The 66,548-nt window shown below is 50.9% G+C and overlaps 2 protein-coding genes across 2 annotated transcripts in view; both read right to left on the bottom strand.

Moving 5' to 3' along the window:
* Positions 1-916, bottom strand: part of MYORG (myogenesis regulating glycosidase (putative)) — a 2,037-nt gene extending 1,121 nt beyond the window's left edge. Inside the window, exon 1 of the mRNA XM_065407065.1 lies at positions 1-916. This exon is cut by the window's left edge and continues 1,121 nt beyond it. Coding sequence (XP_065263137.1) covers positions 1-916 — 916 coding nt within the window.
* A 41,345-nt stretch (positions 917-42,261) lies between these two features.
* SPMIP6 (sperm microtubule inner protein 6) lies at positions 42,262-66,272 on the bottom strand. Its single transcript, XM_065406606.1, has 8 exons — positions 66,138-66,272; positions 54,024-54,171; positions 53,095-53,097; positions 50,588-50,700; positions 49,311-49,386; positions 47,996-48,209; positions 45,694-45,783; positions 42,262-42,367 (listed from the first exon to the last, which is right to left on the bottom strand). The coding sequence occupies exons 1-8, from the start codon at positions 66,270-66,272 to the stop codon at positions 42,262-42,264; spliced, it is 885 nt and encodes a 294-aa protein (XP_065262678.1).
* Between the last annotated feature and the right edge of the window lie 276 nt (positions 66,273-66,548).

The raw sequence follows: 66,548 nt of genomic DNA, 5'->3' as shown, positions 1-66,548 counted from the left end.
ACTTTTTAATCTTTTCTGCAAAACGCAACAGCTTGTCCTGGTCAATATCATTTTTGTACAGAGCCCATGTAGACCAGATGGGGTACCGGAAGGCGTTTTCTGATGGGATCTTAGAAGGCTTGTTAAAGTACCTGCGCACCATGTATTTGTGAATGGAGGTCACATCCGAGCCAACGCAGACACGGTAGCTCAGCTCCGGGAAAGGCTGCTGCCCAAGGGGAGGTTTGTAGGGAGAATCCTTATACCTGGCTTGAAAGAAGAGCGACCGTTCACTGGCGTTAAACCCCAGGTGGAAGGGCACCGAGTCGTTGATCTTTATAGCCGCCGCTTTCGAGGACAGCCAGTACCTTTCCAAGATGCCTCCAAAGCTGCCCCGGAAGGAATACACGTCGCTCGTCACAAAGGGCATGGGCTCCTGGTACCCTGGGAGTCTGATTGGCCAGTGCTGGACGCTCATTTCACAGCCCCCGTACCAGTGAGCGTCCTCCCAAAACATGGTGTGCTCGACCACCGTGTCCACCACAAACTCCTCCCAGCGGACACGGTAGCACATCACCGTGTCCTTGGGCTTGACCGTCTGAATGAAGAAATTCAGCTTCCCTCTGTCCGACCTGGTGCAGGTTAAAATTTCCCCTTCTTTCGAGCAGGACTCCAGGTCGAGGGTGCCCGACTGGAAGGCCAGTCTGAAGACCACCTCCCCGTTGTGGTTTTTGATGATGAACCCATCCTTCCTCAGGTCCATTAATTCCGTCTTTAGCCGCTCCGCCTTCCTGAGAGACGCCGTGTAGTAGCACCAAGCCACCACTGCCGAAATGAACAAGATGAGCCCGACAAGTACTGCACCGATCATTGGCTTCAGCTCCTTGGACGGCTTCGGCTTCACTGGGTTGAAGCTTTCAGGCAGGAATGTGTACATGATGCTATTCTTTCTGAAGCACTCACTCCTAAACAACAACAAGACGGCTGATTTTACACAAAGCCAAAAACGGTTAGTTACTTTTGGTAGAGTTCTTGTCAGGCTCTCAAATAAAGGAAAGGAACAGTGGTGTATGCAGCTGTCATTTCTTCTCCAGATCCCTTCAACTCCTGAACAGTGGTGTCTGAAACAGAATGGGGAAAAATACGTGTAAGCATCCTCTAAGTCAAATATATTACAGTAGAACATAGAGACCAAGCAATAATGGGGCCCGTTTACGCCAGGCGCTGTACAAATGGAGTAGCAGGCAGCCCCTGTCTGTTTAGATTGTTAGCTCTTCAGGACAAGGGAGACAGGGTGGCGAAGGAGTAGAACCATCCAGGCAGAGTGAACAACGTGATGGAAGCAAATGGCATGTTAGTGCCACAGAGAGAGAGAGAGAGAGAGAGTGTGCGAGTGTGTGTATGTGTTTAGTTAGGAGGGGGATCAGCTAAGTGGAAAGCAAAGGGCATGGAGAGGGGACACTGAAGGGAAAGGGGGACAGGGCTGGGGAGAAGAGGGTAAGAGGGTAGATGTGGAGTGAAGTAGAGGTGAAAAGACTCTGTGAGAGGCAGAAAGGATGAGCAAACAGCCAATCAGCACAGGGCAGAGGAAGTCCCGTCAAAACTTTAGAAAATGTGCTGAATGTCCCAAGGTCCCTGCGTTGGCTGCTTCTGCTCCTACTGGCTACAGCAATGGTCCCCAAACTGTGGGGGTGCGGAGGAATGTTTGGGTATGGGGGGGTCATGGCGGGGTCTGGGCCAGCCCCCACGGGGGGCAGGGAGGGAGCGCCCCCAGCCCGGCTCTGCCCCCAGCTCTGCTCTTGGCCCTGCCCCCAGCCCTGTCCCCTGGCCCAGCCCCGGCTGCCGGCCCAGCTGCGGCTCTGCAACTCGCTGCGGCCCTGGCTACCGGCTTGGCCTCAGCTTCCTTCCAGCTGCGGCCCCAGCTCCACTCCTGCTCCCAGCCCCGCCCCCAGCTGCGGCCGGCCTAGGTCTCAACCTCAGGTTCCCGGCTTGGCTGCGACTCCAGCCCCAGTCTTGGCCCCCGGCCCTGACCCTGCTCCCAGTTGTGGCCCCAGCCCCAATCGTGGCCACACTTCCCAGCCCTGGGGGGACATGAGGTAAAACATTTGGGGACACTGCCAAAGGCAGATGCAGTTTTCATGTCAAACTGACTCAAAAAGAAGCATTTTCATTCTGTTTAACAGTCCAAAACAATCTTTCAATTCGGGACTGTCAAAACATTTACCAAAAACATTACCGACAATTTTTGTACCAAAAATTGTCAAAACATTACCAAAGATTTTTGATTCATAACTTTTCATTGAAATATCAATTTTTTTTCATTCAATGATTCCATCCAGTTTGGGATTAAATGTTGAAATGCCAGAATTTCCTGTGAAACAGAAATTCCGATTTTCATTTAGCGGTAGCCAGACTGCATGTGTGTTGAAGGGAAGATGGTATTCAGAGAAACATGGCACTAGGCCTTTCTAGTTTTAAAAGTCTGGATTAAGGCATTAGCTTGCCTAAGACTAGAGGCTAAACTGAAAAGCTTTACACACCTTTATTGGGGAGTGCTAATTAATAGCCACAGAAGAGTAACCAGGTGATGATCTCCAAGCAACCAAACTTAATTTTATCTATGTCTAAGTCAGAGGTGGGCAAACTACGGCCCGCGGGCCACATCCGGCCCGCGAGACCATCCTGCCTGGCCCCTCCCCTGCTGTCCCGTCCCCCTGCAGCAACGCCGCCGTGCGGGCAGCACAGGTGGCTCCCGCCGGGCGGCGGGGCTGCGAGCTTCTGCCACTCTGAGCGGCATGGTAAGGGGGGGGGTTGGATAAGGGGCAGGGGGTGGCCAGGGGCAGTTAGGGGACAGGGAGCAGGGGGATGGGGCGGAGGTTTGGGGGGGCAGTCAGGGGATGGGGAATGGGGGGGTTGGATAGGTGTGGGAGTCCCGGGGGGCCTGTCAGGGGGCAAGGGTGTGGATAGGGGTTGGGGCAGTCAGGGGACAGGGAGCAGGGAGGGGGCGGTCAGGGGACGAGGAGCAGGGGGGGTTGGATGGGTCGGGGATTCTGAGGGGGGTAGTCAGGGGGCGGGAAGTGGGAGGGGGCGGATAGGGGGCAGGGACCAGGCTGTTTGGGGAGGCACAACCTTCCCTACCCGGCCCTCCATACAGTTTTGCAACCCTGATGTGGCCCTCAGGCCAAAAAAAGTTTGCTCACCCTGGTCTAAGTCTTCGCCACAGAGTTAACTCAAGTTATCTTCACTCAATTAACAACTGTAGAGTTAATCTAGCTCGAGTGAGAACAGCCTCACTGTGAAATACCACTCAAACTGCACAGAGTGGCTGGACTGGCAGCTGACAAATTGTGCTAACTCAAGCGCTGGCCGATTCCCTCTCACCCATCTCTTGCATTCTGTCTAATGCAGCTTAAGTTCTGTGGGGCGTGGACTGCTGCTGTCTGTTACATATCTGTACAATACTTAGCACTCTGGAGTCCTGCTGCTTGATTAAGATTCCTAGGTACTGCCTTAATATGAATGATTTAGAGTAAAGGGTTCGGTTTCCAGACAGGGTGGACCCCTGGCTGGATCTGTTGCTTTTATTTGCAGCTGCTTTGTGAGTAGCATTTTTATGACACCAATTGCACAAGTCTGAGCCTTTATATTAGCTGTTTAGCCACCAGAAGGTTCATTTGAACTGGGACTGTGGTCCTCTAATGTGACAAATCCTACTGACACCTTGTCACTCTAATATCCCATCGCTCACAGCTGCCAGTGTCTCATTAAAGCAAAGAGAGACGTGCCAGGTCTTCTGCAGCAAACACTGCTGCCTACTAGAAAGGTTTGAATGGGCCTTAACTGGAGGATATGGATTTGCTGCTCTCATGTTTGAGGCTGATGGGGTGGTTATGTTGCCGATACACAAAGAGCAAATGCAGATTCTTGGGCTGATTATTTTTTTTTTTTTTAAGAATAAGGGGAAATAATTGCTTTTTCCCTTGTTTCAAAGTGCTTGCTCATGGAAATAATGGGAGCCCCTCTGTTACATGCCTTCAACGCCTACGGAGGGACAGCAATGATTACAAGCCCTAGTGACAATCCTGCAATTGAAAGCAAGAATTCTGCATGCACTACAAGGATACGTATTAAAGCTGTACCAGGAAGCCAGGGAGGATGTGGCAAGATTCTAGGCAGAAGCTCTACACAGTGAAACAGAGGAAGGATAACCTTGTGCTAACACTGTGTCCCGCATTGTGTGCGGTGTCGTAGCCATGTTGGATATTAGAGAGTCCCAGGATATTAGAGAGACAAGGTGGGTGAGGTGATATCTTTTATTGGACCAATTTCTGGAGAGAGACAAGCTGTCGAGTTACACAGAGCTCTTCCTCAGGTCTGGGAAAGGCACTCAGTGTCACAGCCACATACAAGGTCGAACAGGTAGTTTAGCAGATGCACATATTCTAAGGGATCATTCTAGGTGAAGTGGCCAGTTAACACCCCCGTAATCATAGGACAAAAAGGGGCTACCGATTTCACGAGTGAGCACTTTTTGTTGGAGGTTAGCTAATCCCCAACCTCGTAACTGTAACCCTTACGGGTTACAGAAGTTGGTTCAATAAAAGGTATTTCCTCACCCACCTTGTCTCTCCTCTGTGCTCCTTATTCTAACAAAGCTCCTTGTTCAGAGATAGAAGAAAGCAACGCTTTGTGTGATTCCTCTGCATTATAGCTAAGGCTACGATTTAGTCATGGGTATTTTTAGTAGAAGTCACGGACAGGTCACGGTCAATAACCAAAAAGTCACGGCCCGTGACCTATCTGTGACTTTTATTAAAAATACCCCTAACTAAATCTTACCTGCTGATGGGAGTGGGGCGGTGCTCCACCGGCTGCTGCTGCTCCTGGAGGTGGGGGGTGGCCCGGGATCCTGCCGCCGCTGCTCCTGGGGGGAGGGGCAGCCTGTGGCCCCGCCGCCGCCGCTGCTCCTCCGGGCGGGGGTGGCCTGGGGCACCGCTGCTGCTCCCGGACCGCTGCTCCGGGGCAGTGCCCGGGACCAGTTGCTTGGGGCCGCTGGAGCAGCGGCGGATGTGGCTGGCCCCAGGGCCACCCCAGCTGCTCGGGCAGTCCTGGGGTCAGCCGCACCCGCCGCTACAGAAATCACGGAGGTGCTGGAAAGTCACGGAATCCGTGATCTCCGTGAAAGATTCGAAGCCTTAATTATAGCCTGACATACCCCATAAGGGTTACAGTTAAGAGGATGGGGATTAGCCCAGGGAATCAGCTGTAGAATCAACTTCCAGAGGAGATCAGGTGAATTCAGGGTCTGACCATCTCTAGGAAACTCTGCAAAATCTTCCTCTTGGAAACAGTTTTTCCACCACTGAATGAAACGGCAACACTGACCCCTACCCCTTCTATTCAATAAACCCTATTCAACAACAAAAACACCCTGAAACAAATCAACCTACAACAACAAACAAAACCATTACCCTAAAAGGGGAAGACGTGCCAGAAACTCCATGAAATCCACTGCTGTGAAGTCTGCACTATTATCAGTTTTGATATCACACCAAATGATGCTAGCATTTTATACTACTGTGCATAGATTAAAGCATGGGAGGAAGCAATACTTTGGGAAGGAGATGGGGGGGAGAGGTACCAGGTGGTGACCAAGCCACTACTGATTGTTACAATCAGTTTAATAGATCAGGTTTTGACTTTTTCAGGAAAAATCAGAACTCCCCCCAAATTTTCTGGTATCAACGGAAAACCAGAAACCCAAACACTTTTTGTTAACCCCCCCCCCCCCCGAAGCAACATAATTTTTAACCAACAAACAAGTGTTTAGTTTCCATTTTTATATCAAAATACAGAATTTCAGTTTTGCTTAAACAAATAAAACAACCAATTCTATTGGTTAATAAAGACTCATGTCTCACTTTCCATGCCGCTACCTAGGCATTGAGTTCCCTCATCAATCAAAATACCAGAAATCTTTGCTTTTGTTCAAGGCCTTGCTAAAAATCTGCTCCCTCTTTTCAACTATCATTCCCTTGCTAATCACCTCAGCTTCTGCTCACAACACCCAAGCCTTTGCTAGAACACTTGTTGGAAAACCAAAGTTTTCTGTCTTAAAACTAGAACCAACAGGACTTGTGGTGAAACGTGAATATCTAACTCCATGATCTGACTTTGCAAGCATGTTTTTAACTCTCTAGCATTGACTTCATAGGACTACCCATGTGTGCAACTTTCTGCCTGCCTGCAGGATTAGGGCCTAGGACAATATTCTCTTCCGGACAGAATTCTTATCATCGCATAGAAAAAAAGTACTCCTGTAAAGCACCCTGCATGCCCTTGAGCTTACATGAACAACAGCACACACGCAGCTAACTTCTGATGCTAAAAGCCACTCTGTAATCCTTGGCACCAACACTCCAGCAGGAAGAAATAGCAAGTTTACTCCCGGGGGAATTCTATGCCCCCAAAATTATTATTTTTTGCGCAGAATATTTTAAAATTCTGCTGCGCAACTGGGGCTTGGGCTGTCAGCCCCGTGCACGGTGGGGCTCCCACTGTCAGCCCCCGGGCTCAGGCTGCCATGTGTGGGGCTGACAGCCCAAGCCCCGCCTTGAATGGGACTAACAGTGGGAGATCACAAATTCTGAAGGGGAAAAAATAAAATTCTGCGGGGAACATAAATTCTGCACTGCAATGTTTGCTGCTTCAGAGGGAACAGAGAAATCCCTAGGTTACTCTCCTAAGGCCCCAGCCTACAATGACCAGGACCCACTAGGAGTGGGGTCCTAATCAGGTGTGCAATGCTGTAGCGAACAGCATCCCATCCTGACTACCTGCAGAATAAGCAATTCAGGGGTTAAACTGCAGAGACTGAAGTGCAACCACCTGAAGATGCAAAGCCGCTTTCCACTTACCATCATCCTCGAGCCCTGGAATGAGGGAACCCAGGGCTCTGTGGAATTTGGCTGCTGTACAGCTCACTTAATTAAACCTATCGCTCACATGGGCTAATCACCCCTTAATTCCACAACAATCCCATTATTTAAAGCAACTAAAAGGCTAGAAAGCTAAAGGCCTCTGACTGAGGGGTGAAGAGATTTGTCCAGTCCAGACTTCACAGGTGTTTTTCCCTTCATTCTGTCTCCGAATAGCAGTCATATCCCTTCACTTTCTCTCAAACCTCAGGTTCCCTCCAGTTCCTGAATCGTTCAGTTTCCCTCTTGCTGCTTCTCAGCTCTCAGTCGCTGCTGACTCACAGCATCTCTGTGCAGTAGTGTTCTTATTGTTTTCCATGAGCTGGCAGTGCCTACGTGACTGCATTGCTAATGTTACAGGGAGATGGGATCACAGCCCATAAGCAGGGGGAAATGGGACATACACAGAATGTATGGAGGATTCTCTGCGACTTGAAGTCTTTAAATCATGATTTGGGGACTTCAACAGCTGAGTCAAGGGAGAGAATTATTCCAGGAGTGGGTGGGTCAGCTTTTGTGGCCTGCATCATGCGGGAGGTCAGACTAGATGATCATAATGGTCCCTTCTGACCTTAAAGTCTATGAGTCTATGAAAGGGCCGCATGGGAGGGAGGATAGCATAGTGGACAGAACCAGGCTAGGCGGGTTGAACTGGCTACCTGGGTGACCTTGGACAAGTCATTTAAGCTCCCCTGGGCCTCAGTTTCCCTTCTGAAAACAGAGTTAAAATTTTCCTACCTCACATAATCCATTAATAATTATGAGGGGCTTAGATAACTGCAGGGAGGCGTGCCATGGAAAGAGATAAAAATCTACTGTGACACTGTCTCCTGCAGCCTTTGCGGTTTTAAAATCTTTTGAGCATCTCCGAAATCTATAAACACAAATTCAGCCTCAGACAGGCCACTACCTGGCCTCTGGTGCCCAAGGGTTTAACTTGAGCTCAGTGCAGGATAGGCTATAAACTCTCTGCTTGGGAGGGCTGGGATCCGCCCAGGAGGATAGAACTAGTTAGAACTCCAGGCTCAGTAGTTCTTTATTCACTCTTTCATTTCTTGTTGGAAATAATATTTCCTGAAGGGCTGTCCTTGCAAACTGCAGCTGTGTTCTGTTTTCTCAGTTAAGTCGTCTGACCATTTTGCAGTCTCTACCTCCCTTGAAGATGGATACGTTTGTGTTCATCCCATTTTAGAGATGGGGAAACTGAGGCACGGGAAGGGGAAATGACTTGTCCAAAGTCACACAGCAGGTCAGTGGCAGAGTGGGAAATAAAACTCGGGGTCTGGGCTCATAGGCACTTCCTCTAGCCATTAGGCAACACTTCTCCCCTCAAACACATGAGGACCAAATTGATGAAGTGCAATTTTCTTCAGGCTGGCTGTGAAGGAGTTAATAATGAAAGCCAGAACTGATGATGATGATGATGACGACTGAAGGAATTCCTCATTGCCTATCTATATGGGACGCCCACAGACGAGAGCACGGTGAGCTGTGAAAATCCACGTAGATGCACTCAATCCAAGTTATCGCAAGCACGACATTACTGGGATGAAATTTTGTCCCTACTGAAGTTAAGGGCAAAGCTCCTGCTGATTTTAATGGGGCCAGGATTTTATCCCTGGAACTTGGGGCCTACTTGTTCAACTGAGCTGGGGCTCACCTTGGAAGCAAAACCATAGGGTCAGGCTGGAACCTCTTGACTCAGAATAGGAGAGCTCTGAGCATCTATGTTGGAGGCAGAACTCCCTGTAGGCGCTGGAGCTAAGGAAAAGCAGGTGGGATGCTATGCAATAGACTCACAAGGGCAAAACCCTGCTGAATTTCAAAAGCCTGCTGTAAACATCAAAGATGTTAGAGCTGTTGTATTCATTTAGATAGAATAAGTGGTAACATAACCCAGTCACTGTGTAACATTAGACAGTGTCAAACAAGGTTTGGTACACAGAGATCTCTGCCTGCTTAGCACCATGGCAAACACACCAGGAAACATCCTTTTAACCTTGTATTAAAAATAAAGAAAAGAAGGACAAACAATGAAAGCCTTTGAAATGTAAGGCATTAAATGAGGCTTTCATTTTAACAACTTCTCTTCCCTTTAGTTGGGGGGAGTTTTTTAGAAGGGAGCAAAAAAAACCAAAAAAACACCACCTTGTTTGACAGATTCTCAGATGTATCAGAGATTGCCATAACTTGTCCTTGTTGGGGAAAAATAAGTTAGTTGAGATGGGCTGGTGTTGCTGTTACAGTTTGATCCCATTTCAGCCCAGGTGGTGTTTAGGATTCAGATGAAGCCAGTAGAGGTGGCGATGATGTCTGGGTCCCTCTCTCTGGCTCGGTCTGGTCAGGGAATCTCTCAGGATTAGGACAAAGAAGGTCCGGGGAGATGGTGGGGGTGGCAGCCACGATGCTGAAACTTGCTAATTTTTCTCCTCTAAAGTCTCTTTCTTTAAAGGACCCACAAAAAGAGTGATGGGTGGAATAGCCCATCCCCTCATGATTTTGTCCGCCTGTTAGGCCTAGTTTCCAACACACCAATTTTGGTTACGTTCTGGTTCCACTTTTCTTGTTTACCAGGCATGATATTAACACAGTCCTTGAGGTATCAGGAGGCCTTTTGGTTTGGACTCAGTCTGTCTCCTGTTTGCACCTTTTCCCTTCGCCCCGCCCCTTCTCTGCCCCCTCCTCTGAGGCTCCCCGCCCGCTGCTCGCTCCTCTCCACTTCCTTCCTGGAACGGGGGGGCTGCCATGATGGGGGAGGTGGGGGAGGCAGAGAGGAGCGAGTGGCGGGGCCTTGGGGGGGGGGAAGGCTGAGCAGGGGTGGGGCAGGGCAGAGGGCAGGTGGGCGGGGGAGGCCTCAGGGGAAGAGGCGGAGTGGGGCCGGGAAGAGGTGGAGCGACGCTGGGGCCTCAGGGAAAGGGGCGGAGCAAAGTGCGGGCAACGCCATGGTCTGGGCATTGGTGGCCCCCCGCTCCACTTCTATGGAGCTTCACTTCCGGTGCTCCAAAGGCAGCGGTGGGCCGTGATGCCTCTGGAGGGGTGACCGGCGCCGCATCTGCCGCCCTTCCCCCCTGCATGGCCAGCCTTTTTTGGAGAGGCTTAGCCTTCCCTGGCCTCTCAAACACGCCGCCCACGAGGGGCAGGTTAGTAGAGAACCAGGGCATGGGAGAAGTTGTTGAGGGAAACAGTAATAGAAATACAGTTCTGTAGGCTAGCATGCAGCGAGTACTGTCCACTAATTCTTTACCTCTCCAGAAATCATTCCAAACACCATTTATTCAGTAGAGCTGGTGGAGAGGGGAAAGTATATTTCACAAGTAACTTCCAAAAAATAAGTGCGTCTTTTCTGAAGTTTTCAATTGAAAAACGTTATTCCCGGCTCAGGGAAGCAAAGAACATTCTCTGACTTTACATCCCCCCACTCCCGCGGGGGTGAAGTGAGATGGGGAATGTTGGATTTTTCTGACCAAAACTAAACAAACTCACCCCTTTGGATTTTCTTCAAAAAATGTTTTAACAAAAACTGAAATCTTGTGAAAACTTCCAATTTTGTTAATTACAAAACTTAAAAAAAAAAAATTATAATAAAAAAAACAAAAAACAAAAAAAACCCACCCACCCACCCAAACTCCTCTTTGTTGGAAAACATTGTGATTAACTCTAATGGTCACAGAAAGATCTTCTCAGATGAGATTTGCAAAGAGACAGAGGGATACAGAGAGGGAGAGAAATATATAGGCAGATGCTTGACCATTAGGCACGTAAACAGTTGGCTGCTCTGTTTCAATGGGGCCTCTTTTTCCTGGTGCTCTTGTCTCTTGCCATTCTTGTGCTGCCTTCTAAGGTTCTCTTGTCCTCTGTGCTCCCTCTCCTGTTCTTGCTTTGCGCTTTCTAGTCCTACACCTCCTAGCTGAGCCAAGCAAGCTGGCGGCCAAGTGAAAGCCGCTAGGATCTTGGCATATCCATGCCTCAAAATGAGATTATAATAACCCTCACTTGTCTGCTGCTGAATAGAACATAACTGGCTGGAGCAGAGCCATGAGCAGGAGCAGCATAGATGGGCTTTTGCCCATTGGAAAAAGCCTTTGGTAGGGTCACTAGCACTCATCAGCAAAAACAACCATTGTCCCGCCCTGGGCTCTGTGTGTGTGTGTGTGTGTGTGTGTGTCTTTCTTTTTATCCAAATATAATGACTTTAAAGTGTCTCATAAGCCTCCCACAAATTATGACTAAGGCTGCGTGTCTGTCACGGAAGTCACGGATTCCGTGACTTTTGTAGCCCCTGGGCCAGCAGCAGTTTGGGTTTGAAAGGGTGCTCAGGGCTGGGGCAGGGTGTTGGGGTGCAGGAGTGGTGCTTACATCGGTGGGGGGCTCCCACCGGCATGTCCTTGCAGCTCCTAGGCGGAGGGGCCAAGGGGCTTGCCCACGTCTGCAGGCGCCGCCCCCGAAGCTCCTATTGGCTGCGGTTCCCAGCCAATGGGAGCTGCGGAGCTGGTGTTTGTAGCAGGAGCAACGTGCGGAGCCCCCCCAGTCGCCCCTCCCCCTAGGGAGACTTGCCGGTCAGAGCCAAGTAGGGAGCCTGTCAGCCCCCTCTCCCCCCCCAGCACCAGCAGGGGTCCTGAGCCGCGCGCCGCTGTCCGGCCTCCCTCCCCCAGCACCAGCAGGGGCCCTGGGGCTCGTGCCGCTGCCTGCCCCCACCCTGCCCCAGCACCAGCACTGGTCCCAGGCCACGTGGCACCGCTGCCTGGCTCCCCTGGGCCACACCCCCAGCACCCGGGGTGTCCCCGGATTATCCCCCCCAGAGCACCTGCGGCCCCCTGGCCCAAGTTTTAGTTAGGGATATATAGTAAAAGTCATGGATAGGTCATGGGCTGTGAATTTTTGTTTACTGCCCGTCACCTGTCCACAGGAATGAAAGTAATAAATTCTTACCGGTATGGGCACAGGTGCCAACAAAAACTCGCGCCCGCCCAACAACGCCCTGACTCCCCCCCTGCCCCTACTGGATCCCTCCCAAAATCCCCACCCTGGCCCTGCCTCTTCCCCAAGTGTGCTGCGTTCCTCCTCCTCCCCCCTCCCTCCCAGGCTTGCCGCGCAAAACAGCTGTTTCGCGGCGCAAGTGCTGGGAGGGAGAGGGGAGAATCAGGACGCGGCAGCCCGCTCAGGGGAGGAGGTGGAGCGGAGGCAGAGGTGAGCTGGGATGGGGAGCTGCCAGTGGGTGCTCCGCACCCACCAATTTTTCCCCATGGGTGCTCCAGCCCCGGAGCACCCATGGAGTCAGCGCCTATGGGTATGGGGGCCAGCTCTGGCCCCCGGAAAGGGCGGGGCCTGAGATGGAAGGGGCGGGCCCTTGGGCGGAGCTGGGGGGTCAGCCTCCTCCAGCCAACCCATGCGTGCTGCCTGGGGCTCCGGCGGGGATTTAAAAAGGCCTGGGGCTCTGGCCGCTGCTGCGGCAGCACTTTAACGTGGGCGGCATACAGGCCGGTACCGGCTCACTTTCACCCCTGCCTGTCCATGACTTTTATTAAAAATACCCGAGACTAAAATGTAGCCTTAACTATGACCTGTCTTCACTGTAGAGTTAACTCTAGTTCCATCTGTCACAATTCAGGGTAACTGCACCTGTATTCCCCCTTCAGGGTCCAGCCAGGACCCCCCTCCCAGGCTTCTGGCTCCCCAGCTCTCACCTCTCTTACGTGGAGACCTGCATATATCAATCATGGTATTTCTAGGCTGCACAGTTCCTTGTCTGCACTGGGAATTCCCCAGCACAATCAGGTTGCCTAAGCTGGCCTGCTGTACTTTTCTCCTCGTAAGAGAACAGTGTGATTGCCAGAGTTATAAGTTACCACACAGCTCTTTCTAAGCAAGTACATTTATTCTTAAAGTGAAAGCGTTACTGAGAAAACTCATTAAAAATGATAACAGAAGCTTCACGCATTATAATGAGCATACCAAAGATCACTCCAACAAGGCCTGTGGCCGGTGAACTGTTCTTAATACACAGGTTTCCCCTTAAGCCTGGACCAGTCTCCTCAAATGACCTTCATCTTTTTGGCATTCCAGTTGCTTCCAGCATAGGTGGGGGACGAGAAAGGCAAAGACATGCTGCAACTGTTCCTTATTTTATACCCTCAATCCATATTCCTGAGAGACACATGCCCAGACATGTCCCTGTGAACTTTGCTGAGTTACAGTGATCAAGTAAACCCTCGTTGTGTGGACTCGGGCAGCTGTCATTGAATTGTAAATCCCTTGATTATAACCCCCCTGCTGATGAATAGTCATGGAGCACCCTCCTGGGTCGGGTCTTTTGTATGTAACTAGCAAACTTACAGCATATTTCAGGAACAATCATACAGCAAAATCTCAACTTCATACGCACTAATGATATACATATTTGGACAGAACAATGGGTTTCAGCAGATCATGACCTTTCATATGATATCTCACACGACATGCTTTGTATGAAATATCACAATATAGAAATGATGAATGTGGGGGTTACAGGGTGCCATTCTGAGGTACAGAGTGTCACAGTGGGTAATTTGCATTCTCCTTTTCCTAAGTATTTCCTAGGACAGCCACTCAACTGAAAGTTCAGTCTTGTCTGGCTTGTTATTTTAAGAGTCCTTTGAAGCTCATTACACTTCCCAGGGTTTACCTTAGTCCTGTCTTCCCCTTAAATAAATTACATACAATCCCCCGGTAACATATAAACATTTGCATTTTTAAATACAATGAACTCCTAAGATACTTAAACTTAATTCAGTAAGGTTTATCCAGGATATTGCCATATCTGCCACACCATCCACACACACAAACCCTTAACCCAAGTGTGGCACTGCTTTTAACTCCAGTTGGCTGGCCAGTCACTGTGGGAGAAGGTGGTAACAATAAGAAAACTTTACACTCAAGACAGATGCAAGAGGTAATTATCTTTGCAGGCCTTAGGCATGGATTTCATAGATTCCAAAGCCAGAAGGGACCATCGTGATTATCTAATCTGACTTCCTGTATCACACAGGACAGAGAACTGCCCCAAAATAATCCCTAGAGCAGATCTTTTAGAAAAAACATCCAGCGTTGATTTAAAAATGGTCAGTGACAGAGAATCCACCACAACCCTTGGTTGATCCATGTGGGTTCATGCTATTAACCCAGCTCTCATGTTAATAGATCCTTGGGATACTCGCAACAAATGTCGGCAATAGAGCATGGATGTAACTACCAAAGCCCGAGAGCTCATGTGCTTTACACAGTGTGTCTTGTGACCAGGAAGTTTTTTGGGGAAGAGGTGGGATGAGTTTAAACTCAGTCTTGCCTGGTTTTCAAAATAGCACAGGTCTGGGCAACTTACTTTATATTTCAGTTCACTTCTAACCTACTAGAGAGGACAATAGTGGTAGCCGGGGTGAAGACATTTGTCGTAAGCATTTACACAGCATTTTCCAAATTACCTTCACACTACATTTGCTGTCACCAGATGTGGGCACCTGCAAAACAAACTTCAAGCACACATGGAGTAGCACTCCGAAGGGAAAGTGCCTAATGCAATGCAGGGAGATTTGGCCACACAAACCCGACGGCAGCAGTGTTTGTTAGGCCAAAAACGTACACTACCTCTGGAGGAGGAGTTTGAAATCTACATAGATGGCACTATGAAAGTGGCCAAGCATATGGAGCACTGCCTTACCATCAACATCACTGGGAGCAGAGTAAGACCAACGCTGAGGGCTTTTGCGGAGCCCACCCTATACAACAATCATCTGTTTTGGAGAACACGTGTTTTAACATTGCAAGAGTCTCTCTGCATCCTGGCATTTGTAACCTTTTGTCTAGTTCCTTGAACGGAGATGCTCATATCCTGATTTTCTAAGAGTGCCGAGTGCCCAGTAGCTCCCATCCGTTAGGAAGCCTGGAGTTAGCCTCCTATTTTTGAGAATTCTGGCCTTTGCATCCAAGCAGCGGGTGCTTCTAACGTTATTTTGGAATGCCACAAACAGCAACACAACTGCCATTTACCCCCTACCCGTGACCTACTAAAGAGTCTTGAACACTGTGGGGTGCCCTCTCTCTCTGGGAAGATTTAAAAAGAACATAATCTTCCCAGAAGTAGCCTTGTTTCCTTATTCTCGAAAGAGCCATTTAGACCAAGTATAGCATTGCTCTGTGTATGGAAGAAAACAAGAACAGACTTTTGCAAACAAGTCAGATACTGTCTACTGGGACGCAGTTTATGTGCCATCACAGTTTGCTTTGATACTGCCACAGAGTTTAGTTTAGTCTCCAACGATTGCATAACACCCATTTATTTTTGACTGGATCAAAACAAAACAAACACATACGAAAACCTACACAAAGCCTTCCTGACTGATGTATTTCTGTCACAGATCAAATACGTGCTTTATATTTGTCTGATCTTAGCCAACACTTTGTATCTACTGGTCACCCAGGGCTGGCTCCAGGCACCAGCCTTCCAAGCAGGTGCTTGGGGCTGCAATCTGCAAGGGGCAGCAGTCTGTGTGTTTTTGCCACCCCAAGCAGCGCGCCGAATTGCCGCAGTGGACAGCGGGGGCAGTCCGTGTGCCGTTAGGGCGGCACGTGTGTTTCCGCGGCGGCGGCAATTTGGTGGCAGCTTCTATGTTCAGCTGCCCGCGGCGGCAATTCGGCGGCAGCTTCCGGCTGAAGCTGCCGCCGAATTGCTGCCGCCGCCGCGGAAACGCGCGTGCCGCCCTAATGGCACACGGACTGCCCCCGCTATCCGCGGCGGCAATTCGGCGCGCTGCTTGGGGTGGCAAAAACAGTAGAGCCGGCCCTGTGGTCACAGGTAAGACCTGGACTAGATTTCTTCTGCCTGAAGTGGGATCGACCTAGAGCTCGTTGGAAATTTTTAATCAGAATAGTTTTCTTTGGAAAATGCCAACGTATTTTGCAAAATTGTATTTGATAAAATTTAATGTGAAACTTTTTTCAATTTTTTTTTTTTAAAAACGTGTCATCTGATTTTTCCATTTTCAGACAAAGATTTGAGTTTTGTTTCAAATGTACTTATACAATTTTTTAAAGAAGGGTTGAAATCAAAATGAAACATTTTGAATTTATTCAAACAAAAATGTTTTGCTCAAGCTGAAATCAAGTTTTGCTAATTTTGTTTTGTGAAAAGTTTTGGCTTTTCACCCGTACTTGGGACAAAAAAATAATTCAGAAATCTCAAGATTTTTTCACAGGACAGAAAAATTGATACTTCTTTGATTAATAGGAACCAGAATAACCACAGCAGCAGCACTAGCTTCACAGTAGTTTTGTAATTAGGTCATTTTAAAGAGACATTTCAAACATGCAATTTGTCTTTATCAGCAAGGTAGGATAAATCAGGTCTAAACTGCTCAGGAGACAGATCTCTTCTGCATAGAAAGAACTTTTTTTTTTTTTTTTTTTTTTATTAACACAACACACCAGTGAGGCAAGCAAGAATTCCATCCCAGGACTATGTAGCAATAGTTTCACTTAAGCTACACAAAGCTTCAACAACAAGTGAACTCCACAGAGTTTACTGCCAGCTCTCAAAAGTCCAGAAGTTTGAAACAGTAAAAGCTCATGCCAGTTAATTCAGGTTAAATGATCCCAGTGCAGAGGACCAGCCCCGAAAAGTCTGCACCACTTAAGTGCTCCAAACGTAAGCCTTGTGATTTTCACCTTAAGTGATGAGATAATCTGCTGCATAAGAAATGTTGCCTGGGAGCTGAAGCACAGATTTGCAAGAGCCAAAAGGACCCTAAGTCGGTAAGCTATTATTCCGATCTTCTCAATTGCACACGTGCTCACCTCTGCTAGGGTCACGATGTTTAGCAGGGACGACGGGAGGACCTCAGCCTCAAAGCTAAGAGCCACAGCCACCTGAAGTAAAGGAGTAGCTCGTTAACTGTGAATAACTATCAAACTGGGGCCAGGCACTAGAGGGAGACGTAATTGTTTGGACCAAGCCAGTGAATCACACTTGGACCTTTTGATTTCCCACAAGCACCGTCTAGTACAACTTCACAGACTGATCAGCACAGAGCCTCTCCAAGTTACCTGCAACAATCCTGATTATATTCGCACCAGGTTAGGCCCTGGTTTATCAGCTGACCAAGACTCCCTATCCAGCAGGAACGTTGTGGGGGAGAAGGGTCCAGTACCGGAGGTCCAGTACCCTCCAGAATCATAGAATCATAGAATATCAGGGTTGGAAGGGACCTCAGGAGGTCATCTAGTCCCACCCCCTGCTCAAAGCAGGACCAATTCCCAACTAAATCATCCCAGCCAGGGCTTTGTCAAGCCTGATCTTAAAAACCTCTAAGGAAGGAGACTCCACCATCTCCCTCCCAGGGTCTACAGCTGCCAAAGTCACCAAGCCAGACAAATTAGCTCATTGGTGGCTTGGTGCCTCAGAAGAGAGCTTTTCACCTTGCCCAGCTGCTGGAGTAGAGGAAGAAGTCATGGCTCCTTTTGCCAATAGAGCACCTGTTGGCATCTCCCAGGAAGCAGGTGCAGGAGGCAGGCACTCCCTCCCTCCCCTCCCAGCCGCAGGGGAGTCAGCAATTTTCTGGTGAGAGTGGTTCTGATGCTGGTTTCCGGGCGACAGCCAAGTAGCGGCTGCTTCGTGCATTCTACAGAAACGCCTCCTTTCCAGATGGCGCTTCCATGCCAGAGCCCACAGCCCCATACAGATTGCCCCAGCCTTTCTGGCATAGCCTCACCTCGCCTCCTGCATGCATGCTGGACTCCCTCGCACAGCAGTACCAGGATCCAGGCTGCGCTAGCCACCTCCACCTGCTATTTTGGCCACAAGGGTCCTGGCAACATCTCACTCTCCCCATGAAACTGTAGCATGAGCCACGCAGCTTGGTACCCACCCTTTAAAAACCTCCCTGTAAGTTGCTGGGCCTAGTGGTGACCCTGTCTCCACATTTCTATGTCTGCATATTTTAAACCAGTTTAAAAATAAGCCCGGCTAAGATTCCACTTCACTGGGCTGGGCAGCGTCTCATCTTTCTGATCACTGATTAAGCGGGTGTGCTCAACTGCTATGTACTGGCAGAATCCCAGGCAAGACTATAGCGGATACCAGTACCAGCAGAGAACACGTATTGGGAAGAGAGGAGAGACGGGTTCCTTTGCACCGGCCTATTGTGACATTAGCTTATTTTCAGGGTACTGCACCTTTAAGTTTCTTCAGACAGACAGCTTCTTGGAGACAAGCTGCCATTTTGCAAGGCAAAGCTGACACAGCATGTTCCGGAAGGTCACACGGCTCATGCACTCCCATGAAGACTTGATTTATTCTCTTCTCCTTTCCCGTACATAATGAGAATCTAAATGACAGTATGCGTTGCCAGCTCTTGCGGTATTGGGTATTTTGGGTAAAGCCCCAGCTCCCGCAGTCATGTGGTTAAGTGAGAATCTCAGCTTTCATTAAAACAACAACAACAACAACAAACAAATCTAGCTCTCATGGGTTTGAAGAAAAACATGCGGGGGGGGGGGGGAAGCCCCCAAAGGCTCAAAAATCAGAAGGCAACTCAAGAGAAGTGTTTTTAAAATTTTTTACGATTTTGGGACCCGACTCCTGATTTAGTTTGAGCTCTAGAAGTTGGCAATAAGGAGCTTGTGGCAGCTTTGGGTGTATGGGAAATAAGCACTTGCCATGGTGTCGGCCAGTTACTAAACAGGGACAACGTACTCAGTGCTAAATAAAGACACGAAAGCCAGCAGCCATGTCCTGTAGAGGCCCATCCAAACGCCCTGTCCTTCCATGTCTCTGCTGGCACGCTAATAGATCTGCACAGACTACATATTGAAACTCGGCAGAGTTCTCTCCATACAACCACCAAAAAGTCCACCCATATCATAGGAATTAATGTGAACTTTATAGTCTAATCTTGCACCTCTATACAGGCTATTATATGATTTGATCAAGTTTGGAATGTCTTTTTACATTACAGTCATGCCCAGACACTTGATCAGTTATGTAAGGAGTCAACTCTGCAAGGGCAGAACTTGAAGGGAAATTGCCAGCTGTAAATGTATATATAATATATGACTTCCTTATTTGAGTTCCTAACAGCACTCAGAGTTATTAAAACTGAGTTTCAAAGACAGATTATGCTTTTCTCCAATAAATGCCATGGGCAGTGTTGTTGCCAACTCCCAGCATTTTATCAGGAGTCTCATGGTTTTTCTTACGCCCCTACCTCCCGCAGAGATGCTATTTGAGAATTTCAAATTTCACTGACCTAGTTAGTTCAAGCCCTCCTGATTGCGGAGCAAAACTTGAAAACAGGACTCCAAGAGGCTCAAACCAGAAAGAAAAACAGCCCAAATTATGATGACATTTAAGTGTAATAAGATTGAAGCAAATCTCATAATTTTTGAATGCTTGGGGTTGGCAGTACTGCCATTGACCAAGAATGAGCGAAGTACAAAAATTGGGTGTAAATGGTCAGATTTACCTATTTTTAGGCCAGTTGCTAGTGAGTTTCCCTTAGCAGGGAACTGCAGAGAACGCAGGGAAATGTTATTTTCCCTCCTGCCTCCACATATACCCTTTTTTTTTTTTTTTTTTGAGACTCTCAACAGAAGCATTTCTATTGATGATCAGGTTTTATAAGGCCCCGACTGTGTCCCTTTAAGCCAGGGGTTCGGGACCCCTCAGGGGGTCACAAGGTTACTACATGGGGGGGTCGCGAGCTGTCAGCCTCCACCCCAACCCTGCTTTGCCTCCAGCATTTATAATGGTGTTAAATATATAAAAAGTGTTTTTAATTTATAAGGGGGGGTCGTACTCAGAGACTTGCTACGTGAAAGGGGTCACCAGTAAAAAAGTTTGCGAGCCACTGCTTTAAGCCTCTGCCAAAGGGCAAAAAACCATTACCATACGATTGCAATCTCCTCTCATTGCCTCATAATGGCCTCTTTCGTTATTGCCAATTTGCCATCAAATCGGGCACCGCATGTTCTCGAGAACGATCGTCCTAGATAAACCTTTGACGCTGATGCCAGGGTTACACTGGAAGCTTGCCAGCATAGTAATGGCTGATAGAAATGTTGCCAAAAAGTCACACCCCTATTCCAGCAAAAGTCCTAGTGTAGCGGCAGTTATACTGGCCAAAAAGATAGCTTATTTCACTCAGGGAACCAGGATAAACTATACCAGCAAAAGCACATGTTTGCCAGTATAAGCGGTGTCTCCACTGGGAAGGTTTGCTGGTATCAGTATACCGGTCTTCAGATTTTTATTGTTGCCGTGCACTGTTTACCGGTGTAGCTATATTGGCAAGACTTTGCTAGGTGAGACATGGCCTTAGGGGCAAGTTACGGTCAGGCCTGTACTAGGTGGAGCAGGCAGCCCTTCCCTCTCCCCTTCTCCAGGGGCAGCCAACGCTTCTGGAGGGGCAAGGGGCGTGCCTTGCCAGGGATGTACCTACGGCCCCACCACTGCATAACAGTATGGGAACCGTACTGGGCAGGAGCTGGGGAAGCAGGATGAGGGCATGGTTTTTCTGGGGATGAAGCTGCTTCCCAGCACGCTCACTAGTGCCTTCCCTAGGCATAACCCCTCCTGGCATAGCATCTCCTGGCTTGCCCCAGCCCATTTCTGCTTTGGAGACGGCAGAGTTTTGCCCTTCAGCTCTTCCAAACTGGTTCCTCAACTTCCGACGTTCCCAGACCCGCAGGCCTGGTGTTGCTAGTTCTAATAGGAGCCTGGCACAAAGGTGAGGGAAAGACCCTAAACTTCCAGGCCAGCCTTTCTCCAGTAGGCACAGCTGTCGCCCAGGACTAGGGGATGGCCCGTTCTTGCCCTTACAGCTCTGGGCGTTGGTGTAGAAGGAAGCAGCATCACCGGCATTCTAACTGGTCATGGGACCACAGCTAGCTGCAGGCTCGGACACTGAGAACCTGTCTGAGCTGCACTTCAGACGTGCTTGGGCTAAGGAGCTCGGTTACTTACCATGAAACAATGCGGCTAGAGTCCTGTCCAGGAAACGCCAGCGCCTGGTTTTTAGTTCAAACGTCTTCAGCAACAGCCATGTCCGCTTGAGCTGTCAGATGCCACATCACCAGCTAGCCTGGGAGCAAGCCAAGTGAGGGATTGGATGGGACACCACCAAAGCAACACAGAGGCACTGCAAAGAATGGCGCTGGTGACTCAATTGGGAGCATCTTTTCCTCAAGGCAAGTCCTGCCCCCAGTGCTCCAGTCTGGCGTTTGGGGTGCTGTGTTTCAGAGATCCTGACCCCATAGGCTCCTTAAAGATCCCATAACCTTTGCCACAAAGTAAGATGTAATGCCTCTTGAGTGCTGGTCAAATTCCAGCTTGGGTAATGACAGTCTGGCTCCCTAAATCCTCTGCAGTTTTCATTGGCTGTAGGATCATCCTTCACTTTCCTGTTGTCAGCTCCTTTTTTACTGTTGCTGTGCACCATTATGAAGGTGCCACACTTCACCTCAGAGGTGGCTGCATTTTGATGGTAGATGAAGTTAGCCCTGTGTAAAACAGCAGTGACTTAGGGCTAAATGGGGCCCAGGGCCACCAAGACCTTCTCTCCCATCCCACTCTCCAACAGTTTCTTTTCCTCAGCACTCCAGCTGGTCTTTGCTCTTGCCCATCCCCACTGAATTCTTGATCTTCTGAGGGAGGCAACCCTACCTAACCCACCCACCCACAAAGCTGGGCAGTGCTCCCATCTCATCTCCCCAGCCAGCCCACTTCTGACCATGGAGCCGAGATTCCCAAGGGTCTTGCTCCAAGTTCTCTCCCAGTGGTGTCTCATTTGCACTGAAGTGCTTTGCTCTCCATTAGGCGTCACCGCCAGAAGAGATTTCTCAGAAGGTTCTCAGCACCCAGAGCTGGTACCAGAACGTAAGGAGAGCGGAACTCCCATTTCAGCACCTAATAAGTAGCCTGGTTTTCCAGAGAGTTCTGAAACCCAAGCCCCCATGAATATTGCGGGGGGGGGGGGGGGGGGCGAAGGGGGGTGATGCTGCATCTGGTTCAGGGTTCCTAAGCAGAGTCTTCCACGTTTAATTTTACTGTCTTGCTCTCTACAGCTGAGTCTCCAAGAAGTCCAGGAAGGTTCTAGCTTCAAAGAATGATGAATCGCACCCAAAGAGCTTACGGCCCGATGGCCACAGCACCACCGCTTCCAGTCGAGAGGCTGAGGACTCGTTAAAATCCTCACTGGGACACCAGAGAGTTCAGCAGGCAGGTCTGCAACTTGCTCACATAAAGGAGTTGGGATGGATATGAGGAATACCGTCCCCTTATTCCTGCCCATCTAGAGACCTGGGTTGGCATCTACCTGCCTCCTGGGTCGTGAGCCGAGAGGGCACAAAAAGGCAGCCTTAAAACTGAAGAATAAATTGGAAAGGGGAAAAAAAAAAAAAAGATTCTTGTGTCTCATAAAGAGCACCAGCTTCCATGGCTCCAGGGAGCACGTACACCTGCAGACAAGGTGATTAGCTCCAAGCGAGCTACTCTTAGGCCAAACACTCACTGTTGCATAATCACATTGCCAGCGAATGTTGCCATTGCAAAACATGTATATATAGTGCTGCGAGGCCACACTGCTCTGCCTAAACAGACGGGGGCACATTCCCTGACCTCAGGAGTTTATGGTCCAAAGAAGATTAGCTATCAGTCATAGTTGCATGGAAAATTAGCACAGCTCCAGCATTTAACAGCTCGGAAGGATTATACACCAAGGTTGCTATTTCGTACGGGACTTCACAACTATCCAGATATCTTTAATGCTCCCATCTCTATGGTATCCAAGTGCAACTCACGGGCATTAGTATTTTCAATGGTCCATTAAGGGTTCCCTAACATTGCAAAGCTAGTAACAAACAAGATCCCGCTAACTCTCTCAACTCCAGATTAAGTATACTGCAGGGCAGTGAACTGGGTTTCTGCTCTCCTTCCACCCTTCAGCTGAGGTGTGTGTTTTATAGCCACTTATTTGGTAATTATAGTCCTAAAATGACAGCTGGTTAGTAACAAGCGAGGTACAGGGTACATCTGGAAGAGGCAGCTTGGCTTGAGGGATTAGAGGTTTCCCTGTAGCGCATCCATCCCACCCATCAAAAGTTATTACAGTAATTAAACTCTCAAGGCACCGGTCCAGACAAAGAGCCCTGAGCCCAAAAGCCGTTCATTCTAGAGTCCTGTATAAAAGACATATGACATGAGTGCTTTCCCCCTCCCCCATTAATAACGTTACTAAATTAGTTGATGGATCCCATTGTCCCCACATACCAGGATCTTTTAACTCAGCCTGTTAAGTTTGAGCTGTGAACTCCAATCCAGCTCCAGGGTTGACGCTATTTCAGGGCTCAACCCTACTAAGCACCGTTTTCCATATGATTTTTTGGATTCACTAGTTAAAAAACACTATTGTGAAGGAGCCAATCTTCCTTAACTCCCCAGGCACAGAATTCAAAACCCGTCCAGGAAGAAGTAAAGTGCATGACCTATTAACCAGAGAGTCAACAGCTTCTTCTAGTGCATGGGGGTCGAGCCAGGAAACTTAAAGGAGCTGCCTGTCAGCCAGCAGAGTGCTGACAACGCACACGGAGTGTACACCAGAACTCCCCGCCCGAGTCCTACAGAGCAATGGCAGGATTTAGTCGATTTTGCAATGATTTCTGGAGGGGAGGCGGCTGCAGGCAGAGGTCTCCAACGCCACAGACGCACGCAGCAAGACAGGGCGCCTTGATATGAGCAAGCCCCAGAAAAGTGTCCCAAGGCAGGGGGGTGGGGAGTACACCCTAGTCCTACTGGAAATGGAGAGACAGGGGGGCAGATCCTGCCGAGGGGAGATGGCACAGACCCCTGGCTGATGAGTCCTTGATCTCCTGCAGCCTGGCTCTCTGCAGGCGACAGGCGGCTTGTCCCAGCCAGGGATGGGGGCTCGCAGCCTGGCCGGGCAGGTGGCCCCCTCGCCAGCCACACGGAGGGGGGGGAGACGCTTGTTTATGGGGCTGGGGTTTCCCCCTTTCCCCAGCCCCATTTGGCCAAGGGAGGGGACCTAGGAGAGGCGAGCGCCCTGGATCCCACAGCCTCCCCCCCCCGGACCCTCCACGCCCAGAAACTCACCGCGGCGCAGCACTGTCCCCAACGCGCCCCGGTGTCACTGGGGCAGGAAGCGCCGCCTGGCATTTGGGGCTGCGGTGCCTGGTTCCTCATTGGCTCTTCAGGTGTGTGTGCGGGGGGGAGGGGGGAGGAGAGGCACTGTGGGGCCAGCGGGATGCTGGGAGATGTAGTTTGCAGGCCCGGATTGGAGGGGCCGGGCGGGGGGAGCCGGCGGGGGCGCTGCGCTCGGGGCTGGGCACGGTCCCTGCAGCCACGTCCCAGAGCCGGAGAGTCTCAGCCCAGGGCTGCCCAGAGGATTCAGGGGGCCTGGGGCAAAGCAATTTTGGAGGCCCCGTACATAAAAAAAAGTTTATAGATTCATAGATTCATAGATTCTAGGACTGGAAGGGACCTCGAGAGGTCATCGAGTCCAGTCCCCTGCCCGCATGGCAGGACCAAATACTGTCTAGACCATCCCTGATAGACATTTATCTAACCTACTCTTAAATATCTCCAGAGATGGAGATTCCACAACCTCCCTAGGCAATTTATTTCAGTGTTTAACCACCCTGACAGTTAGGAACTTTTTCCTAATGTCCAACCTAGACCTCCCTTGCTGCAGTTTAAGCCCATTGCTTCTTGTTCTATCCTTCGAGGCTAAGGTGAACAAGTTTTCTCCCTTCTCCTTATGACACCCTTTTAGATACCTGAAAACTGCTATCATGTCCCCTCTCAGTCTTCTCTTTTCCAAACTAAACAAGCCCAATTCTTTTCAGCCTTCCTTCATAGGTCATGTTCTTAAGACCTTTAATCATTCTTGTTGCTCTTCTCTGGACCCTTTCCAATTTCTCCACATCTTTCTTGAAATGCGGTGCCCAAAACTGGACACAATACTCCAGCTGAGGCCTAACCAGAGCAGAGTAGAGCGGAAGAATGACTTCTCGTGTCTTGCTCACAACACACCTGTTAATACATCCCAGAATCATGTTTGCTTTTTTTGCAACAGCATCACACTGTTGACTCATATTTAGCTTGTGGTCCACTATAACCCCTAGATCCCTTTCTGCCGTACTCCTTCCTAGACAGTCTCTTCCCATTCTGTATGTGTGAAACTGATTTTTTCTTCCTAAGTGGAGCACTTTGCATTTGTCTTTGTTAAACTTCATCCTGTTTAACTCAGACCATTTCTCCAATTTGTCCAGATCATTTTGAATTATGACCCTGTCCTCCAAAGCAGTTGCAATCCCTCCCAGTTTGGTATCATCCGCAAACTTAATAAGCGTACTTTCTATGCCAATATCTAAGTCGTTAATGAAGATATTGAACAGAGCCGGTCCCAAAACAGACCCCTGCAGAACCCCACTCGTTATGCCTTTCCAGCAGGATTGGGAACCATTAATAACAGCTCTCTGAGTACGGTTATCCAGCCAGTTATGCACCCACCTTATAGTAGCCCCATCTAAATTGTATTTGCCTAGTTTATCGATAAGAATATCATGCGAGACCGTATCAAATGCCTTACTAAAGTCTAGGTATACCACATCCACAGCTTCTCCCTTATCCACAAGACTCGTTATCCTATCGAAGAAAGCTATCAGATTGGTTTGACATGATTTGTTCTTTACAAATCCATGCTGGCTGTTCCCTATCACCTTACCACCTTCCAAGTGTTTGCAGATGATTTCCTTAATTACTTGCTCCATTATCTTCCCTGGCACAGAAGTTAAACTAACTGGTCTGTAGTTTCCTGGGTTGTTTTTATTTCCCTTTTTATAGATGGGCACTATATTTGCCCTTTTCCAGTCTTCTGGAATCTCTCCCGTCTCCCATGATTTTCCAAAGATAATAGCTAGAGGCTCAGATACCTCCTCTATTAGCTCCTTGAGTATTCTAGGATGCATTTCATCAGGCCCTGGTGACTTGCAGGCATCTAACTTTTCTAAGTGATTTTTAACTTGTTCTTTTTTTATTTTATCTGCTAAACCTACCCCCTTCCCATTAGCATTCACTATGTTAGGCATTCCTTCAGACTTCTCGGTGAAGACCGAAACAAAGAAGTCATTAAGCATCTCTGCCATTTCCAAGTTTCCTGTTACTGTTTCTCCCTCTTCACTAAGCAGTGGGCCTACCCTGTCTTTGGTCTTCCTCTTGCTTCTAATGTATTGATAAAAAGTCTTCTTGTTTCCCTTTATTCCCGTAGCTAGTTTGAGCTCATTTTGTGCCTTTGCCTTTCTAATCTTGCCCCTGCATTCCTGTGTTGTTTGCCTATATTCATCCTTTGTAATCTGTCCTAGTTTCCATTTTTTATATGACTCCTTTTTATTTTTTAGATCATGCAAGATCTCGTGGTTAAACCAAGGTGGTCTTTTGCCACATTTTCTATCTTTCCTAACCAGCGGAATAGCTTGCTTTTGGGCCCTTAATAGTGTCCCTTTGAAAAACTGCCAACTCTCCTCAGTTGTTTTTCCCCTCAGTCTTGATTCCCATGGGACCTTACCTATCAGCTCTGAGCTTACCAAAATCCGCCTTCCTGAAATCCATTGTCTCTATTTTGCTGTTCTCCCTTCTACCCTTCCTTAGAATTGCAAACTCTATGATTTCATGATCACTTTCACCCAAGCTGCCTTCTACTTTCAAATTCTCAACGAGTTCCTCCCTATTTGTTAAAATCAAGTCTAGAACAGCTTCCCCCCTAGTAGCTTTTTCAACCTTCTGAAATAAAAAGTTGTCTGCAATGCAGTCCAAGAACTTGTTGGATAGTCTGTGCCCCGCTGTGTTATTTTCCCAACATATATCCGGATAGTTGAAGTCCCCCATCACCACCAAATCTTGGGCTTTGGATGATTTTGTTAGTTGTTTAAAAAAAGCCTCATCCACCTCTTCCACCTGGTTAGGTGGCCTGTAGTAGACTCCTAGCATGACATCACCCTTGTTTTTTACCCCTTTTAGCCTAACCCAGAGACTCTCAACACTTCCGTCTCCTATGTCCATCTCTACCTCAGTCCAAGTGTGTACATTTTTAATATATAAGGCACCTCCTCCCTTTTCCCCCTGTCTATCCTTCCTGAGCAAGCTGTATCCATCCACACCAACATTCCAATCATGTGTATTATCCCACCAAGTTTCAGTGATGCCAACAATGTCATAGTTGTATTTATTTATTAGCACTTCCAGTTCTTCCTGCTTATTACCCATACTTCTCGCATTTGTATATAGGCATCTAAGATACTGGTTTGATCTTTCCTCCCAGTTTTGTCCTGACCCTCCTTTCTCTCTGCCAATATAGCCCACACTCCCTCTCGTTTCCGACCCATCTCCCAGGTCTCCATGTTCCCCACTTACCTGCGGGCTTTGCTCACCTGTCCCCGTCGAACCTAGTTTAAAGCCCTCCTCACTAGGTTAGCCAGTCTGTGTCCAAATAGGATCTTTCCCCTCCTCGAAAGGTGAACGCCATCTCTGCCTAGCAGTCCTTCCTCAAATAGCATCCCGTGGTCTAGGAAGCCAAAGCCCTCCTGGCGACACCATCTTCGCAGCCAGGCATTCACCTCCAGGATGCATCTGTCTCTGCCCGGGCCCCTACCTTTGACAGGAAGAATCGAAGAGAATACCACCTGCGCGCCAAACTCCTTCACCCGTACTCCCAGAGCCCTGTAGTCACTCTTGATCCGCTCAGTGTCACACCGCGCAGTATCATTTGTGCCCACATGGATGAGTAGCATGGGGTAGTAGTCAGAGGGCTGGATAATCCTCGACAATGCCTCCGTAACGTCTCGGATACGGGCTCCCGGCAGGCAGCATACCTCCCGAGATGAAATGTCAGGGCGACAGATGGGCGCCTCCGTCCCCCTCAGCAGAGAGTCTCCGACCACCACTACCCTACGTTTCCTATTCGCAGTGGTGGCAGCAGACCTCCCAGCCTTAGGGGTACGAGGCTTCTCCTCCTTTACTGTAGGGGGTGATGCCTTTTTTCCTGTATCAAGAAGAGCATAACGGTTACCTATTACCACAGCGGGAGGGTTCGGAGCAGGGGTGGAGCACTGCCTGCTGCCAGAAGAAACCAGCTGCCAGTGTCCACCCTGAGCCATCTCCTCCTCCACCAGTGGTGTATCAGCAGTCCTGTGTACTGGGACAGCTACCTCAGCTGTCTCCACATGGACACTGTCCAGGAATTGCTCGTGGATTTGGATGCTTCTCAACCTAGCCACCTCCTCCTGTAGCTCTCCCACCTGCTGCCTGAGAGATTCCACCAGCAGGCACCTTTCACATTGGATGGATATCAGTAAGTGGAAATTGCAAGTTACAGTCTCTGCAAAACCACACCAGGATCTGGGTAGAAGCATCCATGCTCAGGCGCTCTGTCTGGCTACAGGCGCAGGTGGAGGAGACAGAAGCAGTGCTGGCACAGGTGTTGCGGGTCTTCCTAACCATCGTAAGCCTCCCTCTGTCAAACTCCCGTCTGCAGCCCCCTGTCCGCTGAAAGGGTTGTTTAAGCAAGAAGTTTAAAGTTTTAAGGGGAATAAAGGGAACACAGATAGAACCGGCAAGGGACCCTCGCCCCTTCCCAACTCCCTTGCGAAACTCCCTGTTAGCAGCCCCTGGTCGCAAAAGCTCCCTGGTCGCTTGTGCGCTGCTTTATAAAGCCCTGGCCTGTATGAATGCCCCGCCCACTGATTAAGGCTCAGCCAATTACCAGAGGCTTCTAGGTTTCAAACCTTCCTTTGAAGCTCACAGCTTCCAACTGCCAGCCACAGCACACGGTCCTTCAAACAAACAAACAAACAAACAAACAGACCGTGTGCAATACTATAGAATACTATATTCTCGTGGGGGCCCCTGTGGGGCCTGGGGCCTGGGCAAATTGCCCCACTTGCCCCCCCCCCTCTGGGCAGCCCTGTCTCAGCCAGCCCAGCGCCCCCACCCCTGGGGATGGGGCAGGAGCCTTCCCTGCAGGGCAGAGCCCCGCCCACCCCCCGCCTCGTCTCTCCCTTTGGCAGGCTGGCCACAGCCCACTGAGGAGTGAAGCTGCCCCAAGCCCAGGCTTATCAGGCAGCCCGGGGGTCCAAGCCCACTGGCCGCTAGGCAAGTGAAATAATCCGGGGCAAACTGATTATAGCACTGGGGAGTGGGAGGGGGCAGTGGGGTACACTGCCGTTGTGTAGGAGGGCATCAGAGCTTGCTCAGCTGTGTGTCATAAGCCCTCTACTGCTCACGGTGAAGGGAGGTTCTCCTTTAGCTCAAGCAGGAGGCGCTTTGGAAGCAGAAGGCCCATGCCATTGCTGCGGAGGGTGGGGGTGGGGCGCACACGGTCGGCCGTTCTAGTAGCGGCTAAAGGCCTAGGTGGTTGTGAGTCTTTTACGGGGGCAAACGGGGGTCAGGTTGAGGAAGTGGAAGAGCCACAGGATGAGGTCACTGTGGAGGAGAGTGTGGGAAGTGAATTTGCAGGCAGGGCCAGATGACGTCCGTTCTGGGCCCTGGACATTTTATGGCCATGATATGAGGCCCCGCTGCCCAGCCCACTGGAGGGTGGCTTGGAGCCCCCCCCTTTCCTCCCAAAGAGCTGCAGCAGCACCATGGGGTCCCTTTCTCCCCTCCAGAAATGGCAGCAAGAACCCTCCCCGCACTTACTCCAGCAGCCCGGGTGTCTGCTTGACGAGGGAGGGCTGCTGTACTTTTCTCCTCAGAATCGCCTGTTGTGGTGGGGTTGGCAGGGTCTCCAGAGCTGTGGGTGTTGGAGATATCAGCCCATAGAGATGGATGGGGCAATTCACCCCTCTGAGGGTGATGGTGTCTGACTCCCTGTAAACTTCAGCAGCCTTCACTGTGTCTGTTACGCTCCCCCGCCTCAGAGCCATTGTCCCAGGCTCTCTACAGACCCAAGCATCAGTAACAGCCAGGTCACATTTTTGAGTTTTTCCTCCCACTCACTAGGGCTAGAAACTATTCCCCCCCACTCCAGGAAAGCTGAATTTCGGAAGTAATCCTGGGACTCCAGGACCTGGTGCCCTAGGCCTGGGCCTATAGCTCAGTGTTGCCCTGTGTTGAAATTAAGGCACATTTAAGCTTGGACTCCATTGGTTCTATCTTCCAGTGTAGTGTTCTTGTGTGCAGATAGAGGGACACGTAGCTTGGAGGCACCATCCCAACAAAGCATGCTTAGAAGTGGCCCTGGTCAGCACATCTGTAGACAGACACGCAGCCTTCAGCCACTGATGTCTCTGCCAGCCTGTTTCTCAAAGACCAGATCCAATAGGGATGAGGAGTACAGAAAGGAGGGATAAGGGAGCACGTGTCCTTTGCAGGAAGGCAGGGGAGGTTGCTCCCTAGCCTCGGGAAGTGATGAAAAGGTGCAAATAACTCAGAAAGCTTGAGTTAAACATTACCCCGTGTAACCAGTTGGCCTAGATCGAAAGGCAGGGCAGCAACAGGAATGGGAACAGACCCAGTATAAATATGCTGGAGTGACTGAAGACCCAATTTCACTAACAGGGCTGCCTCCTGTTATATAGCTCTGTACATCCCACAAGGCCACTCTGCGGTGGTGTGAGCCGCTGACAAGTGACTAAATGGAGCTCCAGGTGATACAGTAATGCCCTCCTGACTTCCGCTTATGTGCCAGATAATCCCAATGCGACTGCCAGTGCCCAGATCCTGGACAAGCCAAACCAACAGGCTTCCTGCATTGAAAACACGTTTGAAACACTATGGAACTGGTGCCTTTTTCATAGTTAGCTGTGCGGGATGTACCGACAACGCGATTCGTGGGCAGAGCTCTGCACCAATAGCATGGGACATGTAGGTGCCTCACATGTACAACGCAGCAGTCTCCAGTTTTGGCTTAGATAATGTCACCCTGGTATTTGCAGTATTCCCTGCACCAAGGATAGGAAATATGGCAAATCCCAGGAAAACACCTGAGCCACACAGACTGACCCAGTGTGTGGGGGGTGGGGGGTTTCATGGAGGTTCAGGGGTCTGCCCACAGGGACCTTATCAATTGGAAAGCTTTAAGAATGACTGGGCGTGTGTTGTATGATTTCCTCTATTTTATTATTATTGGAGTACCCACAGAGTGCCCGGTGCTGTACACGGATCCAGTCCTGCAAAGACACATGCACAGTCTGACTGATCAATGGAATTAACCGTACAGTGCATAAAGGCAAGCGCGGGCATTGGTCTTCACGGGACTGGGGCCATGATACAGAGATAAAGACAGTCCCTACTCTAAAGAGCTTACAGTCTGCCAGCCAGAAACAGAGGAGGCAGGATGCTGTGGGACCCTGAGGAGGGAATACACGAAAGTGGGATTTGAAGAATGATCGTTATAATGGGTCAGATCTTTAGCCAATCAGTGTCAGAGTCAATGGCGCGAAGTCAGTGGAGCTGGGATGCTTTAGGCTAGCTGAGGATCTGGCCCAGTGACTCCAGTTGAGCTATGCCAATTTATACCAGCTGAAGATCTGGCCCAATGATCTCAAAGCAGCTACACCAATTTAGACCACCTGGCCCATTGACTTCTATGAAACTATGTTGATTTATGTCAGCTGAGGATCTGGCCCAGGGATTGGACTGGTTCATTCCCCGAACATTGCAAAGCAGTGAAGGAGGGACTTTAATGTAGTGAGGGTGGTGGCACAAATGTTTGAACAAATATCTTTTTGATACACTCCTGAAAATACTCTTGTGTCAATTACAGGCTTCATGCTGCCCTCTCCACTGGACCACGCTGCCTCTTATAAAAGGTTCCAGTTCCACAATAGCTAAATCCATTTTCAGTGTGGGCAACACATTGTGTGACCGCTATTAAAAATATTTCTTCCCTACAGGGTTCCTGGACTGCCCATGCGACCCAGTGGAGCAGGGGTTCCTATGTGCGTTCGTAAAGAGAATTTGTAAGAGAACAGCTTGTTGAATACATTAACATGCGCGCATGGAGTTTGCTGTAACATTTTGCAGGCATCAGTCGTTCCCATAAATGGAAATGATTTCCCAACGGGAAGTGGGCAGCTGAGTGTGCAACAAATCTGTGGTGATCTCACAGGACGGGTAATCTGTGGTTAAAGCACTGTATGGGCAAATCCTGGCTCAGCCAGACTCCCTGTATTTGGCCTTGGAGTAGGCAAAGCTGATCAGCGGCAGCTGTGGGTTTTGTAAATGACCGGTAAGTTCAATCAGCAATCAATTGCTACCCAGCTATTCCTGGAGACAGAAGGAAATGCTGAGACCACTGCCTGTTGTGCTGACTCTCTTGTCTCATTCTTTGCTTGTACTCCCCCGTCTGTCTGTCTGGATCCCTCTGTTGTCTCCTGTCTTAAATTGAAAGCTCTTTGGGGCCTGGCACAATGGGGGCCTGGTCCATGCCCGGGTCTCCTAGGTGATACAGTAATAAAAACAAATATCCAGGTCCAGAGCCGGCTCTACCATTTTTGCCACCCCAAGCAAAAAAAAAAAAAAAAAAAACCGCTCAGACTGCCGCCGCCTGAACTGCCGAAGCACAAAAAAAAAAAAAAAACGCCGCCCAGACTCTGCTGCCCCAAGAATGGACTGAATGCCGCCCCTTAGCATGTGCCGCCCCAGGCACGTGCTTGCTCAGCTGGTGCCTGGAGCCAGCCCTGTCTAGGTCACCCCAGGGAGGACTGTTTTCCTGGCTGGTGTCTGCCTAATAAAGTCTGGAACCCGGGCGAGGATTGAGATCTTCGTGGCCAATAGGAAACGTCATTGTACAGGCAATTTTGATAGTTGTGAGTTTATTTAAATTGATGCAAATTATACATATGCAGATTAGGCGCCTGATCTGGAGAGGTGCAGAGCACCTGCAACTCCCATTAAAACGTGTGGGCATTGCTGGCGCTGGGCACCTAGCATGATCAGCCTGTGGGTCACACCCAAGGGAAGTTGTTACTACAGTTCTGACTGTAGTGCTAAAGGTGTGCATGGTAACAAGACCCAGTCTTTCCTCAGAAGATCTTACTGTCTAAGGGCCTGATGCTGCCAGGATCCATCTTGCCTTCAGTGAACGTGAAGGTCTTTCAGCACCTTGCAGGATCAGACCCTTTGTCAAAAGCTGTGATTCTGTTCATGTTGACGTCAGTGGGAGCAGGCCAGAAGGTGCCAATGCTGCCCTCCACACTGCGAGGTGGGTGTGGCTGGGATAGGGCTCCCAGGGTCACTGATACACGCTCACTGTCCCCATTGCTTCACAGCAGAGTTGCATCCCGCCATATGGTCTCCCTGAGCCAGTCCTGGAGGATGGTATCCTGCTCCCCAGGTAAACACGCCATCATACACGCTGCCGGCCAGTGGTCATTAGAACTGTAGCCTGCCGGACATTAACACTTGGATGTTGCCAGGCGTCTGGCCCTGAAAACCCACAATGAATAAACAACTTTATAGGATGTTCTCCAGCTTCCCAGGCAGGGAGCAGAGGCCGCAGCACAGCAGATGGAAATCTGACCTGTAGTCAGGTCTGTGGGCTGCCCCACAGCTCCAAATGTAGAGAAATTGTTTACCACTGAGCAGGGATGCACCTCTGCTATGCTAGGATGTAGAGGCCCTGTGGAAATAGATATAGCTCTGCCCTTCGCCCGGCCCAGGGCAAACTATAAGGCACAAAAGATACGATGCTGCTTTGTTTTTTGCTGTTTATGCAACAAGTCCAGTATGAAGAAACTACACCAACACGGTTGCATTCCAAATAACCGTGTTTACTAAATATACAAAACATCCAAGGCCTGGGAACATACATACGCCGGCTCCTTGGTGGTTTCTGATGGCTTCTAAATCATAGCACATCGTGAACACTACTAGTCTGCTCACCAGCTATTTAAAGGGATACAACTCTATTCCTATAAACTGCACACACACAAATCGCTTTCAACTACACCTCTACCCCGATATAACGCTGTCCTCGGGAGCCAAAAAATCTTATCGCGTTATAGGTGAAACTGCGTTATATCGAACTTGCTTTGATCCACCGGAGTGCACAGCCCCGCCCCCCGGAGCGCTGCTTTACCGTGTTATATCCGAATTTGTGTTATATCGGGTCGCGTTATATCGGGGTAGAGGTGTATGTCAGATTAATACTCTTTATCGCAAGTGAATGTGTCTTTAAATGTGAAAGCGGGAAATCCACCAAAGGTACTGTCAGTGACTGACAGTCTTGGCCTAATGGTTGGAGCAACAGTCAGGCCTACCAGTTGGAGCTGAATCCAGATGGGGTGGTGTCCAGGCTGATTCCCCATTCTGGCACTTCGAGTGCAGAAGGTGGGGGCCCGCAAGGATTCTAAAAATTAATACTGACCACTCCAGGCTTGTATTAAACACCCAGGGTTACAGCTTCTCTCTGACCTTGGATGGGTAGATGCTGCCACCACCCAAGTGCAAAAACCCCCTTTGAAACCAGAAAGGCACACTTGGGAATTCCTTCCTGTGGGGTACCCTCAAGCCCTTTCCCCCCTCCTCCAGGGAAGAGCTGAGAAAGAAAAACAAAGGAAATCAGCTGTTGCCACCAGCTAATTAAACAACATATGCACAAACCCCTTAGGAAACCAAAAATCCAATCCTGTTCTTAAAAAATGGAAAATTTTATTAAAAACTAAAAGAAAGACAATGCATCTGGAACTTAGACTTTTGCTAGATTTAAAAAACCCACTTACAAAAATTAAGCATCAAGATAGCTCTCTTGAGGTTTAGCTTAAAGGTTATAAGCAAAACAAAAACATTTGGGGTTAGCACAGAGGAGTCCACAAGCCAATAAGAAATAAAAGAAATAACCCTAATTGCGTCTTTCTAGACATTCCCTGATTTACTTACATATTTGGGGTTTTAGATAAGTAGGTTTGAGGTATGATTTGATGCTTTTTCATACCTGGTTTTAAAGCTGCTTACACATTGCTGCTCTGTGTCTCTGCTCTCCAGAGAACAACAACAGACACAAAGGGGAAGTTTTTTTCCCATTTTTAAAAGTTTTAGCCTTCCCATTGGCTCTTTTGGTCAGGTGCCCACTCCCTTTCCTTTATCTGGGGACTTTTTTTAACCCTTTACAGGTAAAGCAAGCAGAGAACAGCCACCAAGAGGGACTTTATAGCTAACTGGCTGTCTGTGTGTCCATAAAAGGGAGTTATCCCCCCCCCCCCATTCATCACAGGTGGATTCTTGGAGCAAAGCCGAAGGTCAGAGTCAGGAGTCAGAAGCCGAAGCCAAAGCCTAAGCCGAAGGGAAAGCCGGTGTCATGATCAGGAGATGTAGCTGAGGGTCAGAGCCGGGAGCCAGAAGGCAGGATGGAGCTGGGTGCTGGGGCAGGAACGGGTACAGCTAAGACAGGGACTGGAGCAGGACTAGAGACAGCGGAGACAGGGACAGTACCAAGTGCAGCTGCCGGCAAGGAGCCCATTAAGCAGCCATCGGACTGCTGCCGCTACTGAGTGTAAGTTTCCGCCTGCCAGTCAGGTAGCACAGTCAATCAGACAACTTCCATCAGGGCCAGCTGCGCTCATCAGGTTGCCAGGAGACTGTCTCTGTGGCAGGCTGGCCCCTGGTACAGACAGACGTCTGAACGCCTTCAAAAGCAAACGCCTCGGGAAAATACGAGCTGGCGAGTGGAATGAAGTGAAAACAAATGCCGAGATTCGCCAGCGAGTGCAGCAATCCCTCATCTCTAAAGTTACCCAGAAGAGAACATGGAAGTATCTGGGATGTGGTAAGACTGAAGCTAGAGCGTCTGCCTTGGCAGGGGTTTCATTGGGCCGCTGGAGCAACACACCGACAGGGACGACTGAAAGAATCGCTCCATCACACTGTCCTCAGAGAGGGAAAACGTATGGGAATGGACAACACAGAGGACATGTAACAAGCTACCCAAGATCCCAGGTCGGAGGGGCCTTGTTTGGGTCCTGTGTGATGCTTAACGATGCGGGAAGGATTCAGTCTCATCTTCATGATTCACCGTTCCCCAAATCCTTGAATTGCAGTAAGGACAGCAAGACACGAGACAGAAGCGGAAGGAAGTCAATCGTGGGTCTAAGGGGAGGGATGAATGAGGCAAGTTATTTACAGAATCAAGCTGGAATCAAGAATCTGTTGTCATGAGAGCTTTTAGGACCAAAACCAAAGCCCATTAGACTCTGCCAAAAGACTCCCATAGCCTTCAATGGGCTTCAGTTTAGGCCCTTAATGAAGAGCACGATAGACAGGTGCATTCTGGGAGATGTAGTTCAGCAGGCCCCTCAGATCCACTCCCTCAGAAAAATTTCTGAAGCAGATTTTGCCTTGGGACTGTCACAGCAAAGGCTGCAAAATACTTGCTGCTCTCTACTGCCTCACTATGCACTGCATATGTGTATTGACATGGTCCTATGTGATTTATATTGCCCTCCTGCATGGTGCTCTCTAGTTAAAGGATCGGGGAAGGTTTCCAGGTGCTACTATTTTAGCTGTTTAATAACACCAAAGCATTCCCTGTTGCACCTTGGCCTCCAGAGCTTGGCTTAGAACTAAGGGTTTTTTTCCTTAGTCCATTTCAGTTGTTCAGTTCTTAGAGGCTAACTTGGCAAAAGCGAGTGAGTTATAAACAGCCCAGACTGTAAGTGATGAACGTGTTTATTGTCTGTGGGGCCGGTATCATTATCACGTCTATTTCTGGCTGCGTTAATGTGCTGTGCCCCTGGCGTGTTCTTTTGCAGCCTGCTCCAGAGATCTTTCCTTGCAAAAGGTGCCAGGCTGACAGCCCCGGAATGTGCAGTGGGTTTGCTACAGACTGTAGGGTTACCATATCTATTAAATAAAAAAAGAGGACCCTCCACGGGCCCTGGCCCCGCCCATTTCCCCACCCCAGCCCCGCCCCAGCCCCGCCCCTTCCCCGCCCTAACTCCGCCCCCTCCTCCCTCCCACTCCCAGCCACGGGGAAAGGGCTGCCCGAGCGCTACCGGCTTCACGGTTTGCTGGGCAGCCCCCAGACCCTGCGCCCCCGGCCGGCGCTTGCCCAGCGCAGCTGGAGCCCGGGAGGGGAAGCGCCCAGCTGGGGGCGCAGGGTCTGGAGGCTGCCCGGCAAACCGTGAAGCCGGTAGCGCTTGGGCTTCGGGCAGCCCCCTTGCCTCCGGACCCTGCGCCCCCAGCCGGGCACTTCCCCTCCCGGGCTCCGGCGGCGCAGGGTCCGGAGGCATGGGGGCTGCCCGAAGCCGGTAGCGCTCGGGCAGCCCGGCTCTGTTTAAGAGCCGGGCTGCCCGAGCGCTACCGGCTTCGGGCAGCCCCCATGCCCGGCTCTTAAACAGAGCCGAAGAGTCGGGGAGGAGCAGAGCCGCCGCGGCTGGAGGCTCTGCTCCTCCCCTGACTCTTCGGCTCTGTTTAAGAGCCGAGCTGCCCCAGTGCTACCGGCTTCGGGCAGCCCCCGTGCCTCCGGACCCTGCGCCGCCGGAGCCCGGGAGGGGAAGTGCCCGGCCGGCGGCTGGGGTCCGGAGGCAAGGGGGCTGCCTGAAGCCCGTAGCGCTCGGGCAGCTCGGCTCTTAAACAGAGCCGAAGAGTCAGGGGAGGAGCAGAGCCGCCATTTTCCCGGACATGTTCGGCTTTTTGGCAATTCCCCCCGGACGGGGGTTTGAGTGCCGAAAAGCCGGACATGTCCGGGAAAAAGAGGACGTATGGTAACCCTAGCTACAGAGCAGGTGCAGCCCAGGTCAGCAGCAGCCTACACAAAGGGAGCCAGTGATTCTTTTACTTCAACAGAGAAGAGTCTGCTCGCACTTCCAAGTTTAATTTTTTTTTAAAATTAATGGAGATATCCTATCTCCTAGAACTGGAAGGGACCTTGAAAGGTCATCGAGTCCAGCCCCCTGCCTTCACTAGCAGGACCAAGTACTGATTTTGCCCCAGATCCCTAAGTGGCCCCCTCAAGGATTGAACTCACAACCCTGGGTTTAGCAGGCCAATGCTCAAACCCTGAGCTATCCCTCCCCCCTTTAAGGTATCTCTCCTTACAACACCCCTGTGAGGTACAGGATCCCCATTGATGGGGAACTGAAGCCCAAGAGACTAAGGCCCAGATTTAAAATTTTAGGCGTTGCTCTGCTCAGCATTGCAAGGCCTTTAGGCAGCTAAATCCCATTTCCAAAAGCGACTAAAGCAATCAGGAGCCTTCTGAAAATGGGCCTTAGCTATCTAAGTCACTCAGACCTTGTAATACCGAATGGAGCAATGGCGAAACACCTTTAAAAATCTGGGCGTAAGTGACTTGCCCAACATAATGTGGGCAGTTTGCAACAGAGCAAGGGACTTAATTCAGATCTCCCAAGTCGCAGGCTTTCACTTTAACCACTGGGCAATCTTTCCTCCCTACATGAGCCATCAGGACTGACCCTGGCAGCATGGACAGTGGGATGGGTAGGGGTTCAGGGGTCGGTAACCTTTCAGAAGTGGGGTGCCGAGTCTTCATTTATTCACTCTAATTTAAGGTTTCGCGTGCCAGTCATACATTTTAACATTTTTAGAGGGTCTCTTTCTATAAGTCTATAATATAGAACTGAACTATTGTTGTATGTAAAGTAAATAAGGTTTTTAAAATGTTTAAGAAGCTTCATTTAAAATTAAATTAAAATGCAGAGCCCCCAGACCGGTGGCCAGGACCCGGGCAGTGTGAGTGCCCCTGAAAATCAGCTCGCGTGCCGTCTTCGGCACCCGTGCCATAGGTTGCCTACCCCTGGGTTAGATGCTTGCTCTGAAGTTCCGTGTGCTGAACCTGTTCTGTGGATAAAGACAGCACTTCAGATGCCTGGGCTGGTAAACCCACTGTGGGGAACATACTGGACCATGATCAGGTCAAAATTCATATTCTGCAGGCAATTCACTGTTCCTTCCTTTGTCTGTGAAGTGGTATTTCCATTATCACTGATCATGGCTTCAGAACTTTAGTGTAAGAATGCTCTGATTGTCTTTGTATCAGCTGCTGCTCAGCAACCCCCGCCTGTGCCACCCACGTCTAATTAGCAAACACTGGAGATCTTCAGATCCGCTTTAGTACTTTCCAAACCCCCTAACTGGTGGCTCTGTACCCAGTGCTGGGGCTAGCCCATTGGGGGCCCTAAGCAGGAATATTTTGCCCCCCAACACATAATAAAAAGCGAATGGGGGCCCCCTTTAGCTGCCTGGGGCCCTACGCAATTGCTTAGTCTGCTTATGCCTCACACTGGCTCTGAATGTACCTTTAAAAGACAGCATGGTAGAGCTCTTCTGAATCCCCTCCCGTGGGAGTGCATCAGAGGGGCTGGGAGAGACAGCTTGTGTGGCCCTATAATGAAGGCTAGTATGGGCCTTGGTTCTGATCCTGCACGTGCCCTGTGCCGGCATGGAGGGAGTGCGGCCATGTGAAGAGGTCTGCAGGACCTTTGTTTGCTTGTCCTTTGGCTTCTGCCTGATGTGAGGGGCTGAGTGTATTTACACTCCACTGACTGACTTCCACACGACCTCCCAGGAGCAGAAGCCCAAGAAGGGCTGGCTCCTCTCACTTCATCACAACGTTCCCTCTGTGGAGGTCCCGACTCAGGGGCACAAAAGAGCAATCGGCCAGTGAGACGCGTGTCAGTGCTAAAGCCAGTTTCCCCACATTCATTCCCGCCCCGGCTGCCTGGAACCCCAGAAGAGATGTGCTCTCTGCCCATAAAACCGGCTGGGCCTTGCACTTTCCTTTAATGTTTTCATGTTCCCTTAAGGACTTTATGCTGAGAGGTCTCCACGTTCTTCCTCCAACTCCACTGGCTCATGAGGGTGCTCAGCCCCTGGCTGAATCAAGCACTTAATAAGCAGGTATATTAGCCAACCCCTTTTAATTACTCATCCCTGACACAGCAGGTTGATCTGAATGCTGGGCTGACTCCTGAGTGCCATTCATTGTCTTCCTGGACAAGTCGCTCCCCCGGCTGCGTGTCTCAGTTCAGTGGAATTAATACCACCCTAACTCACAGTGGGCTTGGAGTAAGTGTCTTTCATGCAGAGGAAGGGGCATCAGTCCTAATGTGCTGTGTGGGTGTGAGGTATGAAGAAGCAGGATGTAGGCAGGGGTTCTGGGGGCAGAGTTAAGGTTGGTTTAGCCAAGGATGACTCAGGCAACCCTGGAGCCTTTGTCAGAGCCACTTAATTGGATGGCTCCCAGCTGCAACGCCCAAAAAAGCACCTTCCCCTATTCTGCACCAGCCTGGGGCTGCTGGTGGTGGTGGTGGCAACCAGTTGGAGGTGTGTGGGGAATGGGAATATACCTGGATTGCTGTGTGGGTGGAGAAAGGGAGTTAGGGACACAGTGCATGGGATTTTCCTGTTCATCCAGTGTGGGAAGCAATCTGTGATGTGCCCCTGCCAGGCCTGCGATAAAGGGGGGAAATGCCTGATTCCCCCAGGGACCCCACATTATCATCAAGCAGCTTGCACTTCATGCCATGGGTCCTCATGGCAGTTAAATCTAGTGTGTGTGTGTGGGGAGGTGTCCCAGCACTTAAAGTGTTTTGAGATCTACTGAGGAGGGACCATTATCCCTGTCTTACATATAGGGAAACCGAGGCACAGAGCAGAGAAGTGACTTGCCCAAGGTCAGCTAGCAGGGCAGTGGCAGAGCTGGGAATACACCCTACGCAAAGGCACCAGAATCATTAGTTCCTTTTGCAAATCTTGGCCAGTAACGCTGTGTATGTAACTTTGGGGGGAGGGGGGAAGGGACTCGTGGTGGGGTTGGGTAAAAATGAGCCTTCTACAGGCAACACACTTGCGCATTTCTAATCTGTTCCTGAAATGGAGGGAGCTGGTTAATTTCAGCTAACAGCGCAGAATCTTTGACAGATCCCAGCAACACGAACACGAGTCTGGTCCACATTTATCCTCAGTAGGGTGACCAGACAGCAAATGTGAAAAATCAGGACAGCGGGTGAGGGGTAATAGGAGCCTATATAAGAAAAAGACCCAAAAATCGGGACTGTCCCTATAAAATCGGGACATCTGGTTACCCTAATCCTCAGTGCAATTTTGTTGCCTGCAGTGAAGTTACACCAGGGTTGACTTTGGCTCATTATATTTAATCTTTATTTTCTGAGACCAAGATCCACCTGTTAAAGGATCGGGCCATCTGATGAGACCTGGCCAGCCCATAATTCCAGAGCTAGCTTTTCTTTTCTTCCTAATTTGGAATAAACGAAGGGAGCTCTGGATCAAATGTAGACTGGCTCTGCTAGTCTGGGGTTTGGGGAGGGGGGCAGGAAGAGGGAAATGAAGATACAAGCAAGGAGACTCATTTTTCAAGTGGGGTACAAACCACATATTGTAAGTCTTTTGGCATAGCTATTACTGAATGGATTCTCATCACACTAATATTCAAGCAGTGAAAAGTAAAATGCAGTCATGAGGTGGCAAGCCAGTCTGTGAACTTATCACTGTTCCCTTCTGAATGGAATCAGCACTGCTCAACTGTGTGTCATGTGCCCTATATTGCCAACATGATGATTCTCTTTCAGCTCAAGCAGCGTGGAGTCTGTACTCTCAACCTTGTTGTTGCCATGAAATTCCAAGTGGTTATGGAGTGTGGCACAGGGATGGTTGTGAAGTTCTCACTAGGTGGCCACCAAGTTGTTACAATATGTATCTAGCGCTGCAATTTCAGCAGGATAGGGAAGGCTTAATGAGATAAAGCCATTACAGAATCCATCACCAAATACGTCTGCTGTAGGCTGGCTTGGCAACCTTGGACCTGGTTGGGGGCAGGGGAGCAGCTTGGGTTTTCTTTCCCAGATCCCCTGGGATGTCAGTAAGCTCATCTCTGCAGGGCAGGGAGTGGCTTGTGTCTCACAGCCCCGCCTTCTAGTGAACTAATGTGTGGCAAAGACAGACTCCAAAGGCAACTCATTCTTCTGGAAGGAAGAAGGCTGCAAACTCTGGGGCTTGACAGGAGATTGCAGGGGGAGCTGGAGCCTCCGGCCTCCCTCAGGCAAGGGGAAGACCCTAATCCCTTTTCCTGCCCAACCATCTTGAGCAGCAAAGCTGCCAGCCATGCAGAGGCTTGGGGGAGGGCTAAGCAGCTGCCCAGCAACGTAGGTTTCCACCCTCCTCTTAGCTCCCTTTGCCCCTTGTCCGATGCTGCCGCTGGGGGGCGGGGATGTTTCACTGACGGCACCCTAAGGAACGAACACGCGAAGGTTGGCAAGACCCATTTTAATGGAAGCCCGACTCTGTTCTCTACCAGCACGGCGAAGTGGGGTAGGACTCCGACACAAACTCGGGATGGATGACGTAGTTATCCTTCTGCGGCCCGCCGGCCTTCTGGAAGTGACTCGTGTCCCACCTGGGAAAGGAGGAAAAACCGATGGATCGTAAGCCTCACCCACGCAGGAGGGTCCTTGGTAATCCACTTCCTACTGGTGCTCATTAGGAGATTCAGGGAGATTGCAAAGGGCAAGCTTTGGGAGCCATTCTCTTGGCTGATTCACTGCAGAGCGATGCTGCCACATGCCCACCGTTTTTCTGCCCCATATCGAATGCCTGGTCCTGGGATTTGGGGAGGGAGGTGGCCCGGTCAGTGGGGTCTCTGGCAGATGGGTGTGGCAGGTGAGAGACAAGGGGCTAAAAGGCACATGGGAGCCAGTGGGAGGGACGTGACGTGCTCGGGGGTTCTGGGAAAACCCCAGAGACTACATCTCCGCATAGCTAACTAGCCCACGCTGATGCCTATCTTTTGTCTGCGGTGAGGCGAATACAAACAACAGGCAGATGAAATAAAGCAGTGGTGGGCAACCTGCGGCCCATGAGGGCAATCCGCTGGCGGGCCGCAAGACACTGTTACATTGACCGTCTGCAGGCACGGCCGCCCGCAGCTCTCAGTGGCTGAGGTTCGCCGTTCCCGGCCAATGGGAGCTGTGGGAAGCAGTGGCCAGCCTGCGCCGCTTCCCGCAGCTCCCATTGGCTGGGAACAGCGAACTGCAGCCACTGGGTGCTGCGGGCGGCCGTGCCTGCGGATGGTCAATGTAACACTGTCTCGTGGCCCGCCAGCGGATTACCCTGACGGGCCACGTGTGGCCCGCGGGCCACAGGCTGCCCACCACTGAACTAAAGGTTTGTTCTACCTTCGCCAGCATTGGAGAACCATTTTCAATCCCAATTTTAGCTAAAATGATTCTTCCCCATGCATGTGAACACTGTTGCTAATGCTTGCACTATTTTGGTGCTTTCCTTAAAGCCCCAGCTCCTGGAGTCATGTGATTACACGAAAATCTGTTTTTTAAAAAATAAGTCAGTTTCTAGCCCTCCTGGTTGCAGAGAGAAGTTTGAATATGTGACCCGAGTGGATTTTAAAGGCTCCGAAATCAGAATGCAAATAAGAACATTTATGATTTTTTTTAAAATCTCACAATTTTGGGGGCCTGACCCCTGATTTTGGGCTGCTTGGGGTTGAATAGGGCCTACAACAGCAAGGCTAAATCTAGTTAAACAGGCCCTCCTCCCAAGGCCGGTTCCTGGTGATCGTTGCCTTCTCAGTGGCAGGATCCTAAAAGTAAAGGGGGCAGTGATTAAGAGGCGCTGCCAGAGGAATGGGTGAAGGACACAACCAGGACACACCACAGCATGCTATGGTGTGACGTTATCTGATTAAAATATGACCATATAGATCATGGTTGCAATCACTGTTATATATTTGCAGCAAATCTTGTACAAAGGTTGCTGAGTGAGGTGTCTATGAAAAGGTTATGATTTTCTGGTTATGATTGTGCTATCTGTATGCATGTATCATTTTTGTATGTGAAATTATAAGTGTTGGCTCTATGCTTGGATTTCAAATGTTTGCTCCTGGGGTAACGCCCACAAGTTAGCTAGCCAGCACATCTTGGAGGGACTATTCAAATTAAGTGGCTCATCAAGAAACACTTGGTTGACAATGGACCATGGGAGACGCTCATCTACCCTGAGTGGACTGTCATGTAAACGTGCTGTCTGGAGCGTGGGTAATGGCTTCCTGCAATGACTGAGGAAAATTGGGCATGAACATGTGACTTGCCCAGGTGACTCCAAACTCCATCTTGTTGCTGTAATTTTCCACAGTAAGAACAATGGGATGCCCTCCACATGGCAAAAGCTATAAAAGGCCCTGGCAACCCCTCCATTTTGTCTTCAATCCTGCTTCTTGCCTCTGGAGGAACCTTGCTACAAACTGAAGCGCTGAACAAAGGACTGAATGACCCATCCAAGCAGTGGATGTACTCAAGAGATTTGATTTGAACCTGCAGTTTAGTCTATCACTGCTACAAGCCTGAACCAAGAACTTTGCCATTACTGGATGTAATTGATTCCTTTAACCAATTTTAGCTCTCACCTTTCTTTCTTTCTTTTTATAAATAAACCTTTAGATTTTAGATACTAAAGGATTGGCACCAGCTTGATTTTTGGGTAAGATCTAAATTATATATTGACCTGGGTGTGTGGCTGGTCCTTTGGGATCAGAAGAACCTATTATTTGATGAGACTGGTTGTAAAGAACCACACATCTCTGAATCCAGTGGTTTTTTTGTTTTTGGTGGTGATATAAGAACTGGAATGCCTGAGGAAACTGCCTTTATGTTTTCTTGTTAGCCAGTGTGGTGAAACAGGAGTTTACTTTTGTGGCTGGTTTGGTATATCTTATGAAAGAATAACCACCAGTTTTGGGCTCTGTTTGCCCTATTTCTAAGCAGTTCATCCTGAATTTGGCATCCTCAGTTGTGACCCACGGTTACACTATGGAAACAGGGACACTGGATAACTAGGGCTCTGGGCAGATGATGATGATAACAAAAGCTAGTGCCGCAAAGACTAGACATGGAAACCTGTTAAAAATGGCACAAAAACTAATCCCAAGCGATGGCCGCCCTATCTCAGTAGTGTTGTGAGTCTGCAGGGGTTTCGAATACTTACGTGGGGTTTTATGATTTCAAAGCACAATAGAGACATTAACTAGTAAATAAACCCTCACACCCCTGCCCAGGTTGAGAAGGCTACCAGGCAGTGACTACCCCTGTTTTGCAACTGGGGAACTGGGGAGGTGAAGTATGGTACAAATAATGAAAGCATTACAGCAAAAAGGCAACAAACCCATCTAAGCAACTGTTTTTAGGTCTCCTTTAAACACTCCTAGTTACATTTATAGTTCTGGGGACTCGCTCTGCTGGTCCTGGGCCCAAGTCACCATCCAAGGCTCCCGGCCCCCGGCAGGATTTGTTTTACATCAAGGTGACCTCTTGCGACCCTTTTGCTAACCGCTTCTCTTGCCGTCAGGCGAGGACCCCAGGGTGGGCAGAGCAAACACTTCTCCTTTGTTTGGTCCCTTACACTCCTTCATTATTTTGTACCATGAATAAAAGCATGGTGCTGTCCCTTAGAAATAAGCTCCTCTCACCCTGCAAACTCTGCCACTTGCTCCATGACCTTTGGCAAGTCACTTAATCTCTCTGTATTCCAGGGGCTACCATAATACATGCAGTCATTTGTCACGATTCACTTGAAACCCAAATGAGGGAAGTTCTAGCCTCTGGGGAAAGTCCAAGACTGTTGTGAGTTTCCTGTTCTCCCCAGTGTAAGACATGATTTTCTAGAGCCACGGTGCCCTTCCCCCACCACTGAACCCGGCTTTAACTTTCTTACTTAAGGTTCATATATGGGAAAGATTGCGGCGGGCTGTGCAAAGGTGCATAGTCCATCGTCTCTCGGCTGCAGCCGCAGTATGGGATATTCCTGAAAGAAACGCAAGGGGATGGTTAGCGATAGCAACAGGCGGCCGGGCTCGCTCCTCTCTGCTCCCTCTCGTTTTGGTGGGCAGTGAGCTTACGTGGGAAAGATCCTTCCTCCCTCCCCACAAGTGGGGCATGGTGGCGTCAGCAGCGTCAGAGACGCAAGTGGCAGTGGTAGGACTCTGGGGTGGAGTAGTAATGATAGGGAGAGGTCTGTCCACAGCACAGGCACTAAAGTCCCAGGGGCAGGTTTTAGCGGTGCCGAGCACCCAGACTTTAACTGCAGGGAAAACCAGATCCCTGGGCTCCTCAGCTCCGAGTTAAGGCTGCTACAGCTCTCTCCTCCACAGAGAGAGGTGATGCTAGGAGCACTGCTCCTGGAGACGGAGGGGTTTTCAATGGGCAGCAGTGGGGCTACAGCACTATCCTCAGAGGGCTAGAAAATTGCCTGCTGTTCCCCAGCAGCGAGGCTGTGACCCCGAAGGCAAGGCAGGGCTGGGGCTTTGGGATGGTCTGCACCCAGGAGCAGCACCACTTTAACTACACTGTCTCCTGAGCAAACTGAGTGAAGCAGACTGTGTATCGGCCGCTCTCCAATCGGTTTGAGAGCATCTGCCCACGGAGATTGCACTGGTTGCATGAAACAGGTTCAGAAACCCGCTTCGTAAAAACTGCAATTTCTGTGTGGCTGGACCCCATGGGTGATGGGCACTTTATAAACACCGAGACAGAGAGACGGCCCACGCCCTGGAGTGGGTTCCTCTGTGCAGCCTCTCGGATCCAAAGCAAAATACTACCCAGAGCTGCTACTGCAACCTCTCCGCCTGCCCGTCAGTCACTAACTCCGTGAGTCAGTCCTCTTCATATTGCCCATTGCTCCAGCACCCCAAGGACCCAGAGCTTTGACTATTTGGGTGTCCTGGCCTGTATTTGCCAGGATTGCTCTCAACTCCTGTGCTGAAGGTCCCACCCTTGGGTCACCCTGACTCTTCTCCTCACTGCCCTTGCCTCTGTGGCTACAGAGCCTTCGGCCACGCTTGTGTATAGATATATCCCTCTTTACGGTATTGCCCTTACCTCTGCGGTGCTGGAGGGGATGGACCTGGCTCGCAGCCCTGTCCTGGGGAGCTGCAGGGCTGCTGCTGGCTACTCAAGCAAAGAGTTCTAGTGACTTCAGCTTGGGCTCACTGACAACTGCTCACCCAGTTGGGTGGAGAGGGAGGAGGGCACTGGGGTGTGGGCGGGGGACGGAGGGGCAGCGCACCGGGGGGAGGAAAAAGGAGGAGGAGAGAACTGGGAAAGTGAGGGGTGGGGGAGGCAGAGAGAGCAGGGAGGCAAAGGGGAATGAGAAATGAAAACACCGCCCAGGGAAAACCCAACGGACTGAGAAAGGGGACAGGTGCCAGAGTGCTGCCAACTCTCAAGATTTTGTCATGAGTCTCAGAATAATTACTGGGTTCCTTAAAGCCCCAGCTCCTGGAATCAGGTGGATATGTGATGACTTCAGCCTTCATTCTTAAAGAAAAAGTAAGGGCTATGGAGAAAGCATCAAAATGTGACCCCAGTGCGCCCCAAAGGCTCAAAAGCAGAAGGCAAATCAAAAGGACACCCAATCTATTCTTTTTGAATCATCTCACGATTTTAAAGCCAATCTCGTGATTTTTGGCGAGCCTGACTCATGATTTTTGAACATTTGGGGCTGGCAATACTGGGAGAAGAACGAGTGAGACGGGGATCTTACCCTGGGGCAGGATGGGAGGAGATGGGGGGTGCGCCTGGAAGTGGGGCGAAGGTGTCGATCCTTTGCAAAGGGGCTTGGAAGGGCCCTGCTTTCTCTGCACTGATCCCCACCTCAGCCTCCCCTCCTACACGCCCTGGCCTCTCCTGATCATCTTTCAATGATGTTCAGTTGTCTGGGCCCGGGGCGACAGTGAAGGGCAGGGCCGAGAAACACCCGTGTTTCCCTGAACGCTGCCTTTCCTTTCCCCAGCACCGGGCCTGCTCTTTGCCCCGCAATGCCCATCTGCCGGAAACGAGGGCCCGATCCTGCATGCCAAACTCTCCGTCCGCCCAGGGGAGCTTTGCGTGCGACGGGCAGGATCGGGGCCCGAGTTCTGACCCCCCGTGAGCCCTGCAGGAGCAACGAGGAAGGACGGGGCTGGATTCTGCTCTGCCCCGAGAGGGAAGTGTTATGTGCACTGCGTAACCCTCCGAACCTTACAATCTTCTCCACGAGCTGGTTGAGCTGCCTCTCGTTGCAGGGGGCTCCGTCCACATAGTAATCCATCCCGCGCAGGCAGTAGTGGCGCCCGGTGCAGGGGCTGTAGTAGCCTTGGAAGGGCTTTCTCCCGGGGATGGTGGAACGATGCTGGACGGAGGGGAGCTGGCTGCGGGATAAGCTGTTCAGCATGTTGACCACCACTTCCCTTTCTGAAACAAGAGGAGCCAAAAAGGTGGGGGAGGGGAAACCGGACATTCGCCGCCCTAGACGGAGAGCCTGGCCCTCAAGCGTTCTGGGTACAGCGCCCGTGGCAACTAGGGCAAAACCGGAGCAACCAAGGAGTTGCAGAATCCAAACGGGGGGGTGGAGGGGCTAGTGACTAGAGCAAGGATCCCATGCTTGTGTGTGTGTGCGCATGCACATGCCACGTCTCCCTCTAGTGGCCGTGGGCAGGACAACAATCTACTACTGGGGCCAGCTACTGAATTGCTTCTTTAGCTCTAGCTGCAGAGGTTTATAATAATATATGGAGCTATACCTATCTCATGGAGCTGGAAGGGACCTTGAAAAGTCATTGAGTCCAGCCCCTTGCCTTCACTAGCAGGACCAAGTACTGATTTTGCCCCAAATGGCCCCCTTGAGGTTTGAACTCACAATCCTGGGTTTAGCAGGCTAATGCTCAAACCACTGAGCTATCCCTCCACCCGTGCTTTGGTGCAGAAAGGCCCCACTGGTGACCTGGGCAGGTGGGTCAATGCACAAGGGATTGGAAGCCCTCCACAACATTTCCCAAGGGGAGTGGCCCTTTAAGAAAGCCCCCAACATCCTCCAGGATGAAGAGACTCAGCAGTACCATAAGCTACCAGCGGCGGGGATCAGCCAAACCCACCGTGCCCCACTCCCAGCAGCCGCAGGGAGGAGGCACCTTCACAGCCTCAGGAACCCTGGTAACCTCAGGGGTTCCTGACCGTGAGCTGCCTTGTGGGGTTGGAGAGTAGGGGAACGGAGGTAGCTGAGTTGGGGGCAGTTAATTGGCAAGTCCTGGCGTCGCCTTCACAGTCACAGACGGCAGCGACAGCAGAGCTTATGCTCCAGAATGGCTCCAGGGGCTTCCTGGTCTTTTGCAGCTGAAGGGACCCAGAAATGCGGCACATAAAAACCTCCCAAGGAAATATCTACCCGCTGCTCCTTGCGGGACGCCGTCCGTTTCCAGCCTGCGAGGCATTGTATGGATTAAAATCTCCCCCACTGGCTCTCCTGGAATCCCCGCTCTCTCGAGGTAAGGTTATAGGAGGACCCAGTACAATTACCGTAATTATTGAGCCGGTCGGGTTTCGGCGGGTATTCCATGGGCATCCCGCGGAGAATGGTCTCCATCCCTGCTTCCTGCAAGGAAAGATTTCAGAGCCTTCATGTATGTCCAGCAAACGTGCAAAGCCCCCTGTTTGTCTCTGGATCAGGAACAGCCCGGGCAGCGAAAGCGCAAGCTTCCCTCACCCTGCCCTGCCCTTGCCCGTGGGAGGTGAGAGCAGGCGCCATCCTTGCCTTGGCCTCTCTGCCGAGACCGCCAGCGTCGATGCTGCTTAGTGAGCTGGTGGCTTTTCTGACGTGGCGGACGCTTGGCCACTGGGAACTGGGCCGACACCTGAGTCATTCCACAGACTCCACCGAACCCAGAGTTACCTTGACCGTTTTCTTCTGTTTCTATTGCACAGAACTACATGGCACACGTGCCATGAAAACAGCACAGACACAGCCACGTTTGGGGAGGATGCGTGTGCCTGGACTGTGGCCCTGCCCCGAGGCCCACCCCTGATCAGTCTCCTCCCCCCGAAGCCCCACCCACGCCCCATCCCGGGGCCCCACTCGGGCTCCTCCCAAAGGTTCCCCCCGTGCCTACTGCTTGTGCCTCTTCGCCCCCTCCCCCAGGCCCCTGCGCCTGCCCACCAGTCGGCCAACTGAGTCGGCTGTCTGCCCACCGCTTGCGTGCACCTCTTCACCCTCTCCCACGAGGCCTCCATGCAGGCAGCGTGGGGCTGGGAAGAGGACAAGCGGGAGTGGGGCCTTGGGGTGGAGCGCATGCTCCAAAGGCGGCGGGCTGGCTGGTTGGGAAGGCTTAGCCTCCCCTGGCCTCTTATACCCACCGCCTTTGCACAGATCCTAGCTACGGATATTTGCCGTGTCTGAACCCTGTCTCTGAAAAGACAGCTCTCCCTATGGAGGGGGGAAAGTCTGCTTGTAGCTGGAGCAACTCCTCGCTTCCTTCGGGAGGATGGCCTCGAGCCAGACGAAGCCAGGACTTCGCTTAGCGTGCAGGGGGACTGACTCCATTTTGCAGTGTTGTGCGGTTGGGGATGCCCTGCTGGAAGGCGCTATGCAAGTGCAAAGAAGTATTATACTGGATTTTGACCTGGGTGATTAAGGGTAAAATTTGCAAAGCAAAGAGTGGAGAAGGAGCTAGCTGTAGGAGGAGTCACACGGGCTGACACCCCACCGGCCGCTTTGAAAGCATAGCCCCTTCCCTGCTCATCCGCCGCACCCCGCCTAGGGACGAGAAGCAGGCGCATTCTGGAGGTCCAGGATTTACCTTTGGAAGCCTGGGGAGGTAAGTGGTATATTTATTCCACCCCGCGCTGTTGTAGGGGCCTGTCCTCCACGTTGCGTACTTGTCTCCACTGACAAAAACTGGATTGTACTTTTCTGAAATGTAAACGGACAAACAGACAAACATTTCCTACCAGGGAGGAAGAACAACGGGATTCGCAGAGTCCTACGCGTCAAGGCCAAAAAGGACCCTTAGACCATCTAGTCTGACCTCCTCTATTACATGGGCTGGAGAATTTCACCCAGTTCCCCCTGGTATTGAGCCCAATCACTTAAAGCATCTCTTCCAGAAAGGCACCCGTCTTGATCGGAGGACATGAAGCAATGGAGAACCCACCCCTGCCCTTGGTAGTTTGTTCCAATGGTTAACCGCCCTCACTGTTAAAAAGTGTCATTTCTAATTGGAATTTGTCCGGCTTTACCTTCCAGCTGCTGCTGCTGCTTGTTCTGCCTGACTCTGCTAGATTAAAGCGCCCTTGAGTGACGGGTATTTTCTCCCAGGGAAGGTGCTTAGACACGGTAAATCAAGTCACCTCTTCTTCTTTTCGATAAGCTAAGCAGTCTTTCACAGTCAGGCTTCCTTCCCCTCCCCCCGCGCAACCCTTGAATCGTTTTTGTGGCTTTTTGCAGCACCCGTCTGAGTTTTCAAAACCCTTTTCACCATGTGGGCACCAGAGCCGGACCCAGGGTTCCAATACTGGTCTCACCAGTGCTGTAAACAGAGGCCAAATCACCTCCTTTCCCCTACTCACTCCTCTCACGCTTATGCAGCCCAGGATCACATTAGCCCTTTTGGCCCCAGCAAACTGATTAACGTGTAGCTAGCCAAAGCTGCTGGGCGGGAGCTGGGGTCCTTAACAAAACCCAAGGCAAACAGCCCCGCCATCCAAACTAACTCAGCTCCAGCCTGTCAAGTGTGCGCCGGGGAATCCCAGAATGCTGGCGGGACCAGTGCTGGTGACTCAGTAGGTGCCACCATCCCCACTGGAATTAGACATTAATCAGTTCCACAGCATGGTGCAAAGGATTCTGGGATGCTGGAGGTGCCCTCTTTTGGATGGGACATACAGCTGAGACCCTGACCCCTCATACCCTTTTAAGATCCTCTGGCACTGGCCAAATTACAACTCAGGGAATGCATTCTGCCCACCTGAAGTCTCTCTTCAGTGTCAAGTGGATTCTTCCTCACTTCCCATCCTCCACTGTGGTCTAGTATCCCCGTACATTGTTACACAGCAGCTGTGTGCCTCACCAGAGGTGGCTGCTGTGCAGTGGTGGGTTAAGTGTGCCCTGGGCAGAGTTTGCGCATCAGGTGGTTATATTGGGGGCTGGAAGGCACTGCAAAAATAGACAGTGGGGCACCAGCTAATGCTGCACTTATTTCTTATTCTAAATAACAGTCGTCTCTCTGGCACTGCTGTGTGAGAACTGTGTCAAATGTGGACTTCTGAATAGCACGTGCTCTGCTGTTGGCCTTCCACTCAGCAGCAGGCTTCAAGAACAGCAGCGGACAGTGCCGCTGTACCAGGGTTGATGCGGTGAGCAGGGCCGGAGAAACTAGAGCAAGATTTGCAACAATAGGCGCCTACAGTCAGCCTCCGAGGGCCTTATTTAGGCACGTAAGTTAGTGGCGTGAAGCTGACGTCAGTGGGAGCCCAGCACTTTGGAAAATCAGAAGCTTAAATAAGGATTTAGGGGCCTAACATTGGGCTCCTGTAGTGGAAACTCTTGGCCTAGGTGCAACAGCAAGATCCAACAGCCTCGTGCTTTAAAACAGCCCTTTTGGTGCGTCAGCAGCAGGGGTGAGGTGCCAAGGGAGTGTCCCAGGGAGCCAATTAACTGCACCTCTCCAGGGTGTTGCTGGCCTGGCCGTGAGGGCCAGAGGGAGAGAGGAACCACGCTGGGGTTTTTTAAAAATCAGCTTCCCTCCCTCCCCACTAGCCCTTTGCTTCTCTTCCCATTTCTAGGACGAAGATGAACCTCCCAAGCCAGGGGAGACAGCACTGACCCAGCACCCGTAGAAGCCAGGGAAGGGCAGTCCCATGGTGGAGCCCCCATCTGCCACACTGCGGGGTCCAGGGGGCAGCGCCCTGGCTGCCAAGCAAATAGGTCAAACCTGGACTGGGCAGGAAGTGAAAATGGCCATAGCCTATCTCCGCACACTGGGCTCTGGGGCTGTGCCCGGTTCTGTTGACATGTCCCCGGCAATGAGGGTCCCACCCTTCCCCTGGGAGACGATTTCACAGCCTGGTACGTCCCCCGCCCCCGTCTGGGGGCTTTTCCTGCTGTTCAGCCTAAATCCTCCTTCAGGTAATTCCATCCCATCGTTCCCAGTTCCCAGAGTCCTTTCCTGCTGCTTGATGGTTATACCCTTCAAGTACATGCAGGCTGCTGTCCCTTCTCTGGTGCCCCTGGGGTGGCAGGAGCAGGCGTACAGGTGCCCACAGACAGTCCCATTTGCCCTTCCCTCCTGGTGGCAGAGTGAAGGACCAGCTGGGAGGAGAGCAGAGACAAGTGGACCAGCCTGGGGCTCTTCAGAGAGAACAGGGGAGCTTAGCTAGCCGCCTTGACTCCATGCCAGCCGGGCTGCTGGCTTCCCCAGGCGCGCTCCTCTTCCCTGTCCCCTCCCACTCTGTGCCGTAGTAATATGGAGGCAGAAGGTGGGGGTGGGTGGAGGAGGGGAGCTTGTAATCAGGTAGAGGGGGAGGGGAGCACCGTGCAATGGGCGTGCATCATGGGGAAGGGGAGGCCTCAGAGGAACTGGTGCAACCTCAGCAGGGCTGGTGGGGTTTCGATGGTCCTGGACTCTAGGGCTGAGACTTTCCAAAGCACCCCCGGAGGTCTGGATGCTGGAATCCCATTCGTTCTAATGGGAATTGGGTGCGCAAATCCTTTGACCTCTGCACCTGGAATCTGGGCACTGAGGCCGGCTGGCCGAGGATCCAGGAGCGGCTGGGTGCATCCTGGCCTGACTTGTGAATGGTCTGTGGCTGGGCCAGACCGGCCACGCCTGCTCCCTCAAAGAGGGCCCCGCGTATCAGCAGCAGAGAACCACACGGGGAGCCCAGCAGTCAGAGAGCTGCTTCCCCACCGTCAGTGCTGAGCACTGGGTCTCTGCACTGGGGAGGAAGGGTCTGTATGGAGGGGAAATGGGTTTCTTGCAGGAGAATAGGTAGGGATGCACGGGGTGGGGACCTGTGCTTGCTCCTGGCGGCCTTTGCTTGTACCTCAGCCTCCTGGCCTCCAGCGACCCAGCCAAGCTGCCCCTGTTCGGCACCCCGAGGCCCACTCTTCTTTAGGAACCCCCGGGCTCTGAGTGCAGTTCCCAGCACTGGGTGGGAGCACGCTATGGACGAGCTGGAAGAAGAGGGACAGGAAGCTGGGCTGTGGGGCAGGTGGTTTAAACAATCCAGCAATACCTTCGGGTCTGGTTACCCAATACTTTTCTGGCCTATAGGCTGTTGGTTCTATCGTGTTCTTATAGGAATAATCCTGCACTGCATGCTTAATCATCTTCTCCAGCTGAGCTTGGTTCACCTGATTTTCCACTCTGGGCCTCGTTAACCCCTAAAGGCAACAGAGAGTTGGGAACGAAATCAGTTAAATGTTGCAAGGATACCAGCTTGCCCTTTGCAAATTCCTCTGTGTTTGGGATAAAGCCAATTAAATTCAAGGCTGCAGTGAAGGGGGAAAGTCCATGGGCATCAAGGCGTGTCATGACTCATCACCGTGGCCACCCAGAGTGTAACAACAAGATCAGGGCTAGAGCTGAAAACCTCATTCTCAGAAAGCCTCTGCACTCGAGTAAAAGGGAAATCACCTTTAGTAGTTAGTCATATAGGGCCTATGACACACAGCTGAGCAGTTCTGGTTACAGCCAGTAGGAGGTAGCTAAGCTAGTTCAGTGTGCAAATCTGAATGCTCTTCTTCTTCAAAGTATATAATGGCAACACCTGACGATAACATGGTGCTTTTATCCATAGGTATCAAAGTGCTTTGTAGAGGTAGGTTCCTACTTTTATTTTTGCAGGTGATGGAATTGGAGCCAAAAACCAAAGGAGGAATCAGTGTACTGCCAGGATTAAAATTTAGAACCTCCTAGCTTCCCGTCCTACCCCAAAACCAATAGTCACATGGGCAGAAAACAGCCCCACTACCATTCGCTCATGGATTCCCAGTCGCACTGTCCATGCACACAGGAGTGCGTGTTCATTTGTCATATGCACATGAACGTGTACAAGAACCAGTGCCTGCAAAGAGGAAGTTTAAAAGCTCACTAGAACTCAGCCACTAACCTGGCTTGTTCTGGATATTTGGGGGCTACTCTGGTATGCCGTGGGTTAATGCTTATTGGTGTGTGTGCACTGGAACTGTAGGTGCTTCTTTGGCATCCCGCAACACATGATGCTGCATCAAAATATTGTCCCGTAACAATGGAGCCTGGTGCCATTTCACCATCCCTGGAAGTGATGTAAGAACATGTGACTGTCTCCTCTGGAGGGAGGGTAGCGTGGCCTACTGGATAGGCACCAAACGAGGCTTTAGAAGAGCTGGTTCAAATCCCAGCTGTACCATGAACACACAAAGTCCTGTCTATTTCCCTTCCCACCTTTGGTCTGTCCTGTTTATTGCGCTCTTGGAGGCAGGGACGGTCTCTTTGTCCAGCACTCAGCAGAAGGGGGCCTCTCCATGCCAGGGAAATATAAATAGGAATAAAAGCACTGGCCTTGTAAGCAGGGTGATCTCAGCAATACCAAGGGGGGAGGGATAGCTCAGTGGTTTGAGCATTGGCCTGCTAAACCCAGGGTTGTGAGTTCAATCCTTGAGGGGGCCACTTAGGGATCTGGGACAAAATCAGTACTTGGTCCTGCTAGTGAAGGCAGGGGGGTGGACTTGATGACCTTTCAAGGTCCCTTCCAGTTCTAGGAGATATCTCCATGAATTATTATTATTATTAAGGCGCACGGCAACCACAAGGGTGTCACCCACTGAACACGCAAAATGACCACCCACGTCCTCCCTCTTAAGCGCCCAGAAATGCCCCTTTAACCCAGGCCCCCGCAGCGAGCGCAGGAAGAGCCCTTGTTGCTAACACTCCGATCTCTCCTAACCCACTTCGCTGAAGCTTTTCAACCGTAATCCACTAAAAACATGCACAGACACGCACCGCCCTGCACAGCAGGCTGCCCAGGGGATGGAGGTTTGAACCGGATTGGTTGGGTCTTATTTGCATTGCACGCTCTCTGGACCGGGTACAGTGGGGGCCCCATCCTGCCACCTCCGGGAGACTCAACGTTGGCTTCAACAGAACGTAAAAAATCTCTAAACTGGTGACTGTTGTGGAGAAAGTGAATAGGGAAGTGTGATCTACCCCTTCTCATACCACAAGAATCAGGGTCACCAACTGAAATGATGAGGCGGCAGGTTTAAAACAAACAAAAGGAAGTATTTCTTCACACAACGCACAGTCAGCCTGTGGAACTCACTGCCAGGGGTTGTTGTGAAGACTGAAACTAGAACAGGGTTCAAAAAAGAACTAGGTAAGTTCCTGAAGGACAGGTCCATCAATGGCTATTAGTCAAGATGGTCAGGGTCGCAACCCCATGCTCCGGTGTCCCTAAACATCTGACTGACAGAAGCCGGGAATGGGCGACAGGGGATGGGTCACTTGATGATTCCCTGTTCTGTTCACTCCCTCTGAAGCACCTGACATTGGCCACTGTCAGAAGACAGGATTCTGGGCTAGACGGACCATAGGGCTGACCTATTATGGCCATTCTTATGTAACACACTCAGGCCCTCTAGCCTGTCAGTGCTTGTACAGGGCTGAGTGCCCGATCAGTAACTGAGGATGTACAGAGACACATCACCTTTACAAAAACAATTGCAGTGATTTTAAAATCTCCTTTGAACTGCAGCATTGGGCACCTCAGCAGCCCCTTGCTTTGGGGAGCAATTTATTAACCCTCAAGGCAGGTCATTATTATTATCCCCACTTTACAGATGGGAAACTGAGGCATGGTGAGGGCAAATGACTTACCTAAAGTCAAACAGCAAGTCAGTAGCCGAGCTGTTTAGAGAAACCAGTTGTCCTGAGTGCCTAGTCCCCTGCTCTGCTCACTGGAGAGCTCCCATGAATAGAACCCAGGCATCCGAACTCAAAGTCTCCTGCTCTACCCACTAGACAATACTGCCAGTCTCCACCTGAAAATCTCCAACTTGTTCTGTAGCGAATGCGGATGGGCAGCAGCACCAGGGTGCATCAGCAGGAATTCGTGCGCACCTGGCTAACCTGCTCCAGAGGTGGGAGGGCTTAACGCAGACTGGTATAGCTAGTCCTGTAACCAAGGGCTATATGCAAACCTTTCCTTCCCTCTGCCAGTCCCCTGCCATCAAACCCCTCCCCTCTCCAAATCAACAAGGGTGGGAATCCCACACAGGAGCAATGCACAGTCAAAAACAAATAACTGTATGTCAGGCTCATGCTATACACACAGAACAAAGCAGGGTCGGGGGAGCAGCTGAGGCACCTCAAGTCAGGACCCATTTCTGCAGGCTGCAGCCTCTCTATTGTGGCCACATACGTGAGCTCAAACACGCTCCAGCCCAGAAAATACCTGTCAGCCTTTCAAAGAGACATGAGGGTGATGGATAACTTCAGGAGGGGGAGCTCCTGGGAGGTGTGACCTGCAGTTCCCTAGGTTTCTTTTGAATACAAAGATGGCAAATGCTTTAATTTCACTGCAAGATCACGGAATGCATAGCTGGCTGTGCATTCAACGGCAAAAACGCAGAGGATCAGACATACAGCCTGGCTGGAGATGTAAGAATTAGCAGCAAAGCTGATGACATTTAATTCAGCACACAGCTTAATGAATGAATGTTTATAGCGCTTGGGGAGGTCGGGGTGGCACTGTGGAGCGGGGAAGTAATGCTACCGTGATCGTGGTAAGAGCTGGGTGCTTTCAGACACATCTGGGGCCAGAGCCACCATGCAATCACGCCAAGTGGGGCTCAGAAGTCTGCTGGCCGTCAGAGAGGCAGGAAACAAATGGCGTTTGCAGGTCTCTCTCTAGGTCAGGATTTGTGCAATGCTCAGCTAGAGGGGTGAAAATGCATCGGACAGGCTGGTGTTTTGCACTCTCAGGCTGTTAAACATTTTCAAAGCAACCTTCCTGTGAGAGGGTCGCCACCAGAGAGCCCCCTCATGGCATGGGTGACCCTGCAGCATCCCTGCCTCAGTTTCCCCTCAGTGATAACCTCCCCCCCCCCCGCCCAGCTAAGCCATTAACAAAAAATCCACCCCTTATCTTTGAAAACTCATGGCGATCGGGGGAGGTCCCGGATGACTGGAAAAAGGCTAATGTAGTGCCCATCTTTAAAAAAGGGAAGAAGGAGGATCCGGGGAACTAGAGGCCAGACAGCCTCACCTCAGTCCCTGGAAAAATCATGGAGCAGGTCCTCAAGGAGTCAATTCTGAAGCACTTAGAGGAGAGAGAAGTGATCAGAAACAGTCAGCATGGATTCACCAAGGGCAAGTCATGCCTGACTAACCTAATTGCCTTCTATGAGGAGATAACTGGGTCTGTGGATGAGGGAAAAGCAGTGGATGTGTTATTCCTTGACGTTAGCAAAGCTTTTGATACTGTCTCCCACAGTATTCTTGCTGGCAAGTTAAAGAAGTATGGGCTGGATGAATGGACTATAAGGTGGATAGAAAGCTGGCTAGATCGTCGGGCTCAACGGGTAGTGATCAACGGCTCCATGTCTAGTTGGCAGCCGGTTTCAAGCGGAGTGCCCCAAGGGTCGGTCCTGGGGCCGGTTTTGTTCAATATCTTCAATAATGATCTGGAGGATGGTGTGGACTGCACTCTCAGCAAGTTTGCAGATGACACTAAACTGGGAGGAGTGGTAGATACGCTGGAGGGTAGGGATAGGATACAGAGGGACCTAGACAAATTAGAGGATTGGGCCATAAGAAACCTGATGAGGTTTAACAAGGACAAGTGCAGAGTCCTGCACTTAGGACGGAAGAATCCTATTCACTGTTACAGACTAGGGACCGAATGGCTAGGAAGCAGTTCTGCAGAAAAGGACCTAGGGGTTACAGTGGACGAGAAGCTGGATATGAGTCGACAGTGTGCCCTTGTTGCCAAGAAGGCTAATGGCATTTTGGGCTGTATAAGTAGGGGCATTGCCAGCAGATCGAGGGACTTGATCATTCCCCTCTATTCGACATTGGTGAGGCCTCATCTGGAGTACTGTGTCCAGTTTTGGGCCCCACACTACAAGAAGGATGTGGAAAAATTGGAAAGAGTCCAGCAAAGAGCAACGAAAATGATTAGGGGGCTGGGGCACATGACTTATGAGGAGAGGCTGAGGGAACTGGGATTGTTTAGTCTGCAGAAGAGAAGAATGAGGGGGGATTTGATAGCTACTTTCAACTATCTGAAAGGGGGTTCCAAAGAGGATGGATCTATACTGTTCTCAGTGGTACCAGATGACAGAGCAAGGAGCAATGGTCTCAAGTTGCAGTTGGGGAGGTTTAGGTTGGATATTAGGAAAAACTATTTCACTAGGAGGGTGGTGAAGCACTGGAATGGGTTCCCCAGGGAGGTGGTGGAATCTCCTTCCTTAGCGGTTTTTAAGGTCAGGCTTGACAAAGCTCTGGCTGGGATGATTTAGTTGGGAATTGGTCCTGCTTTGAGCAGAGGGTTGGACTAGATGACCTCCTGAGGTCCCTTCCAACCCTGATATTCTATGATTCTATGGTATACAAGCCCAAAACCAAACACAGAGTTTTAACACCCGTTTCAAACAGGGCTCAGTCCCACTTTCAAAGGAGCTGGTCCATCTTCAATAGCTCAGACGCTCTCCTGCCCACGCTCTGGGCTCAGCTTTCACCCTTCCGGGGCTCTCTTTCATCTCCCCCACCAGCCCTTCCTGGGCTCACTGCTCCCTCCTCCCATGCCTTCCTGCTTGGAGACTTTCCCTGCTTTGGCAGGCCATTCCCAGCCCTACCTAGCCGGAGTCTCCCCGCAGTGTCAGAAGGTCTCCTACCTCCCTGCAGACACCTCCATCTCCCCCTGCCTAGACTTCTCCCTCATCTATCCCACAGGCCTGGTTGACTCACATGCCCCATTTTCCCCACCTGGAGAAGCGAGTTAGTGTCACAGGTGGGAACTGAGAGACCCACCCCCACTGTTAAAGGACCAGCCACCCTGTGACCTCCCAGATTGGCCGGAGAACCACCTCTCCAAGTTAAGCTCCTCTCCGCCCTGCTCCTTCTGCAGCAGCGAGCATTGTGGGTAAGAGGTGTCCCAGAAAGCAGACTGGATTGCTATGATACTGCAGTGCTTCCCGAAGGCCGGACGAGTCGGGCAGGGCCTATTTGAGTGAGGCGTGGAAAAGGCTTTCGGCTTGGGGACCGCAGGCGACGTCTAACCCCAGGGCCTATGAGAACCGTCCCACTGCCCATTTTGTCACAGTTTCGGTCTGGTCCCTTGCTCTGTGCCCTGTGGCTCTGTTTCTTTTTAGGGCTGTCATGTGTGAGCGCTGGTCGGAGGAAGGGTCGGCCAGCATGACGTCAATTAGAAGCATTTATTTATTATGCTTTGTACTGTCAGATAAAGCACTCCCACCCCAGCCTCTTTACAATAAAGAGCAGCCATTAAATAGACAGACACCCTCCACTGACACCAGCGCACCATACCTCAAGTCCCATCAAAGATCTCCCCCAGTAAATCCACCAAGAACCTCCATGTACCACCCCACCTGGCAAATAGCCCTGCAAGCCAGGGATCGAAGCTGGGCCTGGCCACAAAGGCATAAAAAGCACAGGGCAAGAGAGTCAGCCAGTCAACCGTGTCTGCTGTGTAGAATTCATGCAAGAAAGGGAGGAATTGCTGGTCTGTTACTTGGAACAGCAGACAAGTCATGAGGTCAGCAGATGTGTGTTTCCACTGTCGGTTGCTGGATGAAACTGGGCCCGTGTATGTCGCTATTGTTCCTTCTTGTGCCTTAAGATCCATAGAAGATACAGGCCCAGATCCTCAAAGATATGTAGGTTCTTAACTCCCTGGGAATTAGGTACCTAAATATCTTGGCGGATCAGGGCCATAAGCCCTAGCAGATTCATCGATTTAAAGGCCAGAGAATCATCTAGGCTGGTCTTGTGCATAGTACAGGCCAGAGAATCTCCCCCACTGATTTCTACGTCAAGCCCATAACTTCTGGTTGAGCTACAGCATATATTTTAGAAAGAGACACCCAGTCTTGATTTAAAGGCTTCAAGTGGTTGTGAATCCATCCAGTAATAGCACTACCTTCTCCTTTAACTGGGGTGCCAGGGACCTGAGCTGGAACCAAAGGTCCTGGGGTTTGTCCCTCTGTGGGGTGAGCTGACCACAGGTGTGTCTGTTGTACGACGGTGACCCCAACAGACGGGGAGGTGAAAGAGGGTCAGATCCTTCCCAGTGCTCAGAAGGAGAGAAAAAAGAGATCTGTCAATTTGAAGGGAGAGGGTGTGGCTTGGCCTCAGGACAGGGGCTTGGTGAGTGGAAGAAGAATATGATACTTAGCTCGTATAGCGCATTTTTCATCAGTAGATCTGAGGGCTTGTCTTCACTACCCGCCTGGATCGGCGGGTAGAAATCGATCTCTCAGGGATCGAATTATCGCGTCTCGTCGGGACGCGACAATCGATCCCCGAATCGACGCGTGTACTCCACCAGCGCAGGTAGGAGTAAGCGCTGTCGACGGGGGAGCTGCGGCGGTCGATTTGCCGCCGTCCTCACAGCGGGGTAAGTTGAATAGGATACGTCGAATTCAGCTACGCTATTCGCGTAGCTGAATTTGCGTATCTTAAATTGATCCCCGCCCCCAGTGTAGACCTAGCCTCAGAGTGGTTTACAAAGGACGGGAATCTCATCCCCCTTTGCAGATGATGAGGATAGATTTTAGCTCAATTGTGACCCAGTTTAAGGGGAAGCGAGTCAACCTGCCTCCCAGGGAGCCTCTGGGTTGTGGAAAGGCAGGCAGGCTTTAATCACGGGTGCCACTGAAAATGCGACCATGCCAAAGCATCCCCCCTCTTCCCTCCCCCCAACACCCAAACATTCTCAGCGTGGGCGTGGGACATACTTCACCAGCGGACACCCCTTCCGCCAGGGCTGAAAGCAGCAGCCTTTAAACGATACACAACAGCCCTGCACAGCAGTTCAGAACAAGCAGAATCCCGGCTCCAGCTGCAGCGGGAATGAGTGGGCAGAAGGGATGTAGCTGTGGTGTCAGGGATGATACCCTCCGCCTTGTCCCAGGGCATCTTCAGTCACCACAGAGATGCTGCTGCTGCTGAAGATGATGATATTTTGCTTTGCAGGAGGGCCTAGAGGCCCCAGTGCACTAGGTGTTGTACACACCCACAGTAAGAAAAGTCCCTGACCCACAGCGGTTGCAATCTAAAAGCCCCACAGCCGCCTACGGTAAAGGGTTTCTCATGCAAGCCTCGTTGGAAAGGCAGCAGAGTACCCCGGCCATCAACTTTCCCGCTAAGGGGGGAAAAAACCACAAAATAACCCCCTGGCCTGCAGCCCCCTTCAGAATGTTTGGAAGTCTCCTGTCCCACTCCCAATTTAGCCCAAAGCTGCTGAGCTTATGTCAGTGGTCCCCACATTTTTCAGCATCGCGTCCCCCCCTTACCCCTATCCGTGCCCCCTAGGACACGGACAGGGGTAAGGGGGCTGGGGCCACAGCTGGGGGTGGGGCTGGGGCCAGGAGTGGGGCCAGGGCTGGGGCCAGGAGTGGGACCTGGTGTGGGGCCGGGGCTGATCTGGGAGTGGAGTGGGGCTGGGTGATGCTCCCTCCCCGCTCCCCGGGGGGGCTGGCCTGGGACCTGCCATCCCCCCCAAAAACATTCCTCCGTGCCCCCCTAGGGAGGTGCACCCCACAGTTTGGGGGCCTGTCATCTGATGCTGTCCACGCCCTGGGTGCCAGGCTCACAGACCATCGGGAACCCGTCCTTCAGCTAACAGGGCTGTAGATTAGCAGTCTTAGAAGTGGGAGATTTACCTCTGTAATAAACTTGTTTTCTTCCCACAACGTAAGTGGCCGTTCCCTGTAAGTCTGTTTCACGGTACAAGGCGGTCGGTAAGATTCTGTATAGGTGCTGATCGGCGTCTTTGTTTTATGAGCAAAGAGGAACATCTCTCAAATGGGTCCTTGGAAGGGATTCCACCTTCAGTCTAAACTACGTCTCAAGCGATCCCCAGGTGCCAGCCAGGGCTTTATGCCTGAAGTTAATTTCTGGAGGCCACCACAAGCCACGCTGAGGGGTGAGACTATGAAAAAGGCTCTCTGTACTATTGTAGCAAATTAAAAGTCTGTCTCCCAAATCTGACCGCCTCCCCCAGTCACCAGCCCTGCTTGCATCACCAGTGATGTCACAGTCGGTTGGGTCAACCACATTGTAGCTAAAATTTAAAAGTGAGATCCCTGTGGATCCAGCCCTTCGGGCAGGTAGATTGTATCAAAACAGGGTCCTTTGGCAGATGGGAAACGATTGCCCATAATATCAAAGGCAACCCCTTGGCACAGAGGCGCCAACTTTCTGATCTGCCGGGGGGCCTTGACCCCCGCTCCGCCCCAGGCCCGGCCCCTACTCTACTCCTTCCCCCAAGGCCCCACCCCACCCGCCTCTTCCTGCCCCCCCCCATTTAGCTGGGGATTGGCCCTGCTTTGAGCAGGGGGTTGGACTAGATACCTCCTGAGGTCCCTTCCAACCCTGATATTCTATGAGACCAAGGCATGAGCAGAGACCAAGGCACACCTGGAGCCTGAGACATGCAGGAGTGAGCAGGGGCATCTCAGTGAGAGGAGCCCAGGATGTGAGCTGGGGCATAGGGGTTAGGGTGGCAGGAGGGGAGTACATTGGACTATGATGCATACAGATGTACCGATTTAATAGCAAGTGCAGTAATTCAGAAATAATACAACACATCGACTGTCGGGCATTTAAATGGAGGAGGCGGAGGCGGCGGCGGCGGGGGGGGGGGCAGTCAGGTAGCAGGTAATCAGCAGGGTACAAAGGCTGGCTGGAGAGAGAGGTCAGATCATTAGGAGACATGAGGTTTGGCTTAGACACATCCCCATAAAACATAGTGTGACCCCCTGCCTAGGATGTTGGCAGCAGGAAGCAGACCTGAGCCTTCTAGAGCTAAAAATCCCAGCTCTAGCCCCTGGCAGGCTCTAGCAGACTGATAAACCTCCATATGGCCTGGCCACCCGAGGTAGACAGAGCACCACACTGCATTAGTAGGGGTTACAGAAATGACCCCCCCTTCTTCCATTGCCAGGTCCCCAGCATTCTGTGGAGCTCTCTCATCCCCACCGCCGCGCCCATCCAAGGGGATGGCTTGTCGGATCTTTCTGACCATGACTGCCTGAGCGGGCTGCACCGCCTCTCAGCCTCGGGCGCTTGGGAGCCAGCCTCTCTGTCGCACTCTTTGCTATGTTCACTTCATGACCAATGACTCCCTCCCACTAATTGGAGTGATTAGATTATTGGCGATGGGAAGTAGATAATTAATAATTAGCTGCTGCTGGCAGCACCTCCTGGAGTACAGCATGTCTTTCCTCCTCAGCCTGCAGCAAGCTTCTGTTGCAATGAGCTGGCTGGGGTGTGCATGCAATGCTGTCCCCTACTAGATAGAACCAGAGCTGCTTAGCTGTGTGTCATACGCCCCATACTGCTAAGTGCCCAGGCTGAGCCTGCATTGCCCCAAAAGAGCCTCCTTGTGATTGTTTAACCTCCCTTTTTTGGATGCTCTCGCTCTGCGCCTCAGCTCGAAAACATTTTCTAATGGTCATTCACCAGTTCTGCCACAATCTGGACAGCAGAGGGTGCCGGGTACCATATTCCAAGCCAAAGGACAGATGCATAGAGGGTTGTAGTGGAAAGTTCATGCACAGAGAAAGACGCTGGCTGGCTGCTCAGATACCATGTCTGTGGAGAACAGTCTGAACCTGGAGGCAGGGGAACTTTTGTATATTATGTTCATTGTTACCAGCTGGCAAAAATTCATCAGACATTTGCTTATAGGCTGTTCTGCAAGGTTTTCATCCACAGCTCTAACTCACCCGGCATGTTTCAAAATCTCTAACGAGAAAATTACTGTGATGACTTGTGGAGGCCTCGACAGCTGGGAACCCCCCAACAGCCCAGTTCTAGTTTGGCCATGCATAGAGCCTCAGAACCAAGGAGATTAACCAGGATCCATTGAAAGACACGACAAGAGAGTCCAGTCTGCAATCTCTGGAGTGTCTTTAACCAGAGGTGGTTTGCAACAAAAGTGCCCCCAAATTTTGGCACCTAATTTGGATAAAACTATGGTCTATAGAGACAATAAGGCCCAGCGTGCAATGTCACATCGAAATCTAAATGGCCAGGACATATTCCATTACAGTCAACCCATGGGACATGTTGCCAGGGGATGTTTTGAAGGCCAAAAGTATAACGGGGTTCAAAAAAGAATTAAATAAGTTCATGGAGTCCATCAATGGCTATTAGCCAAGATAGTCAGGGACGCAACCTCATGCTCCAGCTGTCCCTAAACCTCCAGCTGCCAGAAGCTGGGAGTAGACGACAGGGGGTGGATCACTCTGTAACTGCCCTGTTTGTTCATTCCCTCTGAAGCATCTGGCACCGGCCACTGTCAGTGACAGGATTCTGGGCTAGCTAGACCATTGGTCTGACCCAGTCTGGCCGAATTTATGTTGTGACCTATAGTCTCCATGGACCACCTACCTCTGTGTATTATTTTATAGCACCTACAGCCAGGTGCTTCACAGTGCTAACAGTGAAATCCCTGCCCTCTAAGAGCTATAGCTGGCCCGAAGGACACCATGACTTCAGTACAGACTGTTGTTAGTGAAAGCTTTCCATTTGGGACTGGCATGCAGCTCTTCTTGCACAGAGGAACATGAACAAATGAAAATGTGGCCTACTGGCTCAGGCAGTGGACTGGGCCTCTGGAAACATGGGTTCTGTTCCTTTCTCTGCCACTGACCTGCTGGGTGACCTTGGTCAAATCACTTCCCCTTGCCGTGCCTCAGTTTCCCCATCTTAAAATGGAGAGAATGATACTAGCCTCTTATGAAAAGTGCTATCTAAGCATTACAGTAGCTGCATTTATTATTTCCCTCCCACAGCAGTAGTGACCAGCACTCATTTATAAACGAGGACAACAACAGATTGCCTCTCGCTCACCAGCTGTACTTTTAGGTAGTTTAAAGTGATACTGTTACCACCACGCTGGCACGGCTGCACAATCAAAACGCTAAGTGGAAAGGGGAGACCCACATTTTATGAGGACACCCAAAACATCATAAAAATCAGCATCTGAAGGGCTTATGGGGCTCCGCAGAAGCTGAGATGCAGAAGAGCTCCATGGTGGCAGAGCTTAGGAGCGCTACAGAAGCTGAGATCCTGCGTCTGATAACACTGCCTACTGGGGGAGGGGAGGGGGGAGATTTACCTCCGTCACAAACTTATTTTCTTTCCACAGAGTATTCGGAGGTTCCTGGAAGGTTTTTCTCATGCTGTTCGGTGCTCTGTAGGAGTCCGTGTAGGTGCTGATGGGGGTCTTGGTTTTACGGGCGAAGAGGAACATCTTGAAACACACCCGTGTGGGGGAATCCTTCTTCAAATACACTCAGCGACTCCACAGGTCACGGGGACACGTCATCCGCCAAGGGGTTTTGTGCCTCAACGTCATTAGATTAGGATTCCCCACCCCCTCAAACGTCTGTGGCTGGCGGGGAAGGGAGAGGGGCTCTGCATGCTGGGGTGGCAAACTAACGTGTGTTCCTTGAATGTGACAGCCTCTCCCACTCACCAGCCCTGCTTGCATCACAGGTGATGTCACAGTAAATGAGCAGGGAGATTT

The sequence above is a fragment of the Emys orbicularis genome, chromosome 6, assembly GCF_028017835.1.
Source record: "Emys orbicularis isolate rEmyOrb1 chromosome 6, rEmyOrb1.hap1, whole genome shotgun sequence".
Taxonomy (NCBI): domain Eukaryota; kingdom Metazoa; phylum Chordata; order Testudines; family Emydidae; genus Emys; species Emys orbicularis.
This window is presented reverse-complemented; position numbering and strand designations above follow the sequence as displayed.

What these genes read in the sequence shown, in the direction of transcription:
- SPMIP6 (XM_065406606.1), bottom strand. Translation starts at nt 66,272, where the DNA reads ATGTTCCTCTTCGCCCGTAAAACCAAGACCCCCATCAGCACCTACACG. An exon ending in ACCTCCCCAGGCTTCCAAAG is followed by an intron (nt 49,387 to 50,587) that starts GTAAATCCTGGA and finishes CTTTCCTTGCAG; the next exon opens with GAAGCAGGGATGGAGACCAT. An exon ending in CGACCGGCTCAATAATTACG is followed by an intron (nt 48,210 to 49,310) that starts GTAATTGTACTG and finishes CTCTTGTTTCAG; the next exon opens with AAAGGGAAGTGGTGGTCAAC.